The following is a 72,089-nucleotide window of genomic DNA, read 5'->3' on the forward strand; positions in this document are numbered from 1 at the left end:
CTGCAAAAAGGAAATAAGGGGGTGAGTCTCACAGACTCAATGATCATCGGCTCCGTGAGCAGAGAGTAGATAGGAAATAAGCGATAAGCAGATCATTTGAATGATAAAACTAGAACATAAAATGCTAATCCTAAAAAACCAAATCACAATAAGGATATTTGTGCCTTGTAAAAATAATATCGTAAAATCATAATTCAATGCTTTCTTTGGCAGAACAGTGCCGCAAATAAGTGTAGCAAAAAAAGTTTCAATCACCGGAAACATCATTTACCATCAAAATATAAAATACAGTATAAAGGTATGCACGCTCCCAAATGTGTGGCATGTAAAGAAATCAAATGTACAGCCACCTAAATCAACTCATGTTTGTCAATGAAGCACTGAAAGCTTTTATTTAAACAATGGGAGCTGCAGAGAAAATCTTAACTCTCCACCATGCAAAAGAGTATGCGTTAAAAACTCACAAGGCTTTCCAGTAGGAAAGTAGAATATCAAAATGTGGACCCGCTTCCACATAATAACAATCCATGAGTCTCACTCCACCAAATTCCCATAGCCATAGCAGTCTCCACGATGTTGGTCGACATTAGAGAATCAAGCGGTCATAACCGCATATATCACCAGTGGCCTAGCCACGTATATATATCATAAGCCGTGGCCTCAGCCATGCCTATCCGCCCGTCGGTGACCCAAAGGTTCTCTAGCTAGAGATCACTCGTGCACAAGGGTCACACTTAACCTAAATGACAGTCGACCTACTCTAAACGCACTTGGTTTGTTAAAACCATTTTCAAAAAAAAAAATAAATCAAATCAAGGTTTCCAAGTCTTTTGTTTAAAACAATTTGAAAACAAGGTTCAATAACCTTTCGAATTTCTTTTCACGTAAAAGGGCATGGTATATTCTCTTATGCAAAGATCGGAATAAAATTGGGTTTTGAAAATTTTGCATATAAGTCATTCAACAAATGCATTTAACTATGCATATCACACAAAAATACAAGGTATAAATTTTTTAATGTAAAACAATATAAAAGGCTTGTTTCCCGGTTCTTAAAACACTTTACATGTACAACTCATCTATAAATATATCCAAAACAATTTTCAAAACAAATTGCATCCACATTTTCCTACGAGTTCTACCAGTTTATGCTTTCCACAATAACAACGTATAAATCATTATAAATCCATTTAGAAATCGCCTATCAAGGCTAACAGCTCATGCTTTCAAAATTGCCTTTAATGAAATCCAACAATGTTTATAAAATGTATAACATTATATAGCTATGGAAAGTTTGAAATAAGCACCCCTTACTTACCTTACAATAGCGGGATGCTTTGTCGCTATTGATTCAGGTGCCTATCTAGCTAACTCTACTTACCGGTCAATCGTTACCTCGTTTGGCATGCCACAATGGTAAATTTTCCTAGCAACAAATTAAACTCAATATACTTAATCACACATATGTATGGGCAGCAGCTTGATTAATGATTCCTTAACCAAATTTCATATTTTTCATCCAAAATATTCACAAGCATCTAACATATAATTCATATACTTCAACTAACTAAAACTTGCACACCAACATTCTCACAATATTAAGCTAGTCATAGGCTTTAAAAGGTAGTATCAAGCTTACCATTTTTTTTCTTTCACTTTGAATCCATTATGCACCCTCAGGTTTGGTGGCTTGCATGTTACCAAATTTCCTCCAAATCTAGCTGATATTTGTTGCCATAAAACATTCCTCTTAATCATTAACTCATTTTCAAAGACTACTCAAGCTAAAAAAAATCCTTTCCTTTTTTTGCTTAAACCACTAAAATTGAGCTTATTCCCTCATTGACTCTCCACGGCTTCTTTCTTGAGCTTTGAAGACTCTTTGTTTGCTGAAACAACACAAATTTTTAAGGTGAGGATGGAAACCTCACGATTTTCTCTTCATTTTTGTGCAAATCGTGCCTTACTTCTTTCTCTCATTTTTTTTTCTTTCTTTATTTCTTTTCTTTCGTTTCTCTTTTCTTTCTTCCTTTTTCTCTTCCTTGGCTTCCTAGCCGATCTTATCTTCTTTTCTTTCCAAAAGATTCGGTCTTATCAATGAAGATATTTTTGTCTTCATTTGGTATTTCTCCTAAATGCCCACCACCTAATTTTTCTTCCTTTTTCCTCACCCATGGCCGGCTTGTCAAAAAGTGGCTATTATTGGCATTTTCCTCATTTCTCACATGTGGCTAAAACTGCAAGTCAACAGTAGCTTTTTCTTCCTTGACTTTTCTTTCTTCTTTATTTGCTTTTCTTTTCTCCTCATTTTCTTTGTATGGGCATATTGCCCATGAGTTGATAACTTTTATCTTTTCTTCTCCACATATTTTAGGTGACAAAATCACAAAGCAAAGCCTTAAAACTTTGTCCACCCGCCACACACCTTTTATTCTTTAATTTCCATCATTTTTTTCATTTCTTTATTCTTTACACTACCTTTACTTAATATTTTATTTAACTAAGCTTTGACCCATTCGAATCACATGTATACCTTATATTTTCCACATAATCTAACCTTATTTGACAAATAAATTCTCACTTAAATCCAAATATTAAAATTTACACATAAGTCCTCAAACCTTTTTTTATTTACCGTGTGACCTTCCAACTTTCATCCTTTTTAGTTGGTCCTTGCAACACGTTTTAAATTCCAATTTCCTTCTATTATCTTCTTTTATGCGTGTACAAATAAAATATAAAGTTTGCATTCCAACGCGGTGTCACCATAATATTTAAATATTTATTTATCCGTGCTAGCTCGATTTAATAAAAACACGCAAGTACAACTATCATTGTTTTTCTTCGAAATTCCTTCTTATTTCTTGTCTCCCACTTAGATTAGTCATATAATCCTCTTTTATGTCTAATTTCAACAACAAATAAAATAGTAATATTTTAATATTATTTTATTCTAAAATTCTCCACTTATCTCCTAGAGACCCAAAATGTCTTACTTTGTCCCTTCGTCTTATCGATACGGCTATGTTGACTACTATACAAGGTTACGAGGTGTTACAAACATACTCAAGAATGAGGGATGCAAAATTGGAAATTTATTGTAGGCTAGGCTATATAAAGTACGTGTTTGACAAAGAAAGGTTAAAATTAGGCTCAAAAGGGGTATACTAGGGATAAAAATATATCAAGGTAAGCCCGAAAGACTTAAACGGTCTAAAGATGGCCTAAATCATCTCCTTAACTAAGAATTGCCTAGGATTTCTCCATGAAAGAGAATAAAACAAATTCTAGAATTTATGACATAATTAAATTTACATCAACATAAACTGTCTCTAAATATGCACAATAATTCTAAGCAAAAGACAATGTGCTCAATATATAGAAATGTCATTCTAACAATGATACTAAACATAAGAATTTAACACAAACCAAACAATATCCATATTTACCAAAAGATAAAGACAAAAAAATAACTAAGTTCTCATCATTGGATCGGTAAATTATTCGAAAATTTGCACAACTATCTCTTGCTTAACTGCTCAAAACATGAAGAAAAATAAATGATGTATAAAATCTTAAAGAAAAAAACCTAAATGCAAAATCATAGCTTAAAAATTTAACAACCCCCCTCCCAAATTTAAAGTTAACATTGTCCTCAATGTGAAAAATAGAAAACATAAAGTGTAAGAATACTCCCCTAGTAATTGTAGGAATGCGGAAAAACTTTACCTTTTTTCTTCATCATTTCTCATTGTCACAATGCTTGTTTGAGGCTCACTTTGTTTTACTACAAAAAAAAAATAAATAGATATTAATGTAAAAATATAAATAAATAAATTAAAAATATCTGAAAAGAGAAAATATGAGTTTTGAGAATTTGGGTTGCCTCCCAAGAAGCACTTCTTTATAGTTAATAGTTTGACTATGGTTGGTCTTTATTGTTATCTACTAGAGTGATTAAGGATCTTTGGTGATCTGATTAACCTCCCAAATAATGCTAGAGGCACCACAAGGATAAACCTTAACCACCTTGTAAGGACTTGACCACTTCGATTTTTGTTTCTACAGAAAGAGCTTTACTGATTTGGTTAAAAATTGAAGGTAGTGGAATCTATTCACCTTTCCCCAAAAAAACTTCAGGGGGTTTCTTTGGATATTTCTTGTCAAAAACCTCTTTAGCCAACTAATCAACTGCATCCACTTTATGACAACTTTTTGTAAATGAAGGATACTTAGTTGTATTGAATATATTAAACTTGACTATCTCCTCTACAACTTTGAAAGTTATCTTGCCATTCTTCACATCTATAATTGCTCTGACTGTAGTTAAGAATGGTTGACCCAAAATAAGAGGAATTTCAGTATCTTCTTCCATCTCAAGCACCATAAAGTCTACCAAAATGTAGAGCCTCCCAACTTTAACCAAACATCCTTTATAATCCCAATAGGGTTCCTAATTGTTTTGTTTGTTAATTGCAAAGAAACTATAGTAGGTTGTATCTCATTAAGTCCAAGTTTCCTAGCAATAGGCAAGGGCATAATTGAAACTCTAGCACTTAAATCACACAAAGCTTAGAAATTTAACACTACCAATAGTACAAGGAATTCAAAAACTCTCTGGATCCTTAAGCTTTGGTGGAAGCTTATTTTAGATTATAGCACTGCAGTTTTTAGTAAGTGCAGTTGTCTTAAAATCTTTCAATTTCCTCTTCTTAGTTTGAACGTCTCTCAAGAACTTAACATAGCTTGGCATCTGTTCCAAAGCTTCAACAAAAGGGATATTAATATGGAGCTTATTAAATCCCTCAAGAAATCTTAAGAATTGCTTGTCAAGTTTGTACTTCTAAAAACATTGAGAGAAGGGTGGTGGTGATTGTGATGGATTTGATTGAGCTTTCTCACCTTGAGCTTGTTCCTCAAAATTTTCAACCACTATTTCTTTTTCAATAGGCTTCCCTAGTGAATCTGAGTACATACTATTACCTCTATGGCTTTCAAATTGATCCCATGTTTTGAAATCACAAAACAAAATGATCAAATTTCATTTAAGTCTTGAAATATCAAGTCTAGACATCCCTTAGCTCTTTCAAATGAGTTTGAGAAGCAAAACAATTAAAAAAGACTTTGACAAATGCATTCTAGTCCAAATCTATTGATACATGTTCTTCATATATCGATACATTCGGACAAGTATCAATAGAAATTGGAATCTATCGATAAATGCACTTGAGAAGAGTCAACTTTTGCTAATTCAAACTTAATCTATCAATAAAAATACAACAGAATGCTCATTGCCTCAAAAGTATAGATGCATTACAAATGAATCGATACATTTCCAACAGAATGTTTAAACCCTTGCAGCCAAGATCAAAAGTATCAATACATCCTAAAATGTATCAGTACATTTCAGCGAGAATTCAAAAATAATAGTAATATATCTATACATTCACACATGTATTGAGACAACATGAACGTTAGAGCCTAGAATGAAGAGAAATGACTATTTTTGCTTTAGAAGTTCTTCCAACCACCTCAGAAGATTTAGAAACTATAAATACAAGCTCCCACCACATTTATGAAAGTTAGGAGACTCTAAAACATAATTCCGAGAGAAGATTTCAACCCAAATCATTCCATACTTTTTGTACTCCTCTTCTAGCATTTAAGTCTTCTATTGTATCATTTATTGAGCCTTCATTGCTTATTCTTTTCTTCACCAAATATTGTACTTAACCTACTACTCAACCTTTAAGAGGCATTCTAACAGCTCTTATATTTCTCTCATTCTATTCACTTGAGTGGTTATACCTTAACTAATTTAAAAGGTAGTATTTGAGTTGTTATACCTTAACCAAGATAAAAGGTTAAGTGGTTCTACTTTAACCATGAAAAGCATTGTATTGAAAGTTTGTGCTTGATCCACAAAAGGTATTATATTGAATCTTTTTCTAATAGTGGATTTTAAACTCCTCAGTAAATCTAGGGGAGAGGACGTTAGAGGTGCCAATATGGGTTGGCTCGGACCATATTTTTGTTGTTTTAATGTTAAGGAAATACATAATTAATGTTTACTATTGTTATGATAAATGTTATAAAAGCAAAAAGATTATAACTTTCTAAACAACATAAAAAGAGAGAATAAGTAGAAATAATATACCTATTAATAATTTTTTAGAAGAACGAAAATATCATAAACTAATTAATCATATGTTTTTGTATTTATATGATTTAATTTTTATGTAATTTTATCAATTTAATAGAGTTAGATTAAAATTCTTCATAGGTTTGAACTAATGCTTCTTTATTATTTTTTTTATAATTTTAGAATAGTTAAAATTGGAACTTATTTTTCTTCAAAAAGAATTGAACTTTTTTATGAAATTATGATAAAAATTTTCAAATTTGACTTGAAAAATTTTACATATAATGAAGTAAAGTAAAAATTTAATCTTAAGTTTTCAAGTTCAAATATTATGATTGAAATTAAAAAAAAAAGAAGCAATTTATAGGCAATTCAGTAAATTTGATGGGAGAGACTGAACCTAAAACCTTATTCCTTTACAAAGAATAAGAATAAAAAGTTTGAAATCAAAATGCCAATTAGTATTTTGGAAAGTTGACCAATCACCTCTTGTATAATCCAATAATTGTCCCAACCTCAATCTTAAGTGATAGGCAAATTAGATGATGGTCTCAAGGAGAGAAACCAAAGCATCCATAAGAAACAACTATATTGAGCAGAGCAATTTGTTTTGCAATTAATGTATTGCTTTAAAGAATGAGATGAAATCATTTCTTAAAAACTCAACAATACAATATATAGGAACTTTATTGTCATCTTCATAGAAGTACAACCACACTGTCAAATTAGAGGGAAATTCTAGATTGAATAATCAAAAATATTCCAAACCTCACACATTCTAAGTTCAAATCACTACATTACATTTAAGCTTATAATTGAAAATAAGTTACAATTACTAAAAGAACAGCGGTATCTCATTCCTAATGAGCTATACCTTAAAGGGAATGAACTCTCTACCTTTTTCCCAGCATTTCGAGCTAAATAGAAAAAATAAGTGCTCAACATAAAACTGAAGCAAAGGACCCTAAAACCCCTATCCATAAAGACTGACCTTCAACAGAAAAAAAAAAGGTTAACCCTGAACACATTTTGTTTTTTGGCAAGCTTAAGCTATCAATGACTTATAATATATCATGTGAAGACAAGATCCTATTAAAAAATGATTATTGTGCTACCTGTATCTATCAAAAGAAATTAATGTAATCACATTGCCAACAAGATGAATTCGGTTCAAGCACTAAAGCCCCTGCCAGGAACATATTTTAAGACCTAATCTTTGGAGAACAATGGCTAGCACCAAGGTATATAGGCCACGTAAACATTGAGAGCCCTTGAAGGTCCATCAAAATACTACCAACTAACTTGTGATAGCTCCTAGTTTTAATAGCTCATCAAGAGAAATTTGAAACTGATGGTAGTTACAAAAATATCACTAACCATCCCAACTTCAAGTTTCTTAAATTTGAATCTTTGCTAATGTTGCAACTTATTAATTGTTTTTGATATTGACTTATATGTATATATACATTAAATAAAGTAATGAATTTGCTAAGCTATTAGCCCACGAGATCTCCATTATAAAAGTTATTGACATTTCCAATACATTATAAGTGCATTAAAACAAGAAAGGATTTTCCTTCCTATATCCTGGATACTTATGGTAGTTCCTAAACGTCTTCGCTCCTCCTACCCCCATATCAACCAATCAACAAAAACATAAAAACAACAATGCCCTCCCAAAAAACCACCACTTTGGCCATTAAAGATCAAAATCATCACATTCATCCTTACATTCATCCTTACCTAATTCATGGAAATTAATGAACATGAAATCTCAAAGCAATAAACCAACCTAGATCTAATCATTATAAGCTAAGGAATTATAAAATTATCCAAAGATTCTAAATAAAAACCATTAAATCCATTGAGCAAAAAAAAGAACCATTAAATTTATTAAACCAAGAACAGGTACAAACAGTTTCTACAAAATTATCACAATGCTAATCAACATCAGATTGTAAACCAAGAGTGGATACAAACAATTCCTACAATCACAGGAATGTTTTCTATCATAAGAAGATGACAACGTTGTTGTTAGGCAGTAGAAAAGTGCACATTTTTTCTTCCTCCATTTTCTCAAGAAACAAACAAAGCTAAAAGAGAAATCACTTAAGGCAAAAGAAAAAGGAAAAAACCAAGGAAAGGTGGAATCGGCTACTCACCCTTTGGGTTTCAAAAGAAAAACAAAATGATAATTGGCAAGTGAGAATCAAGCGAGAGAGAAGAAAGGTTGAAGATTGAAGAGAATAAGGAAGAGCGAAAATGAAATCCTTGGCCTTGACTTACCAAGCCCAATTTAATTTTTTTTTTCTTCTGGTCTGCACCAACACGAGACAGCCCACTAATTAGTTGGGTTGGCCCATTTAGGCCCAATTTTAATATGGAAATGAATTTTTGTACCCCAACCCACCCCACTTTTAGCAAAAAATGAATCCATTTTCACAAGTCTAGAGGACGCAAGCAAAGAGGCTGAACCTTTATAAAAACTATTGTGTTAATTTTTCTCTCTCACTCCTTCAATCTCATTTGTGTTTCTAACTTCTTTTATTTTATGAGAAATCAATTATCTTGTTTATTCTCAAAAAGTGGATTTTACTTGAAGGAACTTTATTTTCTTGAAATTGGAAAGAAAATTTTTAAAACATTTAAAATATTCCAATTCACCCCCTCTTGAAACTATTCACATTAAGCTTATTGCACTAATAATTGGTATCAAAGCTAAGACTCAATTTTTCAAGCCTAACAACCTTGAGTGATCCAACCTTGAGTGATACAAAAGCAAAGCTCAACACATCAAGATGGATATCATCGCAGCCATTTTTGGTGAGAGACATTCAATCCAAAGGCCTCTAATGTTTTTAGTTACAAATTACCCTTATTGGAAAAAGAGAATGGAAATGTTCATTCAATCCATGGATCTTGAAGTTTGGAATGTCATCTTAGATAGTCCTCATATCTCCTATAAGAAAATAGATGGAAAGATTATTGTTAAAACTATGAGAGAGTGAGGTGATAAAGAAAAGAAATTGATACAAACAAATTGTAAGGCATAAAACACTTTTCTTTGCTCCCTTATTGCTAGTGAATTCAACAAGGTAGCCATGTGTCACTACAAAACAAATTTGAGATACCTTAAGAACCATCTATGAGGGAACGAACCAAGTCAAAGAATCCAAAATAAGATTGGTTACACATGATTATGAGTTCTTTAGAATGAATGGTGAGACTATAAACCAAATGTTTGAGATATTTACATACATAGTTAGTGGATTAAAGGCCTTAAGAAAAGATTTCCCAAATTCTCAACTAGTAAAGAAAATACTCTATAGCTTACCAAAATCTTGGAGAACAAAAGTGACAGCTATAGAAGAAAGCAATAAACCTAAAAAACTTCAAACTAGAAGAGCTCATAAGATCTTTACTCACATATGAAATGACCTTAAAACATGAAAGTGAGAAAGATGATGAAAGGAAAGAGGACACCAAGAAAAAAAAGATTGCATTAAAATCCACAACTGTAAAAGAAAAGAGAAGCATGATGTAATATCCTGTACTTTGATATGGTAGCTAATAAAACTTATGGAATGCTAATTGAGGTTAATTGGAATGTTTAAAAGTGATGAAAGGTTAAAAGAGTATTTTAAGATAAAATATTTCACACACGAGGAAATAATAATAATATTTTTATTGAGGATGAATTTGTGAGATAAAAAGTGATTCAGAAGTGAATCAAGGTATAACAAGGTGTTTTCGGTGCTAAGGAGACAAGTGGAAAATTTTAGAATAAAATAATATTTTATTAATAAATAATATTAAAATATTAATATTTTATTCAGTGTCGTAATTTTCCATGAAAAGGGAGTATATGGTCAATCTAAGTGGGGAAGAAGACAAATGATGAAATTTTGAAGAAAAATGACGTTAATGAGGCCTGCATGGCTTTATTAAATAAAGATAGCGCTGGTAGATAAATATTTTAAATATTATGGGGACACCGTGTTGGAGTACAAACTTTATATTTCGTTTGTACATGTGTAAAGGAAGATAATGAAAAGAAATTGGAATTAAAGGATTGTGGAAGGATACAATTAAAAAGGGTGAAAACATTAAAGGGGAAAATGATAATTTTGCCATTAAAGTGGTTAAAGCTTCCAAAGGAAGCTTTGACTCTTCATCCTTATCCTTGGCTGATCTTTATCTCTTCAAGATGGCATTTTTCTTCTCCATCTCCTTCCTCCCATGCCATTTCCATACTTCCACCCCATTTTCACTTGACTCCCATGCAATTGAAGAGAAAAATAGAGAGAATCAGCTAAGGAAAGAAAGGAAAGAAAGGTGGAAGGCTTGGGTAGTAAGTGATTCAAGAGTAATTGAAGAAACATCAAGTGGGTCTCAAGATTCAAGAAACATAATGTAAGGTTTTTGTGTTTTAAGCTCATGGTTGGTTAAATCTTTGGAAAACTTATGTGTGAATCATTTTGTGGCAGCTATGGTAACCATGGGTGTGAGGAAATTATGAATTTTGTTGGGTGAAATCCAAGCTAAAACCAAGTGGTAAGCTTAATGCTACAATTTTAAGCTTATGATTGGTTTAATATTGTGAGACTGATTGTGTGCATATGTAGTGTTATTGTGATGTCATGGGTATGGTTGGAAGGCAATTATATTAATTGGAAGTTTGGTGTGTAGATATGTGTTGTTAGGAAAGGTTTAAAAGGTTATGGATGTTGGTGTGCATGAATGAATATTAATGTTATGCTTGATGGCAACATGTAAATGAGGATGGTGGTACATGTAGACTTAGAAAATGTTTGATGGAAGTAAATTTATAGTTGCTGTCATATGCTAGGTAATTATTATGGAAATGATGGATAAACTTGATAAATATCCTTAGACAAGATTTATATATGTGCTAGAGTCATAAATAAGTTGCCGATATCCATAATCTAAAGAATTACACAAGTAAAGGGTAAAGGCCACTTTGGTAAAGAATGTATCAAAATATAAGTTAGTTGAATAAGGATTAATGATTGAAGGAAAAAGAAAAGTAGAAATGAGGTACACTAAAGATATTGAATTTGGATTGTTGCTAGGAAGTACAAAAGTAAAGGTAGTGTACTGTGGTAGCGTGTCAGAGGAAATAACGAGCTACCGGCAAGTAGCAATAGCTAGATACGCCTTCGAACTAATAGCGATATAACATCCCGCTATTGTAAGGTGAGTGAACTTGCATTAAAATGTTTTGGAATAAGTGATTTATATGCTTGATTGAGCTACTTGAAATATTTGTTGCATTGGAACAAGCCCTTAATGGAACGTTTTTATGTTGTGAAATATGAATGTGATGAATTCATGTGTTCCCACATTATATTGATATGTATGTTATGCATGGAATGATACTATTGTGTGATAATTATGACCCAGCTATGTGCGGTGTAGAAGTGCACATGAGCTGATGATGACCCAGCATGTGCGGTGTAAGAGTGCACATGAGCTGATGATGACCCAGCCATGTGCGGTGTGGGAGTGCACATAAGCTGAGAGAGAGTTGGGGTGAGGCCGGTAGTCGTATGTATGTTTATATATATTATATATATAGAGAGAGGTTATGGAAATTATATTGTGGTTGCATTGATTATTAAATGTTAAAACTTGAGAAATGCTTTCCAATTGATCTTCACTGCAGCAAAAATGGATTTTCATTGTGACAAGAAATTAAGCTAAATTGCATTGTTTTCAACATAAGTGCATCATGTTTTCTAAAACTTCTCGTATTAATGCTTGTTCCTTTCTTATGTTCACTCACTAGGTTTATACTCACATTTTTAAACTTCATGTAGGTTTTCTGAGTTAAAAGTGACTGATCCTAGGACAAGGTGCTCTTCTCTATCCATTGGTCGGTAGGTTTACCATGACACTAAATGTTAGCAACCGTGCCCAGAGTCACTCCGCTGACGGTCAAGGTCTAATTATGTGTATATGAATGCTTGATGTGAAATGTTAAGACTCATTATGAATACATAATTGGGTCTTATGAATTGATTTCAAAGGAATTATATTTGAACATTACGAATTTTGGATTTTAAAGACATGTGGATTAATGTACAAGATTATATCAATAGGCTTGCTTAAGCTTAGTGGGTTGAGCCTATTGGGCCCTTGCGCCGGTCATGGCTCGAAAATTAAGCTGTGACACATGAGAAATGATAGTGAGGAGGATGAAGACATAACCTTGCTAACTAAAAAACGTAGCAAATTTATGAGAAGAAACTATAAAGGTAGGAGACCCCCTAAAAGAGGTATGGCCAAGGGAGAACATAGCAAAGGTCACTTGATATGTTATGAGTGTAGAAAATCAGAACACATTAAGTATGAATGCCCAAACAAGAAAAGTACCTCAAAAAAATTCAAAAAGAAAGCAATGGTTGCCACATGGAGCGATAGTGATGACTCTCAAGATGAAGAAGAAGCTGTCAACCTTGACTTCATGGCACTTGAAGACTTTAAGGTATGCTCTACTTACTACAATTCTAGGTCATGTGCTTTAGATGGGAACTCATATTCATTTGATGAACTACAAGATGCACATGATGATCTAGTTTTTGAATTTGAAGAAAAGACATTGAAATATAAAAATATCATTTCCTAACTAAAAGTAGAAAATGCGGTTTTAGTCAAAACAAACAGTGAGCTAGAAAGCATAGCCAAGGACTTGGAAATTGAGAAAGATGAGTTGAAGAAGAAAAATGAGAACTTGCATAATTCATTTTCAAAATTTCATATGACAACAAAAATTAAATGACATGCTAGAAACACAAAGAGCATTCCTTGATAAAGAAGGACTAGGTTATGATGGCACTAAAAAGGAAACTCATGTAAAGAATTTCTTGGTTAATGAAAATGAAAACTTGGTTCATTCACTAGATGCACTTGCTATCATAAGTAGGACATTCCATTTGTTCTTGTCCTTTGTGAATCACTACATATAGAGGAAAAGTTGTTAAGAGTGTGGATTCCAAAAGGAACCACACCTTCACATGGTAAAATAGTAAAATTGGAATGGGTCTTAAAAGGAACTAAAAGCACTAACTCATATAGACCTAAAAAGGTTTGGGTACCAAAGTCAAAATTTTGAAATTTCTCTTTGTAGGCTTAACATACATGCTTGAAGTCAAGCGCACAAGGAAAAGGAATGTGGAACCTTGATAGTAGATACCCTAGACACATGACTGGAAACAAAGAGTCATTCCAAGAATTGAAACCAAAGAATGGAGGAAATGTGACCTTTGGAAATGGCTTAAAAGGTCATGTAGAAAGTATTGGTACAATAGGTAAAGCTTCCTCATCTCAAATTGAGAATGTCTTATTTGTAAATGGTCTTAAGCATAATTTGTTAAGTGTTAGTTAATTATGTGATAGAGGTTTTAGAGTTATACTTGAAGCATTGTTTTGCCATGTTGTTGACATTATAAAAAATAAAATTTTGTTTGTAGGAAATCATCAAGATAATCTCTATGTTGTATATCTAGATGATTTATGCTCAAGCAATGTATGCTTTATGGCTAATAAAAATAAAGGCAATTGGTTATGGCATAGAAAACTTAAACATACAAGCATGCAGACAAATTCAAAATTACCTTCTTTAGATCTAGTAAAAGGACTACCAAAGTTGAACTTTGAGAATGATAGACTTTATGATGCATGTGCCAAAGGAAAACATAGGAGAAGCTCTTTTAAATCCAAGAATGATGTTATAACCTTTAGGCCATTGCAATTACTTCATCTAGATCTTTTTAGACCAACTAGAACCATTAGCTTGAGAGGAAAATCATATGGTTTTGTGATTTTAGATGACTATACTAGGTACACCAGGGTACTATTTTTAGCAACAAAAGATGAGGCTTTAAATGTTTTCACTAACTTTTGTATAGAGGTTGAAAATGAAAAAAGATATACAATACCTAGTGTTAGAAGTGATCATGGAAAAGAATTTGAAAACATAGGCTTTAAGGAATTATGCAATGAGAGAGGATATAATCATAATTCTTCAACTCTTAGAACTCCACAATAAAATGGAGTAGTTGAGAGAGAAATAGAACATTAGAAGAAATGGCTAGAACTATTTTGTGTGAAAACAACTTACCTAGATACTTTTGGGCTAAAGCTATTAACATATCATGCTATATTATAAATAGGTTAATGGTTAAGCCAATACTAAAGAAAACACAACACCCTATTAGTTATACAAAGGTAAAAAGCCCAACATTGCATACTTTCATCCGTTGGATTGCAAATGTTTTGTGTTAAACAATGGAAAAGAGAATCTAGGAATATTTGATGCTAAAAGTGATGAAGGAATCTTTCTAGGATACTTTTTAACTTCTAAAGCATATAGAGTTTTTAATAAAACAACATTAGTTGTTGAAGAGTTCGTACATGTGTTATTTAATGATTATAATCCACCTCTTAGAAAGGAAGACTTCAATAATGGTATAGGTATCCTTCAAAAGCAAATTGAAGAACTTAATTTCAATAAAGAAGGATCCAAACAAAATGAAGAAGCATCTCATAAAAAGAAGCAATAAATTGAACAAGTTATTGAAGAAAAAGAGCATGTTACCCAATGGTTAGGAAAGAAGTTGATGAAAGCAAGATCATGTAATGACCTAAACCGAGGGTCGTGACCAATGTAAGGGTGTTGATGGGAGTTATGCTTTTAACCCATGCAAGCTTGAAATGAACAATTCATATCAAATACTCAGATTTACTGCATGAGACTCATCACCATGGAACTGTACGACAAACATGCATGAACATATCAAATAACATAGGATTATATCATATTAGTTTACATGTTCAAGTGCTCAAAATGCAAAAGCAATACATATCAAAATAACACAAATAGACCATCTTGTGGCAAGCATAAGGTGTAGCCATTCCATGGCAATTTTCAAAGTAAATGTCATTTAATACAAGACATAGCAAAATATTATCCATGATAGCCAAATATAAATGACCAAACCAAATAGGACTAGTGAAGTACAACTCAAAACAAAGGGCTGACGCTTACTGGATGCCATGTATTCACCTACCCAAGGATTACTAAAGGATTGGCTCTTCCCAAGGGATAACGAGCCAAGCAACTATGTATCTGCAAACAATTGCATCTTAAATGTGTGAGTTATAAACAACTTCATGAACAGATATGGGGAAAGGGAACAAGCAAAACGAGAGAGTATTTATCAAAGATACTTTTAAAAATAATGCTAGTAATCCATTTCAAACAATATCAAAGTTTGCCTTTCTACTATTAAAAATATTCAAAGAGTTTGGGAATTCAATCTCTGAATAAAATCAAACATCCCAAGGTGCGAGTTCTGAGTCAAGTATGAACAAGTATCCAAGAAACCTCAAATCATCCACTCGATGAGTACAACTCATTTAAAATGGTTTTATAAGTTTTTGTTGAAAATTCCATTCATAAGCCTTCGAAAAGAGAACAATACTTTGTAAAACGTTCAAGTATTTCTGAGAAAACAATTAATAAACATCGGGTTTAAAATTTTTTGTAAAATGTGTTGAGGAAAAACGAAGGTTTAGTTTCAAAATGAAATAGTGTTATTACCTTTAAAAAACCCTTAAAGAAAACTAATGGATATTAAAAATACCATAATTCATAATAAAATAAATATGCCAAGTCTAAATACCAAAGTCAAGGCAAATAACCAATCCAAAGATCAAGCTCTAGATGAATATCAAATCCAAATGCCAACATCAACTAACTACAAAACTCAAGCACCAAGGTCAAAACAAATATTAAATTCGAAGACTAGAGTCTAAACAAATACCAAATCCAAAGTCTAAATTCGAAACAATGTCAATACCAAAGTCCAAAATTCAAAACAAATATCAAGTTCCAATTCCATTGTATCCAATATCATTTCAACTATATCGTGGAGCACTAGGTAGCATGGACAACCAATCAAAGTGTGTCATAGCACCAAAGTGGTCGGATACATGAGAGTCATCAATCGTATATTAAAGGTGGTAAGATTGTATCAACTACTAATCAAAACCAAATAAAAAAGGTACAACTCTATTAACTACCCAATCAAAGCTAAGCATTGTGCACAATGGCTAGTGTTTACTGTCACTAGCTACAGGTCCATAACTCAAGTACGCTATGTTTCCAATTATCCAAATATTTGTCTCCAAAGGACAAGGTGAATTCATTTACCATACAAGATTTAAGGGTTCAAGCAAAATGAAGTCAAAGTGTGCAAAGTCCATTTCCAAGAAAAGGATCATCTCAATCATCAACACAATAGAAATTCGAAGCAAAGGCTACATCATATCATCAATCTCAAAGGCAAATTGACCCGATGCTAAGGTCTATGAAAATTTAGTCATTTCATTTCAAAATTTTGAATTTGCAATAATTCAACTAGTCACAAACAAACATAGATTTTTGAGGTATCAAATATTTGAAAGGCTTGTTCCCCATGCTCAAATCTAATTACATAATAACATATCTACATAGTATACATAGATTTCATAAAGCAAGCTTGAAACCATTTTTCATATCACAAAGTTCAAGCTTGAAACCATTTTTCTTATCACAAAGTTCATCAAAATACATTTTAATGCAAGGTTGTAGAATAAGCATACTTAATTACATAGAAATAATTAAAAACGTTGTATCTACCCACCTCTTGAAATGTGCGTTTTCATCTTGCACCTTTCGTCGAAGAATCTACTTCTTCAACAAACTCAAATCACTCCAATATCAGCTGGAAAAAAGGTTTAATAATCAATATTCTTAAAAGCCCATAAAAATTTCGTGGTACAATAAATACCCATTTCTAACTCTACTTAATCTTCATTTATACCTAATGATTTCCATCAATCGTTCATCCAAACGTCATACCTAATAAATAGAGAACTTATTTCACCTATTTTTCCTCCTTGGTGAGATTCAAACAAAAGGATCTAGACAAATCATGAAAACTTAGAAAAATTCTTAGCTTTTAGAGAGAGAAAACAAAATCACCAAAACTAAGTGTTTGGGAGTGAAAATCCTTACTTTTAGCACTTAGAATCTAAGATTTGTTGATGGAGTTTGTGTTGGTCCCATTTGAGTGCTAGAAGGGGGTGAATAACACTAAAAATATTTTTCTCAACCCTTTAGAGCTTGAAGAGCACTTAATCAACTAGATGATAGGATTGACTAGAACTTGAAGGGTAAAAAGAAAGGGACAATGCAAGAGTATTTATAGTGATTCGGTCCCCTTGACCTACATCCACTATCTGATCTCCCAATCAAGGATTTTCAAATCAATTTCAATAAACCAGTGGAATTAATAGCTTCCACCAAGCTTTTATAAGGTGAGTTTCTAACCCAAGTTTTAATCCCTTACAATAAGCTTTAGAGTGCTTCCTACACTTTAATTTCTCAAGAAAAAAAGGAAAAAGAAGTACAACTAAGTACCTTTACAAGTCTGAATAGATTACAATCAAGCTCAAACACTTTGTTTTTGGTTTTGGAATGAAGAACAAGTGTTTTGGTTGAAGAATATTTGGCTTTTTGCTCAAAGTAGCTCATTTCTCTTCAAATTTTCTTTCTTTGACCATTGGAGTTTGCTTTTATACTTGAAGAGTCAGATTTTTCAATTGGAGATAGTTTTTAGTTATTAGAAATAACTCTGATACACTTCTAGTCGTTATTTTGTTCTCCAGTGTGTAAATTCAAACAAGTAGACAGATTTTGGCAAATTAATTACGTGAGACCCTATCAAGCTCGATTAAAAGACGGTATTGTACCGAGTGGTACAACTAAGTTAAATCGAGCCTTGAACTACTTCAAATAGAAATTCTAAAAGGAGTTTGAAAATTCTAAAAACCCACAAAATGACTTAGAATAGTGATTCGGAGTTCAAGGTCCAGTTTGGAGTCCATCAGGAAAATTGACCGATTAGGGACAAAACGGTCATTTTGCCATTTGATGATAAAATGGAGATTTGTAGCCAAGATTTGATCACATTTGACCAAGAATAATTATATGAAATAAAATTATGATTATTGGAGTGTAAAATGATGTTTAGCAGTAAAAAATTGTGATTCTCGATATTTTTGGAGCACAAGGGCAAAATGGTAATTTTGCCACTAGAGGACTAAACGGGAATTTTTATAAAATGATTTTTGCCCCATTTGGTTAATATTGATCAATATTAGTGTTATTTGAGGTTGAAAAGTAGAAATAATGTGATTCCGGTACATTTCAGAGTATAGGGGTAAAATCGTAATTTTTTCGTCTGGGGGGCAAATCGGTAAATTTTCGCCCTAGCACTTGTCAAGACCAAGGATTTTAATTGTGGTAGGATTGGATAAATACTAGAATATTTGTGGTGGAAAATTAAGAAGAAAAAGTCAAAAAGTTAAAAAAAAAATTGAGCCAATAAGCACGTGACACGTGGCATGCTTGATTATTTTATTATTTTCTATAGAAATCAGCCCATTAAATCTCCAATTTTCTCACCATATTCGGCCTAGGCAACCAGCAACAAGAACAAAGGAAGAACAAAGGGAAAAACAAGAAAACCTAGGTGGAAATTCAAAGAAAAAGTGAAGAAATCAAGGAAACAAGATAGGTAAGTTAGAATTTCTATAATTCTCCTTGATATTTAGCTTACCCATGCTTTTGTTCTTGATTTTCATGGTTGAATATTGAGTTATCATGATGAATTCAATTCTGAAAAATGGGTATGGAAGAGGAATTGTTGTTGGAATAATTTGATTTTAGACTATGTTAGTGTTTAGGGGTAGTTAAGCATGGTTATGAACAAAAACACAAAAGAAATATTCAATTTCTCTAGGGTTCCTTCTTGGTCGAACCATGAGGGCTGAATATCAATGGGGGATTGTTTTTATTTCAAGGAAAATGGCTTGGAAAATGATGAATTAAGGTGAAACGATGATGTAGAAAAAAAAAATTCGGTGCTAGTGCACTAAATGACCGAATTTTTTATAAGGAACTGTGAGGGTTCTAATACTGAATTTGACTTTATTTAAATGGTATGTGGTAAGTTAAGGTATTAGAGGAGAAATGGATTAATTTGGAGGTGATTTGGATACAATCGCCAATTAATCAGGTGATCGGTCGAATTTAATCGATACTGTGATTAAGCGGTAATCGGACGTATTTTTGCATTTACATATCAAGCATTAGTAATTTAAATTAGTTTATATCAATTTAGAGACAATAGAGTAAATTCCTCGACTTTGTTATTTGTCAAGGTAGTGAGACGTCCGAAAAAGGCAAAGGAATTGCGCTTGAGGACTATTAGTCCGAGTGCACCCGAAATATGAATTTTGGACACCTGTGAGTGGACTGCTTCAAAACTTGTTTTGGGAAATATAATGTAATTGCCACCCATTTGAATGAATTATCAAGTTTTCATGAAAACAAGTGCCTTGGGAACGAGCTTTTGAAAAATGGTTTTATGTTGTAATATGTAATTGCTATGGATTCATGCACTATTGTATTATGATGATATATATATATATATATATATATATATATGAGTGTTGTGCATGATGAATAATATTGTATATAATGACTGTAACCGTCTGTGTGCATGAGGTGGAGAATGCACATGCCGGTGATGGTGGTGGCGTGAGAGATAGATGATGATAGTGCCCATGTGCACGATATGGGGGGATGTACACGATAGCACTAATTGTGCACGATGTGGGGGGATGCACATGATGGTGCCGGCTATGTGCACGATGTGGGGGATGTACATGAGTCGGGAGTGATTATGATGATATTGATGTTTGTTTATGTAATTATGCATATCTAGATTTATGAAATGAAAGCTCATGAATGTGATATATGGTTGACATATATGTGAAATTTGACACATTGTACTTTGAGAATTTTCATGACTTTTATGTTGATTTTGTTAGTTTAGCGGGATGGCTTTTTGTTGAGTGAGGAAAAATGTTTCTCTTGTTGCTCTGTTTTCGCGGCAGCGAAAGTCATGCTCGCTGTAGTGAGAAACTCTCGGGTTTGAGGACCTTTCACCAGAACTGGTTCTCGCTGCAACGAAAAACTTTCTGTTTCTGGATAACAATCTCGCTGCAGTGAAAAACTTTCTGTTTTGTCTCTTATCTTGTCCAATTGCTTCCCTATTTTTCACTTCTTTGCTACCATATCTAAGCATGGACTTCCAACATTTAGGACAAAATGAGTTAAGTTTAAAATGAGGGGTTTTTAATATGAATGGAACTAAATTGCATTGTTTTGAAACAAGTGCATCATGATTTTAAATTCTCCCTTGTTGATGTTGCTTGTTCCCTTCCTTGTTCACTCACTAGGTTTGTACTCACCATTTTCAAATTCATGTTTTCAGATCACGAGGCAGCCGGTAACTAGGATGAGGTGTCCTTGTAGACTTGTGTCCATCTTTTGGCAGGTGTCTTGCATTCGGTAGTTGTATATTCATCCAAGTCACTCCGCTGGAAGTCGAATGTTATTTTGTTTTGTATAGACGAACTTAATGTAAATTATTAGAATATATGTTGTAGACATTGTATGTAAATTTTTAAGGAGTAATGCCAGTACGAGTTGGCAATGTATATCACTATTTTGATTCAAAGTTATGAAATATGACTTAGTGATATTATATGGAATTATAAGTAAGATAATAGGCTTGCTTAGGTTTAGTGGATTACATCCATTGGACCCTTGCGCCGGTCATGGCCTGGAATTTGGGTCGTGACAAATTACATGCTGCTTTAACCAATTATAGCTTCTTTGCCTTGCACTGTCCTACTATTGTGTTCTTTGCTCTAACTGATTAAGAGTTATCTGTCTTCATATTTTTTTCTTCAACAGACTTCCTCTAACTGGTTATGGTAGGCTCTAACTAATTACAAACTTTCTGTTTTTCACTTCTCTTCATAATAGTCTTCCTCTAATTGGTTAGCTCTTCCCTTAACTAATTGAAGTGTTTCTTCCTTCAACCATAACTATTTAAAACTAGCTTTAATCGACTAGAAGATCTTCAAATTTTGAACTTCTCCTTTTTGGCTCCCTTCAACGATCAACAATATTTTCAAACTTGTTTTAGCACTTGAAGATACTAAGACCTTGTGCTCCAACCGATTAACCAGACCTCTTAATCGATTAATATATTTTTGTTTTGCTTCAGCTTATCACACAGCCATGCCTTGGCTGATTAAGGTCCCTTGATAATTAGTTACTATGTTCTATTTTTGTTCATTCTTTGCTCTTTCCTTCTTAACAGATTAACTCTTCATTAAACTTAGCAAGCTGCTTGTCTTGCTTTTAATTAACAGCTTTGTTAGGGGTATTAAATTAAATCCTACACACTTAAATAGTGAAGTTAGACATTAATGAATGAAGAATATTTTGTTATCATCAAAAACATATGGAGTCAACAATTTGAAGGCTTTGAAAGTTATGAAATTTAAGAGAAAATGGGTAGAAGCACAAAAAGGTAAGAGAGAAATGAGAATTTTGGAGTTTTAAGGCTTTTAAGCCGGTTTTAGGCTGACTGGGCAGCCTAGGATAGACTACAGAGGGTTTAGGGTTGACCTTGGACCAGAACATTTGTATTTCATCCATTTATTCTTCACAAGATCAACTATAAAGGGTCTATAGTTAATCTTGGACCAGAATGTCTGATTTGCACACATTTTCCTTTCACAGGATTGACGATCGATCCTGGACTAGAATGTTTGTATTTATTTTTAAATTTTCCTTTCATAAGATCGACTATAGAGGGCCTATAGTCAATCCTGGACTAGAATATATGACTTCCCCTACTTTTTACTTCACAAAGTCAACCTTCTATGCACTAAGGTCGACTTCATAGGTCCATATTTGCAAAAATCGTTCCTTTCAAGGTGTAATCCCATTCTAAATCCCTTCCACGGCCTTTAAAACTCTTAGTTGTGAATTCTCAAGGATGAAATTGAGGTTTTCAAGTCAATAAAAGCATTTCCTAAGCTCACCAAGTTAATTGTCTACTTTATCCAAGCAATAGAAACTATGGGTTTCACATTCTTCCCCTTCCAAGAAAAATTCGTCCTCAAATTTAAATCAAGAGTTACTTACCTCAGTCTTGAAATAGGTGGGGATACTTTGCGCGCATCTCATCCTCCGCTTCCCAAGTCACCTCTTCTTCAGAGTGGTTACGTGTTGTTGATTTCTCATGCAAGTGCACGTATCTTTAATAAGTAATATAATAGTAAGTAGAATTCGTTCTCATGGAGAATTGAATTAATTCCTAATTGCTAACTACTAAAATTTTAACACCCTAATCTTATCCAAACAACCTAATTATTAAAAAAATTGAAACTAATAACTAAAACTAATCTAAATCTATAAGCAAAATTATTTTATTAAATTCAAGTGATTACCAGACCTAAGATTATAATATCCCTCAATACTTCATCTGAATATTATCTCTCTCTCTCTCTCTCCCTCTCTCTCTCTCTCTCTTAACTCATTTTAATGGATTAAGTTGGTAACCTAGAGTCCCAAATTATTCACAAGCCTTCGTCGAATTTCTCAAAAAAATACCTTTCCAAATTAATTTACTATATGTCTATGCAAATTAAATTGAAGAAAGATTCACTAAGTTCGTGCTCTAATTTAGGCTATGTATGGCTTATGGGTGTATGTCTATCCTATATGCAAATCAAATCACCTAATCAACTAAGTGCATTCTATCATACACTATTCTATTCAAAGTCTACCTAAACCTCATTCGTCAAGGTTTAACTTAGGTTTCTAATTCAATCTAATTGGTGATCACGCAATTAGAAGCATTAAGAATAAAATAAAATAAACAACTTAAATCCTTCAAACATAAGCAAAACAAAGATAAATAAATCAAAGTACATATTAAGTTCAATCATAATTTTAGACAAACAATTTAGTTCCTCATCAAGTTACACATCATCATCAAGTTAAAGTTAATCATCAAAACCAAAATCAAGAAAATAAAATAATAACAAAAAGACAAAAGGAACCAAGAGTTGAATTCTTGATCTCTAAATCTTCTTGAATTCTTCAATTTCTTATTTAGCTCCAATGAAATTTTCTTTAATGATTTTGTGGCTTGATTTTCAGCTCTCAATCTGGTGTTTCGTTCTCTCCTCTAAGAGTCTTTTGAAAGGTTGTTTTTATAGTGCTTTGAAGTTAGGCCAACTTGGGTGAAGAAAGAATTCAATTTGAACTAGAATCTCCTCATTAGACTATGTGGGCCGCTACCTACTTCCTCCAAAGTTGCGGCCTTGACCATTTAAATAACAGAAATCTTAATTGTTCTATGACTATTACAATGCTCTAATTTTGAAAAGATTTTTGACCACTTTTCATGTTAAACTAGACAAAGTGGTAAAGATGAAAGTTGTCGCTTTTTCTCTTAGCTTTCCAATAGTTCAAGATTCACTTCATTTGAAGCTCTATACAGAGAGTTATGGCTGAAATACCAAAACATGTGTAGTGGAGGTCTACACCTTGAAATTGCTCTTCATCTTCCATTAAAGTTCTTCTTTCATCCAACACCTACAAAAGTACAAATAAATCAATAACAACCTATCTTAATCACATTAACACCAAATTAAGCATAAAATTAACTAACATTAGATTGACACACTTAAATTAACTAATTTAAAGTAATTGAATAAAATTTACTAATTTCTATGCATTACTACAAGAACTAAGCTAAATTACTATCAAAATTAAGTCCAAATAACTTTATATCATCAAGTTATCACACCTCCAAACTTAATACTTTGCTAGTCCTCGAGCAAAATATAGAAAAAAACTAACTTACAAAAATCAAATTCAATTAATGAAAACTAAAATAAATATTGTACTACTACCACTACTACTAGAGATAAAGTGCGCCAACTCAATGACTCCTTATAATTTTCTCAAAAGTATGTCTATTAATCATTAACCTAAGGAAAAATATAGGCATCATTTAAATTCATGTTTCAATTCTAATGCAAGCACATTCTCAATTGGATTTTCGTGTGTGTGTGAAAATTTTTATCAAGAATATCATGATATTCGTATCAGTTTATGCCAACAAATATTTCAAATTAGTACTAAATTTCATAGGTTTACTTTTCATCTCTCTCTCCACTAATGTAGACTAATACAAAGCTAGGGATCGATAGGACTTAATAAAGCTTGTAATGTATGGCTAGGGTCAAGGTAGGATAAAGGATATTAAGGTGGCTCAAATCACCCTAAGCACTTAATTATTCTAGGACCTATATATAGAGCTATATTTGCCTTCTCCTAGCACACCTTGTCTGTCACATTTGAACTTTTCTTTTTTTTTTCAACATATTTTTTTTCACAATTCCACACCCCCAAACTTATTTTCTATGTATTATAGGTAGTGGGGTTATTTTTTATATTTTGAACTTTATTTTTTTTCACATCAACATCACTTTTCCACCTTTTTCAACATTTTGCTCAATCTATATTTCCTAAAATAATATACATGCTTAGGAGTAAGGGTTGCAAAATTGGAAAATTAATTTTAAGGCTAAGCTCAATTATTATGTAGTTAAACAAAGAAAAGGAAAATTAGGCTTAAAAGGGGTATACTAGGGATAAAAATTTAACAACGTAGGCCTTTTAGACTCAAACGGTCCAAAGATGGCCTAAATCATCTCCCAAACTAAGTATTGCCTAGGATTTCACATCAAGAGAAAATCAAGAAAATTTTAAAATTCATGACATAATCTAAAATTATCAATATAAATATTCTCTAGATATTCAAAATAATTCAAAGTAAAAGATGTAGCGCTTAAAATTGTGGAAATCACATTCTAACAATGATATTTAACAAAAGCATTTAGGATGAATCCACACAAAAACCTTATTAACCAAAAGCTAAGAATTCAAGACAACTAGTTATCATCATTGAATAGAGAAGTTATCAAAAAAATTGGCACAACTTTACTTTAGATTCCTAAAATTCAAACAAGTAATAAATTCATTTTCCAACTAATCCTAAATTATTTATAAAAAAAATATGCATGCAAATAAATTTAAGTATAAAACTTCCACTGAATATTCATCACCAAAAGAATAAATTCACCCCTCCAAACTTAAACTAAACATTGTCCTCAATGTTAGAAAAAATAAAAGAAAGGTAAAGAATACTCCCCTGATGGTTGGATGAATTCGGAGAAGCATTAATCCTCCTCCTCGTTGTCATCATCCTCTACATCATTGTCCTCATTTTCCTCTACCTCATTAGCACCCCTAAGAGGATTAGGTGTTGGTGGAAGAGTAGACATATCAATTACCATCAAGGCACCATAAGCTCGAAACATGTGATCCATATGTTGATCACATTGGGTCTAATAAGTCATTTGTCGCTCAAATTGTTGCCCAAGATTCTCAACTAGGTGCTCAAGTGTGAAACCTCAACCCTTATACGCTTATAACGAGGCATAGGCGTAATAACCAGAGCTAGGGGTAGTTTCGTCATTTCTTCTAATAAGTTCCCAAAAGGAAGTTTTCTGATATTTAAGGTCTAAATAATCATAAAGACCAAATAAATGATGTATAGTGAAGAAAACACGAAGAAAACTAGAAGTTTCAATAATTTTCACCACAAAGGCAAAATGGTCATTTTTCATCTCGGGTCAAAATTTTTAAGTTTCGTAAACCCGAGCATGTCTAGACCATTATGGACTTGTTTTAGTATCAAAAGAGTAAAAAGATTGCACTAAGGATTGAAGGAGAACAAGTTAATGTGCTAAGGGCATTTTCGTAATTTCAAGTGGAATGGATAAGCTTGAGCTATAAATATCTTTTTCTTCCAGCAGCTTCTTCTCTTTCTTCTTCTTCCATCTCACGTTGCTTCCATCCTCCATGAAAGCATGGTTGAAAACTTCATAACTTTCTCTCTTTAGCTCCAAATTTCATGCTTTTGCCCACTCTTTCATACGATTTTTCATGCTCTTCCACTTTTACACCTTAAAACCCTCAAAAAGTCTTTGTTTAGCACTTTCTCTCACTAGTTGAAAGTTTTAGAGAGAGAAAGAGAGAGCTTCCATAGTAGTCTAACAATTTTTGGAAAGAATTTCAATTATAAAGCTACCAAGGTGAGTAGTGAACTATAGTTGATTTTTAAGTGTTGAGAATGTCTAGTAATTAGAATTGTGAGAGTTTATTTGTTTGGATTATTATTCATTTTAATGTGACTAGAGAATTGCAAACAATAGCCATTTAATGGTGGTTGGAAACTAGTTAGGAATGACTAGTAGAACCCAATTTAGAAAATAGTTTTGGAATGGTATTAATGCCAATTTGGGTTGGTTGTGATGTAGTGTGTATAGGTTCCAACAAGGCTTCATAAGTCCATTTGGAGCATTAGTTGAGATTAGAGTCAAGCAAAAGAATCAACAAGACCGGTGAGTGAACAACCTTCAAACTTTTTTTGGGGAATATAATGTATTTGCTACACATTTGAATGAATTATCAAGTTTTTCATAAAAACAAGTGCCTTGGGAACAAGCTTTTGCTAAATGGTTTTATGTTGTGATATGTGATTGCTATGGATTCATGCACTATTGCATTATGATGATATATATATGTGTATTGTGCATGATGATTGATATTGTGTATGATGACTGTAACCGTGTGTGTGTGCATGATGTGGGGGGATGCACATGCCAATGATGATGGTGGCGTGAGAGATGGATGATGATAGTGCCCGTGTGCACGATGTGGGGGGATGTACATGATGGCACTAATTGTGCACGATGTGGAGGGATACACACGATGGCGTCGGGTATGTGCACGATGTGGGGGGATGCACATGAGCCGGGTGTGATTATGATGATATTGATGTTTATCTATGTATTATGCATATCTATGCTTATGAAATGAAAGTTCATGAATATGATATATGATTGAAATGCATGTGAAATTTGGCATGATGGATCTTGAAAAATTCTTATTTTCTTGCAAATTGATCTTTATTGCAGCACCAAATGGATTTTTGTGCAAAGGAGGCCCCTTGTCAAGCCCGACTCTACAATATGTTTATTATGTCATTCTTACATAAAAATGCATGTTTGCTTACTTGGGTACCTCAAAAATCGTTAAAGCATAGTATTGTACCAAATGGTACAATTAAATTGAATTAAGCCTCAAACTAGTCCAAATTGAGATTTTAAGATGAAATTGAGAATTTTAAAACCCCAGAATGACTTAAAATGGTGATTCAGAGTTCGAGGACTAATTTGGAGTCAAATTGAAATTTTCATGAGCTAAGGGCAAAATGGTCATTTTGCCACCTGAGGTTAAAAATTGGAATGTTGGAAGAAGTTTTTGATCAAGATTGACTATTTAGAACATAATTTGAGTTTGAGAAGTGAAAAATTTTAATTCTGACATTTTTTCAAGCATAGGGGTAAAATAGTCATTTTGCCACCACAAGGGCAAAATTGTAATTTTATACCACCCAACACTTGTCCAGCACATGTATTTTACCCAATATTATCATGGATAAATGAGAAAATTTAAATGGTGGAGAGAGATTGCTTAATGGCTAAGTATGACACATGGACCAATGGAATGGTGACATGTGTCAAATTTATATCCATTTATTTTTTGGCTTAAAAATCAGCATAAAATCAGCCCATTTCTCTTCATATGGCCGGGCAAAGGAAGAACAAAAAAAGAAAAGAAAGAACAAGAACTCTAGGGTGAAAATTCAAGGGAAAAGTGTGAAAATTCAAGTAATTAAGCAATCAAAGGTAAAATTTCTTGATTTTGACTTGTGATCTACCTTTCCCATGCATTATTTTGCATTTTCCATGGTTGAATCACAAGATATCATGAAGGATTCATGGCTTACCGAATTTAGAGAGAGAAGATTTGATGATTTATTTGGTTAGATTTTGAGATATTTTAGTGTTTATAGTTGATTTATCATGTTTGGAAGGAAAACAAGAAAAATCACATGTTCTTCATGGATTCTTCATTGGTCGAATTTTCCATGTAGAGTGTGGATGATGATTTTGATTTTATTTCAAGTGAATTGGTTAGGAAATGATGAATTACGGTGAGAAAATCAAGTAGGAAAAATCATAGTATTGATGCACCCACCATGGTCGAATTTTCCAAGAGAAAATGTGAGGATGATTTTGCCATATTTCAAGTTATTTAATTTGTGTTTGATGATTTGGAGTATTGGGAGAAAAATGAAATTATTTGGAATTGAATTGGACATATTGGCCAATTAATAGAGTGATAGATCGAATTAGGCCAATACCATGTAATTTAGGTACACAATTGAATTTGTATAGAACCCCGTGTTTAGACAATAATCCAAACAATTTGCATCCCATTTCATACATTAGTATAAAGCCTGAATTGGTTTTATAACAATTTAGCATAATGTAGTAAATGGCTTATTGTGCATTATGTCTAGGTGATGAGCATTTTGGCAAAAGTAAAGAAATAGTACCTAAGGATCAAGAATCGGAGTACTTGGAATTCGACTCTCGAAATTGTGAGTAACCTTATATCATCTTAATTATCTAAAGTATGTTTTATTCAATTTTGTGAATTTTATGGAAAATGAATTAAATGATTAATTTTTCTGTTTTTATAAACAAAATGTGATTTAATGACATGATTTCATAAAATTGTTTTAAAATTGAATGATGATTTGAAAATAGAGTAATTGAAGACTGTTTTTATGTGTTGTAAATTCATGATTCTAATTGATTGGCTTATGGCAATATTGGCATGAATGGTTGATTTGATAAATGTGTTAGAAATGTATAAATTGTTGATTTGCCTTGAAAGGCTGTAAAATAAAATAAAATAATTGCCATGTCATGCTATTGCAAATTTTATTGTATGGTGGGTTTAACTTGCTGCAGTGGGTGGGTTTTCTGTGGACCAGCCTATTAGAAGGGCACGGAATCCCGTTATATTTTACCTTGGTTGGAGAGGCGAGTAGGGTAACTCCCGAGGTATAACTTTAGAGTTCACTTCACGCTAAACCACCACGTGAGGGTGAACTCAACCAACGCCAAGGAACGGCTATGTTTTCAAAATAGAAACATGATTTATGCGTACATAACTTTTTAACGGCCTTGGCGGACTCGGTTGGGATAGCCCTCGATCAAGGTATCCCTGATAACTGGGTATAAAAATGATTTTGGCACGAGCCAAAGTTTTAAGAAATTCATAAGCCATGTTGATTACTCGATTTATATGAATTGATTTTATTTGGTTAAAACAAGTTGAAAGGTGATGAATTACAGTATGCTAATCTATTTTATCTATCTCTATTTACTCAGCTTTAGATATTTTAGATGGTATTTGTTTACTCACTGGGATTATATAATCTCACCACCCTTCTTTCCACCCATTTCAAGCTCAGAATAGGTTTTAGATAGCTGATTTCATCGAGCCTACCATTAGATTTGCATCCTCCAAACTGTAGGTTCACACTCTTCCTTACTTTTAGTTATTTGGGGGCCCACTGGTTATTGTAAATTAAATTAAATACTCTGGCTTACTATATTACAGTATGCATGAATTTATTTTGCTTTTACGCTGCCATAAAAAAATTTATTTACGTATAACTCTAAAAATATTATTTTATAAGAAAATAGAATATTTTATTGAATATTTCTTTTATTTTTTATTTATATGCAAATAATCATAATGTTATTTTAAATGAAGGTTTTAGATGTTTAAACTTATATTTTATTATGAATTATGTGTTTTGTACTCACATACTACATTTTTAACAGGTTTCAAAATTTTTAGGAAAAAATGACTAAAATACCCCTGTGAGACGAAAATTATTTTTTTATTGTTTTAAGTTGGAAATAGTTTAAAATCTTTTAGAATGTGATATTTAGCAATGGTTACTCACAGGGGAAATGAGAAATTGATATTAAAGCCTTGCAGGGTTTTGGTTGACATTTCGAGTAATGAGTGTCAATCGGGACATCGCGGCACTTGTCAAGGCCTCGAGGGGAGTTCCGGGTCGTGACACCCCTTTTTTCACTTAGGTGCCCTGCTTCTTGCTGCAGCAAGAATGCTTTCTCGCTGTAGCAAGAAACATTCTGTTCTGGCAGCAGAAAACTCACTGCAGAGAAAATAAATCTCGCTGTAGCAAGAAACTCTCGGGTTTTGATGCAGTGCCTTCACTTTGATAAATATTTTGACCACCTTCCCATCCGAACTGGGAAAAGTGGTAACATCAAAGTTGTAACCCTGCCTCTTATCTTTCTAATGGTCTAAAAATAAGGTCAATTGAACTTCTGTAGCTAGAGATATTCCAAAAAAAGGAAACATATGCAAACTAGTACTGTTTCTCTCTGCAGCGAGAATGAACTTCGCTGCAGTGAGAAACATTTTGTCCCACATGCTACCCTATTCGATTTTTGACATATTTTTCACCCATTTAACTTCATGGATTGATCATGGGTTGTTGCCACACTATGAGGTTATTAATCAAAGTTTGAAATGAAGGGTTTTTAGTAAGAAATTAAATCAATTGCATTGTTTTCGAAACAAGTGCATCATGATTTCCAAATTCTTCCTATTGATTGCTTGTTCCCTTCTTATGTTCACTCATTGAGTTTTATACTCACGTTTTTAAAATTCATGTTTTCAGATTTGGAGGCAGTTGGGACCTAGATTGAGTTGCACACATATGCTCGCTTTCTTGGTAGGTACTAAGGCATCTCAGTAGCCGCATCTTCACTGTGGTCACTCCGCTGGAAGTCAAGAGCCATTTTGTTTTATGAGTACATTCATGTGATGTAAAATACTAAGATACGTGTCTTAGATGAAATATGTATATTTTAACTATTAATGCCACCATGAGTTGAAATGTTAACATCATTTTGGGTTTATATTAATGAAATTCTTGATTGCTATAGCCCATTATTAAAGTGATTATAAGTTGGAATTATGAAAGGTGACTTGAGAATATTTGATGGGATGTTAAGCAAGACTACATAATAGGCTTGCTTGGGCTTGGTGGGCTATGCCCATTGGGCCCAAGCGCCGATCATGGCCCAAAATTTTGGGCTATGACAAAGTTGGTATCAGAGCTCTAGGTTTAGTCGAGTCCTAGGGATTCTTGTGTCAGTCAACGTAGTTGTCGGAGTTAATGTAGAGTCTTGTTTATGGTTTGTGACTACAGGACAATTCATAGACAAGAGGCTATATGAGCTCGTATTCCTGGTAACCTACCCTCTTGCTAATGGTCATAAGTGGTACCGTTGTCCAGGTTTAAGATACCACTCGAGATACGAGCTGTTGTTGAAAGATTTTAAGCAAATGCTCCTAATGAAAGGCTAATGTAATAACAAATTCCTCCAATTAAAGATGGAGGAAATTGGAGTTGGACTAATAGGTCCATAATGACTTATTCATTTAGTGGAGTTATAACTTAAGCCCATAATTGTCAATGGGAAGAAATTTGATGAACATGGATGGTATTTGAGGTCAATATAAAAGAGCCCATGTGATAATGGTAATAAAGGATATACTTTGATCGGAACAAATAGCGATGATTGAGATTCACTTGAAGCTTGTACATCTAAGTATTAAGGGAGGAGTAAATTGATACCCACGTGCACGAAGGCAAGTGCACTATGTTGATTAAGCTTGCCCTGCCCTTATATATAATGGAGTCGGACTTCCAAAATATTTTATATGCGAAAATGTGCTGAATATGTGTGTAGTAGCCTAGATGGAGTTGGTTTTGATTCTAATTAAGTAACTATGAGATTCCAAGGCTTGAATTGAATTATTGTGGTTTATGGTTATAATTGTATGAATTAGCTCAAGGGTAAAAATCATAGATTAATATAATTGATGTATGGTCATGAAGTAAAAGGCTAGCAAATGATCTACTCTAAGGATGAGCTTGAATTTTGCTATGCTTAGTGTGCAGCCGAAGGATTAAAGGACTAGATTGGATTTAGTAGTTTGAAATTAAATGACATGGAAATGACAAATTTAGTCTAAGTGCCATATGGAGTTCTATATGAAGATTGATATATGAATTGCTTTGAAGGTCAATTTAAAAATATAGTTGGTTCAATATGCAACCTATGATGTAAATGATTTGTCTTGAATGTGACTTATCCAAAGCTAAGGGACTTAAAACGTGTGGATTTTCGGATATGCTCTAAGAGGAAGTTTCTGCATCCCAAGCTTAAGAAATTTTGATCTTATGACTGCAAAGGCAAGATACAAAAAAGTTATGTGAATTGTTTATCTTATGGATGTAATTGGTTAAGAATTGATGAGTAAAGTCAAGATCTTAACACTAAGTGGTGTACAATTTGATATATGTGTACCTAAGAGTAAATTTGGAGATCATTACTTAATCAATTTGCACTGAATGTTGTGGTAAAGGTATATGAATGTTAGTAGTGAAGTATGCCCAAGGTGAGATATGTTGAGACTAATGTTCCAATTGCAAACTTGTGATAGAAAGCTAGTTTTGCAAATTGTGGTTTTTATGACCATGAAAAATATGGAGGTTATCAATATGTAGGCATACACTTGGAGTTGTACATCTTGTGATCCCCATGCATCATATGGAAGGAGATATCCCATATGAGAGTTTATCTTGATTTATGGTTACATGCCTATGGGCTTGGCATGAGATTGAGAATGCCCTGGCATAAATGTGGAATGTATTGTGAAAGGTTGAAAAGCCACATATACCTTAACAAGGTTAATAACATGAATGAGGGGGAAATATGAATGTTGATATGCTGAGCATAAAAAGCTTAAGGATAATTAATGCAATTATACTAAGTTAGATGGTATGATCCTAACTAAGAGCAAGGACACCTTGGGAGATTTTAAAATAATGTCCAGTGGGGTCAGTGAGCTAAAGTGTTATCGGGCATACAATAAACGATTAAAGTTATGAGTGGCTTTGAAGATAAGCCTTTGATTGATTAAGTTCTCAATGGAACCCTATTAAAGGAAGTGTTTAAGTGTTTTGGAAATGTATGGAAAAGCATAAGAGAATATATTAGCTTGACTTGCTATAAGAGGTCGAATTTGGATGGCCATGAGTAGCTTGTGAACAATCAAGTAGTGTAAAGTATGTGCTCATAAAGGGAGCTATGATTGGTAGATAAAGGTGGAACTTTAGAATTTCATTGTCATAGTTATTAGATTATATTTTGTATTATAATATAGTGCAAAACATCAATGATGAGGTTGTGTTCAATGCTTTAAGCCTTGAACTATAAAATATGGACATGTATCCACCTTATGAATACCCTGATAAGATAAATTCGAAAGACTTTTCATAATGAGAAAACATTAAAGCTCAAAGACCAAATGGCTATACAGTCAAGTTGGGCTCGTGACTGACATATCACATAAGTATGAAGATATGATACAAGCATAAGTATACTTGGAAATACTAGTTTGAGGCAATGATTATCCTATTGTTTTGTGGACTCGATGAGGTTCTGGTCTCGACATAACTGTAGACGAAAAGCATAAATTGTGAAATGTGCTTCCTCATAAGTTCCAATTTATTTTGAGTAACTATCAAGATAAAGTGCCTGATAGGGATAGTGGAAGGTTGAATTATACTTCAAATGTTGAGAAAAAGAGGGTGACATGGTTTGATTAAATGATACTACCCTTGGTAAGGGAATAGAAATATGTTATGGGAATTACGAAAATCTACTTAGAAAAAAAAAAGGATGATGATTTGAAAATTCACGTACTCATATATGAGTAAAGATTTGGTAATGAGACATGACCTAAAGTTGGAATACTACAATATAAATTTTGACTAAGAAGATCAACTAATAAAACAGTTGGTGTTTGGAGATGGTGCCAATTAGTGGTTGACTCTTGTATGAGAATGGAATATTGAAATCAGCTTTGTGTATTCACCACAAATGATGAGCATGATCTAACCAACCAAGAGAAGAAATGATTCTAAACTTGATTATTGATTATTTTGGTTTTACAGATGACTTATTGAGCTTGATATGCCTAAGGCTATTCAAAGTTAAAATTTTTGGAAATATATCTGTATGGATATATATGTTGCATATTGGTATAAAAGCTCATGCGGAGTTAGTTATAATTTGATTCGATGATGATATTCTATCAATGGTTATAGTGCTAGACAATGATTAAGATAATTTATTGCTAATTTTGGTAGTGAACAAGTGGATTATAATGCTATTAGCTTAAAAGTAAGTGTTTATACTTTTGGTATGAGTTCATCAAATTCTATTATATCATGATAAAACTTGGTGTTTTGATATAGCCTGAGAGGCTTGGTATATGACCTAGCTTAATTGTGAGCTAGAAATTGTTAGGCTATTATGAAGTACATAAATAGAAAAGTATGACATGAATTTAATATCCTAAGGCCAATGAAAAATGATGTATCAGTTTTGGTATAGTTCTAATATATAGTTTTGATATATGAAGATTTGGGGAAAAGTTTATAGCTTATGCATGGAGGTGTGCATTTGAATTCATGTAATTAAAGATGTAAAATCTGCCTTGATTGGCATAAAGCCCATGATTCAAAATGGAGGATTATAGATTTAATTTTCTAAGGTAAAAAGGGCTAAAGAAGTTAATTTCGGAAAGGTCTTAGTAAATGATTCCTTGATTTTAAAGTGCACTTAAGGAAAGATAAATGTTGAATTCATCTTCAGATTGAAAAACTAATGAGGCCATGAGATCTGGCAATTGGAATAAATTTGAGGAATTTTAAGTTAGATATGTTGTATGTGATTGATGATGAATAAACTAGCTATGACATTGGAAATATAGAAACGGTTAGTAATCAAGATAAGACTTGGAAAAGAACTTTAAAGGAAAATTTTGAGCAACTTTAACCTTGAGAGCTTGAGTTATTGATTAAAGAAATTAGTTAAGATCATAAGGATGTATGTGAATGTCATGATTTATTGAAATGCCTCGTGGTATAAGTTAAGATTTATCTAATGAGCACTTGATCATGAAAGTATTGGAATTTGTTTTTGGGAATATGGTTACTAATGGTTACCGGATTTGAATCATCCGTGATGTTAAACATATATGAATAAATAAAGAGTGTTTGATCCTTATGTATTATGAAATGCTTGAATGGAATTTGTATGGAGGTATGTGAAACGGAAGAGAGGTTGGTTAACCATTTAGACCCATAGTCAATGGTGGAATAAATGCTTGAATGTTGGAAGGTTTGATAAAAGATCAAAGTGGAGGAATTGTGGATGGTTAAGTAAACATGCATGATTGATGATTTAAAGATGATTTGATTGAGGTGTGACCAGAATTAATAGCATATTTGAATTTTCTTCATAAGATAAAGAATGATATTGTTTTGATCCAACAAGAGTAGTACACATAATTATATATTATGACATCGTTGACTTTTCTATAAAGATTGGAAGTTGATATAATGCATAAACCAAGATTCCATGTTAAGAATGCCCGACGAGAGTGATGTGGCAGAACTTGAGAACTTTGATTATTCACCCTACGTCGATTTGAATTCGAGGAGGTAACATGGGAGGCCGAGGAGGAGATGCAGACGAAGTAGCCCCACCTCTTTGATGCTTAGAGGTACGTTACCTTATAGTTAAATTTAAATTCGGGGATCGAATTTTTATTAGTGGGGGAGATTGTGAGACCTCAACCCCTATAGGCTCATAACGAGGCATAGGCGTAATAACCCAAGCTAGGGGTAGTTTTGTCATTTCCTCTAATAAGTTCCTAGAAAGAACTTTTCTGATATTTAAGGTCTAAATAAGCATAAAGACCAAATAAATGATGCATAATGAAGAAAACACGAAGAAAACTAGAAGTTTCAATAATTTTCACTACAAGGGCAAAATAGTCATTTTTCACATCGGGTCAAAATTTTTAAGTTTCGTAAACCCGAGCATGTCTAGACCATTATGGACTTGTTTTAGTATCAAAAAAGTAAAAAGATTGCACCAAGGATTGAAGGAGAACAAGTTAATGTGCTAAGGGCATTTTCATAATTTCAAGTGGAATGGATAAGCTTGAGCTATAAATATCTTTTTCTTCCAGTAGCTTCTTTGTAAAGACCCCTCCTTAGTCGCTACCGATGTCCGAGACCTCCGAGAGATCCTGCTAAGTCTCGAACAAGCCTGAAAATTTTTTTTTCCATAACTCATTGTACATTTTTACTAATCCGTACTAGTATTTGAACCATATATATATATATATATATATATATATTTATAACTTAAAATTTCACAAGAAGCATAGCCATTAAATTTTGACTTTAAATCATAATATCACAATTAAATACATTGAGTTCAAGAATCTAAAATTTATGTTTTTATCAAAACTAATATTTGTTTACATAGTAAAATCAAAGTACTACAACTCAATCTCTAACAGTGAAGCAACTCAGAATAAAAGGCCATGAGATGCCTTTACCTATTTACGGTGAGCCGAACGCACTGATGATTACTCGTTAGGTCGATCCTTGTCTGCAAAAGAGGGAAAAGAGGGGTGTGAGTCTCACAGACTCAGTGATCATCGGCTCCGTGAGTAGGGCGTAGATGGGAAACAAGCAATAGCAGATCAGTTGAATATAAAAATACAGGATTACAAAAACAATTTATTTCGAATAGGAGTTTGTGCCTTATATGAAAAACTGAGGATTTCTTATGCATTGTAAACACTTCAATTGGTAAATCAACCAAGGTAGATAAAAACTTTACTATAAAACAGATCAATAACCTTATTCAAGTCAATCATTTTAAATATTGAATTAAAATAATTTTACATGAAGAAAATTTCGTCGTCAAAATCAATTGACATTTTACTCAAATCAAATCAGTATATTCGGCAACCTCCCATGAAATCGAATGTTAATCAAACTCATACGTAAATCATAAATCACCTCGCACCGGAGGAGTTAAAATTCATTTCACCATAAAAATAAGGGGAGCTGCAGAAAAACCGTTAAATTCTGTTTTCACCATGCAAAGAAATATGAGTTTAAAAACCTAGAGATGCCACTCTTGAGTAGGGAATGAAAATAAACCTGTGGTCTCACTACCACGTAATAACATCTGGGAGCATCGCTTCCACCGGATTCCCATGTGCCATGGCAGTCTCACGATGTTGGCCGACATCGGAGAAGCAAACGGTCGTAACTGTGTAATCATCTAGTGGCCTAGCCATGCATACATATATCACAGGCCGTGGCCCCAACCATGCCTAACCGTCTGTCGGTGACCCAATGGTTCTCTAGCTAGAGCTCACTCATGCACGAGGGTCACACTTAACCGAAGTGACAACCGGCCTACTCTCGAATCTCTCAGTTTGTAAAACGATTTTGAAATTGTATTATGTCCTTAAAAGCTCGTCTCAAAATTATTTCCAAAGTATTCAACACAAGGTATGATAAAATCTATTATCATTTTCATAAAATAAAATTTGTGCATGAATTTCGAAACAATAACTCGCATGGTAACTAAACATTATAATCATGGATGCACACTGCACAAATATAAGGCACAGATTTTGAGGCAAAACAGTGCGAAGGGCTTGTTTCCCCATTTTGGAAACACTTTACATATAATTTATACATATATGTTCAAAACGATTTCTAAACATAATTTGCATTCACAATTCTCTAAAATTGCTACCAGCACATGCTATCCACAATTTTCGCATTTAAAATAAATAATACCTATAAATATATATTTACAAAAATTTTAAAATGGACACCCCCTACTCACCTCAAAATAGCGGGATGTTACGTCGCTATTAATTCAAAGGCGTATCGAGCTACTCCTTCTTACCAGTAGTTCGTTATTTCCTTCAACCTTTCACCATAGTGCACCATTTATTTATTTCTCCTAAATATTAAAACCCACATAATTAATATATCTATTTTTTATTCTAACATCATTATTATATATATTTTTATTATTTTCTTACCTTTCTTTCCCGTTTCTTCCTCTCTCTTTTACTCGTTTTTCTCTTCCTTTCTTCTCCCTCCTTTCATGCACCAATTGACTGCACTTTCTTCCTCTTTTTCTCTCACCGTCAGTAGCTCTCAACCTTCACTATTGGAGGCTTGAAGCCTCCTCTCCACTTCCACCATTGGTCAGCTCTAGATCAGTCCAAAGAACTCAAATTTTCTCTCTTTTTATTCAGCCATTTTGTCACCAAAAACCAAGCTCTCTCTCTCTCTCTTTTCGTCAACAACTGCAACCCAACTCTTTCTCTTTTTCTTTCCTCAAAATCCAACAGTAACTTAGCTTTCTTTTCCCTTAAAATTTGTAGCAAAAATCTCCTCTTTTGACTCCTCTAAGTGGCAGCACAAATCTCTCTTTCTCAACTTACTCTTTCTTTTTTTTTTTCCTCCTTTCTTTCTCTGCTTCTCTCGTTTTTTAGCCGACCTTCTCTCCCTTTTTATTTCTCTCCATTTGCTTCTGTTCAGAAGGAAAAAGAAAGAATAACTTTCATGTGGAAGCGAGAAAAGAATGGACATGACAACTTTTGTCCTTTTCTCCCTTCTTTCATTCAATCTTTCTTTCTTTTTTGTTACTCTTTGCCGGCCCCTACCATCATTCACCATAAAAAGAGATAGTTTTTATTATTTTACTATTACTTTGACTCTTAATAAGTCACATGCAGCCATCCATTCTTATCTTCTCTCTTTTCATCTTTGTTTCTTCTTTTCCTTATTCAATTCTTTCTTTCCTCTTTTAAATGGCCAGCCCCCCACTCTTTTATGTCTTCCATTTCTTGTTCAATCACTTCACACAAATAAATTTGCTTGACTACTATACGGGATTATGGGGTGTTACATTCTTCATTCTCCAGTAGCTTCTTCTCTTTCTTCTTCTTCCATCTCATGTTGCTTCCATCCTCCATGGAAGCATGGTTGAAAACTTCATAACTTTCTCTCTCTAGCTCCAAATTTCATGCTTTTGCCCACTCTTTCATACGGTTTTTCATGCTTTTCCACTTTTACACCTTAAAACCCTCAAAAAGTCTTTGTTCAAAACTTTCTCTCACTAATTGAAAGTTTTAGAGAGAGAAAGAGGAAGCTTCCATAGTAGCTTGACAATTTTTGGAAAGAATTTCAATTATAAAGCTACCAAGGTGAGTAGTGAACTATAGTTGATTTTTAAGTATTGAGAATGTCTAGTAATTAGAATTGTGAGAGTTTATTTGTTGGGATTATTATTCATTTTAGTGTGACTAGAGAATTGCAAACAATAGCCATTTAATGGTGGTTGGAAACCAGTTAGGAATGACTAGTAGAACCCAATTTAGAAAATAGTTTTGGAATGGTATTAATTCCAATTTGGGTTGGTTGTGATGTTGTGTGTATAGGTTCCAATAAGGCCTCACATGTCCATTTAGAGCATTAGTTGAGATTAGAGTCAAGCAAAAGAATCAACAAGACCAGTGAGTGAACTGCCTTCAAACTTATTTTGGGGAATATAATGTATTTGCCACACATTTGAATGAATTATCAAGTTTTTCATAAAAACATGAGCCTTGGGAACAAGCTTTTGCTAAATGGTTTTATATTGTGATATGTGATTGCTATGGATTCATGCACTATTGCATTATGATGATATATATATGTGTATTGTGCATGATGATTGATATTGTGTATGATGACTGTAACCGTGTGTGTGTGCACGATGTGGGGGGATGCACATGCCAGTGATGATGGTGGCGTGAGAGATGGATGATGATAATGCCCGTGTGCACGATGTGGGGGGATGTACACGATGGCACTGATTGTGCACGATGTGGGGGGATGCACATGAGCTGGGTGTGATTATGATGATATTGATGTTTATCTATGTATTATGCATATCTATGCTTATGAAATGAAAGTTCATGAATATGATATATGATTGAAATGCATGTGAAATTTGGCATGATGGATCTTGAGAAATTCCCATTTTCTTGCAAATTGATCTTTATTGTAGCACCAAATGGATTTTTGTGCAAAAAGGCCTTTTTTTTCACTTAGGTGCCCTACTTCTTGCTGCAGCAAGAAACATTCTATTTTGGCAGCAGAAAACTCGCTGTAGCGAAAATAAATCTCGCTGTAGAGAGAAACTCTTGGGTTCTAATGATGTGCCTTCACTTTGATGAAGATTTTGACCACTTTTCCCTCCGAACTGGGAAAAGTGGTAAACATCAAAGTTGTAACCCTACCTCTTATCTTTCTAATGATTTAAAAATCAGGTCAATTAGACTTTTGTAACGGGAGATATGCGAGAAAAATGAAAATATATGCAAACTGGTATTGTTTCTCACTGCAACGAGAAACATTCTGTCCTACATGCTACCATATTCGGTTTTTGACATATTGTTCACCCATTTAATGTCATGGATTGATCATGGGTTGTTGCCACACTGTGAGGTTATTAATCAAAGTTTGAAATGAGGGGTTTTTAGTAAGAAATTAAATCAATTGCATTATTTTTGAAACAAGTGCATCATGATTTCCAAATTCTTCCTATTGATTGCTTGTTCCCTTCTTATGTTCACTCACTGAGTTTTATACTCACGTTTTTAAAATTCATGTTTTCAGATTTGGAGGTAGTTGGGACCTAGATTGAGTTGCACACATATGCTTGCTTTCTTGGTAGGTACTAAGGCATCTTAGTAGCCGCATCTTCACTGTGGTCACTCCGCTGGAAGTCAAGAGTCATTTCGTTTTATGAGTACGTTCATGTAATGTAAAATACTAAGATACGTGTTTTAGATGAAATATGTATATTTTAACTATTAATGCCACCATGAGTTGAAATGTTAACATCATTTTGGGTTTATATTAATGAAATTCTTGATTGCTATAGCCCATTATTAAAGTGATTATAAGTTAGAATTATGAAAGATGACTTGAGAATATTTGATGGGATGTTAAGCAAGACTACATAATAGGCTTGCTTGGGCTTGGTGGGCTATGACATCAAGGTTCTCAATTCTCTAGGTCATTGACAATTGTTCGTGTCTTGGTCGAAGGGGTGGAGGATGATGTGTAGAAGAAGAACTACCCCTAGTAGAAGTTTGAGATTGTTTGAGGATGAGGTTAAGATCAATTGGAAGTTTAGGGTGCAACAACTCCTCACTAACATCTCAACGTACACCAGATTATTTGCACATAGCTTTGTAAATTACGCAACCAATATCAGTTGTGCGTCTAGTCATGATTGAATGAATGTGGATCACTCAATCTTTTATGACATCACTGGTATGTGTGGTAAGATGTAATTTGGAAGCAACAAAATACAACCATATCTTAAAAGTTGGTTTCATCACAGTCCTCTTGAATGAAACTGGTGCATTATTGAAGAATCGCTATTGAGCACCCTCCTCATAAAGTAGATTAAAGATATCATCCCAATTCTCATGCTTAGGAAAATGTTGACCATATCCATCTTTTTCAATATTAAGAGTTTCATAAAATTCATTAATGGCATGGCTCGAGAATGTAACTAATATACCTCGCACAAAAACAAAATCATTAGTAGCTTCAACAACGATAGCATAATATTCTCTTACTAGAGGGATACTTGCAGCTGTTGACGAGGCTCAAAATTTTTGCCAGTGACGGCCATCAATCATTGGTTGAAGGTCAATGTGTGTAATTAACCCTTGATCTAGTCCTCGTTCGGGTATTACAATTTTGTTTGTAAAAGAACTTGCATGTCGAACCATAGCATCAGCTAACACAAATCTAGTATAATCAAACGAACCACTGGAATTTTGTGTTGATGATTTAGGTGCCATTCTCAAATTTCCTACAATTAATTCTCAACCAAAAGAAAAGAAAAGTATCAATAAAACACAATAGGCCATCAACAATATTCACTCATATGTCTTCTTATTAAAATAATGCCCATAGTATCAAGTAAAAATCCAACAATTATAATATTTCTAGACTACTAGGCATATATAAAAAAAATTTTAAATCAAGAACTTACCTATTTTCCTCAATTTCGACTTACCTTTGAAATTTAAAGCACAAATCTAAACAATCTACCATACTCAAAATAATTGAGCACAATAGCTCAAAATCAGGATTTCAATCATCGGACTACGTGGGCTGTAACCTCGACCCATTAATTGAAAGAAATTGCAATTGCTCCAGGACTACTGCAGTGATTTAACTTTGACATAATTTTTGACCATCGTTTAGGCCGAACTGGGCAAAGTAGTCAACATGAAAGTTATAGCGTTTTCTCTTAGCTTTCCAATGATCTAAGAATGACTTCATTTGAAGTCCTGTAGAGAGAGTTATGATTAAAATACCAAAAAATATGTAGTGGAAGTCTACACCTTGAAATTGCTCTCCTTCTTCCATTAAAATTCTTCTTTCATCAAACAACTACAAAAGCACAAATAAATCAATAACGACCTATCTTAATTACATTAACACCAAATTAAGCATAAAATTAACTAAGATTAGATTTATTCACTTAAATTAACTAATTTAAAATATTTAAATAAAACTTACTAATTTCTATGCATTACTACAAGAACTAAGCTAAATTACTATCAAAATTAAGCCCAAATAACTCTATATCATAGAGTTATCATTACGTTAAAGGCCTTTCACCAAAGCTACATCCTTGGTGCGCAGTTGTTTTACTTGTATATCCAAGATTTGTACTGGTACCTCCTCATATGATAGATCATCACCCAAATGAATTTCCTCATAACAAATCATGTGAGAGGGGTTGAGGTTGTATTTACGAAGCATGAACACATGAAACACCAAATGACTACTGGAAAGATCCAAGGGTAGTACCAATCTATAAGCTACTGCACCAACTCTCTCCAAGATCTTGAAGGGTCCAGTATATCTCAAGGTCAACTTTCCTTTCTTATCGAATCCCATGATTCCTTTAGTAGGCGAAACCTTCAAGAATACATGATCACCCATCTCAAACTTTAAGCCTCGACACCTATGGTTGGCTTATGATTTTTGTTGACTCTGAGCTGTCAACAACTTATCTCAAATTAATCGAATCTTGTCGGTGGCTTCTTAAACTCTCTCCGATCTAATAGCTTTCTTTCACCAATCTCAAACCAAGTGATAAGTGATCTACACTTACGCCCATATAATGGCTCATAAGGTGCCATCTCAATGCTAGCCTAGTAATTATTGTCACAGGTGTACTATATCCAAGGCAAGTGCCAATCCCAAGTAACTCCAAACTCAACAACACAAGCCCATAACTTATCTTCCAAAGTTTGTATGGTCTTTTCAGACTGTCCATTGGTCTGAAGATGAAAGGCAGTGCTAAAATTTATCTTAATTCTCATAGCCTCTTAAAACTTACCTTAAATTTGACTAGTGAGCTGGGTACCTCTATCCAAGACTATGGTAATTGGAATCCCATAAAATCACACTATCTCCTTAATATACAACCTCACATATTGAGCCGCCCCATAAGTTACCTTCACTGATAAAAAATGAGCAGACTTAGTCAATTTGTCTACGATGACCCTAATGGAATCATACCTTTTACTAGTGCGAGGTAACCTCATCACAAAATCCATAGATACATGCTCCCATTTCCACTTGAGAATGGGTAAAGGTTGTAGCAAACCTATGGACTTCTGATACTCCGCCGTAACTTGCTAGCATACTAAACACTTAGCCACAAAGTCGGCTACATCTTTCTTCATACCTTCCCATCAATATACTTTCTCTTAAATCGTGGTACATCTTGGTGGATCTGAGATGTACTACATAAGATGACAAATATGCCTCCTCAAGAATCCCCCTTTTGAGACCATCCAAACCTGGCACATACTCTTTTGCTTCATAACTGAGTAATTCGTCGTTATCTCTAACCAAGTGCTACCCCTTATTCCCTTAGGCACCATTTAAGGCCTTAGTCATCCATTCATCTTTATCTTGGCCTCTTTAATGGAATCAAGTGTCATAGGCCTAACTAGAAAGTGTGCTAATATAGCATCAGTATCAGTCTACTCATTGGTGCTATAAGTTTAAAGAAATCCTTGACAAATTGTCTATAATATCTCGCCAAACCTAAAAGCTACGAATCTCCGTCATAGAAGATGGCCTTGGCCATTTTTTCACCGCCTCTATGTTTTTTTAGGTCTACCATAACCCATTCTTTAGAAATCACATGAGCAAATAAACTAACAATATCAAGCCAAAACTCGCACTTGGAGAATTTGGCATATAGTTGGTGATCTTTCAACACCTAGAACACAATCCTAAGATGTTCATGTTCCTCCTTACTCCTTGAGTATACCAAAATGTCATCAATGAATACCACCACAAAATTGTTTAAATACGATTTGAACACCCAATTCATCATGTCCATAAAAGCTGTCAAGGCGTTCGTAATTTCAAAGGACATAACCAAAAACTCATCATGTCTGTACCTAGTATAGAATGCAGTCTTAGGCACATCTTCCTGCTTAATCTTGAGTTGGTGATGACCAGAATGTAGATCAATCTTGGAAAAACACTGTGTTCCTTGCAACTGATCAAATAAGTCATCAACACGAGGAAGTGGATACTTATTCTTTATCGTTACCTTATTAAGTTGTTGGTAATTAATACATAGCCTGAGTGATCCATCCTTCTTCTTCACAAACAATACCGGTGCACCCCATGGTGACACACTAGGGCATGTAAAACCCTTATCCAACAAATCTTTCAACTAATCCTTGAGTTCTTTAAGTTTTACCGATGCCATCCAGTATGTTGGAATGGATATAGGTTGGGTACACTTCACTAAATCTACATAAAACTCAACCTCCCTAACTAGGCGTAAGTCGGGTAATTCTTTTGGAAACACATCGAGAAACTCCCTAACTATGGGCACATCGACCACACTTTCGACCTGCACCTAAGTATCTTTAATAACCGCTAAAATCCTTGGCATCATGTTGCAACAATTTCCTCACTGTCATGGTGGAAACCACATTGGTTGGAACAATACTGCAATCACCTTAAATGCTTAAAGACGGCTCACCTAGGTAATTGAATCTAACTAGCTTGTGATAACAATCCATGTTAGCGAAATTTGGCAATAGCCAATCTATACCCAAAATCACATCAAAGTCCAACATATCAAGCAAAATTAAAGTGGCTTATGTGTCTTTATCCCTTATTCGAACCAAATAAGACCATCAAAGTACGGTCAACACCTAATTTTGCAACAACATGAAGACACAAAGGAATATGTAGATCCAAGATCAAATAAAACACGTGCCTCAAAACTATAAATAAGAAGGATACTTGAAGCCATGGCATTGGATGTCTAACGTCTTAAGGTATCAAAGTAAAAACTTTGGCTTATCCCCTGCCAATCATTCCCTATTGTATAGACTCAGACACTTTACTCTAAGAAGAGCTACTTGTAACTCTACCTATAGCTTTGATAGCTGCTCGAATAGGCTGAGATGCTATAAGAGGTTGTGGTAATGCAACTTGAGACGTAGGGCATGAGCCCTCCTAAAACTGTGGTGCCATAGGATAGTACCTCCGTATGTTTCAAGCTGTCCACACTCAAAACAAAGTCCTGTTGCTTGATGGCACACCTTTCCATGAACTTTTCCACAAATGGGACAAATTGAGGTTAATTGAGTATTAAACCCTGAGGTTTATCACCAAGATGCATTATGTGCCCTTTTGTCATACTCAGAAACAATGTGAATCGAATGTCATACTCAGAAACTATCATGCCAAGTGTCTGCATTAGTGCCTCAAACTCACGCGCCTTGATGGATAGCACATTATCTGGCAAAAATTGACTTAAAAGGATTGTAATAAATTCTTCCCAAGTCAATTGGCTAGTGCCAGCTAGTCTACCTTCACATAAGGACTGATACCACTAATAGGCCACAACGTTAAGCTTAAAACCAACTAACTCTATTGATCATACATTAGAACATCCCAAAGCAATGCAAATTTTCTCCATCTCATCCAAGAAAATCCAAGGGTCCTTCGTAGCATCAAAACTCGAAAATGAGGTGGTTTCATCTTAAGGAAATCTGGTAGTGAAACCTCAATAATCACCCTAATAGACTCTGTTATCGATCATCCTGACCCTAAAAGCTGTGTGTAGCATGCATTGGCTGTCGACCCTTAACTCACCTTTTAAGGTCATCTAAATGAGCAGCAATCACTTTCATGACCCTATTAACCCCTTGCAAATTAGCTACCATATCTACCAAAGTAGGGTCCCTAATGCGCACTTTATTTCTTGCCTCATCAAACTAAGCATCAATAAACGCCTCCACGGGTGCCTTATCACTAGCCACTACAGGCGGTTCATTACTAACAAATCCAATGGTCTTAACTTACCAACCACGCCCCCTGACAGTGGAAACTTGTGGTCTCACAAACACATCAATGAGAACATCATGTTGTACCGTGCCCCTAGCTATAGCTCGTGTTCGAGGTGGCATCCTAAACTAGACAAGAACAAACATGAAACTCAATATGGTGAACAAAAAGGTAGATTCTAAACAAACAAGTGAATCCATGTAGTCTCCCATTCACGGGGTGTGCAGTAGTACACAAATCAAAAACAAGACATGGCATAAAAACCCAACTTTGTTGGCTCGAAACAACATGCCTAAGACTTAGACAAACCTAGAGCTCTAGTACCAACTTTGTCACAATCCAAACTGGAGGCCATGTGTCACGACCCAAATTTCGGGTCATGATCAGTGCATGGGCCCAATGGATGTAGTCCACTAAGCCCAAGCAAGCCTATTAATCTGACGTGTTCATCATTCCATCATAAACTGCTAGGTCACATTTCGTAACTTAGTATCAAAATAATATCAAACATTTGCCAACTCATACTAGCATACCAAACAAGTGTATATACACTATCTACAACATGTATCTCAATAATTCACATTAGATTTGTCTATACACAACAAAATAATACTTGACTTCCAGCGAAGGGACTCGGATGAATGTACAGCTACTGAATGCCGAGACACCTACCAAAAGATGGATACAAGTCTACAAGGACACCTCGTCCGAGTTACCGACTGCCTCGTGATCTGAAAACGGTGAGTATAAACCTAGTGAGTGAATAAGGAAGGGAACAAGTAACCATAAGGGAGAATATAAAATCATGATGCACTTGTTTTAAAACAATGCAATTTAATTTCATTCATATTGAAAACCCCGCATTAAACCCTTAAATAATTAATCACTTCGTAATGATGAACTCTTAAATATCAAATAATTTGAAAAAGATGAAGGCTTCAATGATACATAAGCAGGTCAAAAACGACGACGAATCTTAGCTGCAATAAGAATGCCTTTCTGCTGCAGCAACGTTGGGATTAAGTTATTAGCTGAATGAGAGTTCCTTAACTGACCGAGGGTTTCTCACCAAACCTACTCATTTTAAACTTAATTCACTTATTCCTTAATGTTGGAAGTCCAAGCTCAACTATGGTACCAAAGAAATGGAAAATGGAACAACAACCGAACCAAAGAGAAAACAAAACATAAAGTTTTTCGCTGCAGCGAGAATAAATCTCGCTGTAGCAAAATTTTGATCCTAAAACAGAATGTTTTTCATTACAGCGAGAAGCTACAACACCTTTCTTGCTACAGCGAGAATGTAATTTCGCTGCAGTGAGAACCAAACTAGTGAGGTTCTCAAAAACCTGAGAGTTTCTAGCTGCAGCGAGAATCAGAACATCAAGAAAAAATGTCATTTTCCCTTAAAACAAAGCCATCCTGTTAAATAACAAAAGCAACCTGTAACACATGCAAACTCCCAAATTTCAGCAAATCAAATGCTCACACTTTTGCATGTCAACCATATACCATATATGTATATATATATCAATCATCATGTACACCATCACGTCATCATCATGCACATCATCCCATCATCCCCCAACTTATGTGCACTCCCTACTCGCACATGGCTAGGTCATCACCGGGTTATGCACACTCATTACTCGTACATAACCGGGTCATCATCGACTTATGAGCATTCCCTACTCGCACATAGCCGAGTCAATACAATTACACAATAATATATTCCTACATGCATATATATCAACACAAAGTAGCAATATAGGAATCCATAATAGCCACATATCACAACATAAACCATTTCTCAAGAGCTTGTTCCCAAGGCACTTTTTTTTAAGAAAAGTTGTATAAAATCATTCAAACACTTTGTACAAAACAGTCACATTCCCAAAACAGTTTTGATAGGTAGTCCACTCACCGGTTTATTGTAGAGCCTTTAGCTGACTCTAATTCCCTTAATGATCTAATTGGAAAGATGGGACTTCGTTAGAACCTAGAATCACAGTAGCATAAGCAATAGGTTAATTCACACACTATAAACCCTAAAAGCTATCTCTTAACTAGCTTTCAATTGCCACATTAAATTGCTATCTATGTTCACTATCTTAATCACTATAAAAGGAATCAACATGCTCAATAATAAAACAGCTCATAATCCTAATTACTAGCCATTATTCACAGCTAAAAATAAAGCTCGGTTCATCACTCACCCTAGGGTTTCTTTGTAGTTGAATTCTCTTTCAATTGCTTCCAAACAAATGGGGTAATTCTCTCTTTCTCTCTCTAAAATGCCCAACTAGTGAGAGAAAGTATGGAAATAAGATTTTTTTAGGGTTTTAAGGAGAGAGAGTGGAAGAATACAAGGGTTCTAGTCAAAAAGGCACAAAGGTATGAAAACAAGAGCTAGAGAAAAAACATTATGCAAGCTCCATATCAAGCTTCCATGGAGGTCGGAAGCAACGTGAGATGGAAGAAGAAGAAGAAGACAAGCTGCTAGAAATTCAAGAAGCTGCTAAAAGGAAAAGATATTTATAGCCCAAGCTTATCTATTCCTTTGAAATTACCAAATTGCCCCTCCACAAATTATCTTATTCTTCTCTAATCTTTTATGCAATCTTTTTGCTCTTTTGACACTGGGACAAGGTCCATAATCGTCTAGACATGCTCAGGTTCATGAAAACTTAAAATTCTAACTCGAGGTAAAAAATGACCATTTTTCCCTTACCGTGAAAATCATCAAAATTTTGGTTTCCTTTCCATTTTACCCCTAATTTCACCATCCATTTATGCCTTAGGCCTACTTAGGCCATAATATTGTTTAGAAATCTTACTTTTATAGGCTTACTAAGAAAATAACAAAATTACCCCTGATCAGGATATCGTTATACTTTCCTTTACGAGTCTATAAAGGTCAAGGTCTCACACCATGACCGGTGTGAGGGAATCGATGGGACTTACCTTTTTAACCCATGTAAACCTAAAATGAACAATTTAAATCAAATACTCAAATTTACCCCATAAGACTCATCCCTATGGAACCATACAAGAAACATGCATGAACATATTAAATCACATAAGATTATATTGTTGGTCCTAATTATATATGCTAGAGGGGGGTGAATAGCACAAATTGGCTTTTAACAAGATGAGGAACTCATTTTTAGAGCAAAGAAAATAAAAACAAAGTAGACAATGAGCAAGAATTTAGAGTGGTTCGGTCCAAAACCTACATCCACTACCTTGATTATCCAACCAAGGATTTTCCAAACAATTCCACTAAGAACCGGTGAAATTATAAGCTTTCACCAAGCTTTACAATGATTTTTATCAGGTTCAGCCAAAACCTTTCATAATAGTTTTTTATAGGCTAAACTAAAACCCAACACCTAACTTTTCGAGGCTAAGTTAGAACCTTAACACATTCAAGCAAACCTAGCTTGAAACAACCACTTAGAGTGACTCCCTCACTCTAAGAATACAAGAAGAGAAGTAAAATAAAGTACCTATGATCACAAGGTTGATCTAAATGGTACAAGGTTGAGTGCAGAATACAAATACAAAAGATTGGCGTTTAAGTGCAGAAAGGTACAGAGGAGATTTTTTGGTTTTTCAGCTCTATATGACTCAAATCTCTTCCAAAACCTCCAAATAACTGATTTTTAACTGTTGGAAGACCCTTTTATACATGAAAAAATAACTCTGATGGCAGTTTGGTAGTTTATGGTTGTTGAAAACATTTGAGAGTTGGTTCTAGCCATTAATTTGTCTTCTAGTGCTCTGGTTTAAGTTGCAGACAAAGAGCTCTTAATCGACTAACTTTCTTTTTGGTCGACTAAGTTGGTTCTATCTTTTGGTCACAGATTCTAGCAGAGAGTATTTAGTCGACTAACTCACATTTTGGTCGACTAAGTTGGTTTTGTCTTGAAGTATAGATTTTGGCAGAGAGCATTTAGTCGACTAACTTACATTTTGGTCGACTAAGTCGATTCTATTTCTCAATATTCTTCAGCCCGCCATTTCTCCAATTTGAATCTTAGCCAACCAACATTCTTCTTTATTCAACTAAGGAGCTTCCTTCTCGTTAATCTATCATGTCTCCTTATTTTTATCCCCTTTTTTTTATATACACTTTGAAAGATTGATTTATTAATTTCATACATTATTTGTCCTGCACACTCAAGTAGAAAAATTAGACACAAATGAATGGGAATGTTTTATTATCATCAAAAACTAATGGAGCCAACATATATCATATTAGTCTGCACACTCACGTGATCAAAATTCGGAAGCAACAAATATCAAAATAGCACATATAAGCCATCCTATGGCAAGTACAAAACATAGCCATTCCATGGCAATTTTGGAAGTACATGTCATTTAATACAAGACATAGCAAAATATTATCCATGCTAGCCAAACATAAATGACCAAACCAATAGGACTAATGGAGTACAACTTAAAACAAAGGGCTAACGTCTACTAGATGCCATAAATTCACCAACCCAAGAATGACTAAAGTATTGGCTCTTCTCAAAGGACAGCAAACCAAGCAACTATTGATCTGCAAAACAATTGCATCTTACATGTGTGAGTTATAAATAACTTTGTGAGCAAATACAGGAAGGGGGGAAGAAGTTAAACTGGAGAGTATCTATCAAAGATACTTTTCAAAACAATGCAAGTAATTTGTTTCAAACAATATCAAAGTTTTCTTTTCAACTACGATAAATGTTCAAAGAGTTTAGGAATTCAAACCCGTAATAAAATCAAACATCCCAAGGTGAGAGTTATGAGTCAAGTATGAACAAATATCCAAGAAACCTTAAATCATCGTCTCGATGGGTACAACTCATTTACAACCTCAAATCTAAATGCCAACATCAACCAAATGTGAATCTCAAGCACCAAGGTCGAAACAATTGTCAAATCCAAAGACCGAAGTCTAAACAAATACCAAATTCAAAACAGTGTCAATACTAAAGTCCAAGATTCAAAACATATATTAAGTTCCAATCCCATAGAGTCAAACATCATTTCAAATAGATCGTGGAGCACCAAGTAGCATGGACAACCAATTCAAAGTGTGCCATAGCACCAAAGTGGTCAGATACATTTCCAAGCAAAGGATAATCTCAATCATCAACATAAAAGAAATTTGAAGTAAAGGCTACATCTAATCATTGATCTCAAAGACAAGCTGACTCGATGTTAGGGTCTACGAAAATTTAATTTTTTATTTTCAAATTTCCAAATTAGGAATTATTTAACTAGTCACAGATAAACATAGATTTTTGAGGTATCAACCATTTGAAAAGCTTGTTCCCCATGCTCAAAACTAATTACATAATAACATATCTACATAGTATACATAAATTTCATAAATCAAGCTTGAAACCATTTTCCATATCACAAAGTTTGTCAAAATACATTTTAATGTGAGGTTGCTGAATAGGCTTGCTTAATTATGTTAAAATAATAAAAAATGTCGTATCTACCCACCTCTTAAAACGTGCCTTTTCCTTTTGGCATCTTTTGTCGAAGGCTCAACTATTTCAACAAACTCAAATTACTCCAATATCACCTAAAAATAATGCTTAATCATCAATATTCTCAAAAACCCATAAAATTTCGTGGTACAATAAATATCCATTTTTTAATCTACCTAATCTTTATTTATACCTAATGATTTTCATCAATCTTTTATCCAAACCTCATACCCAATAAATAGAGAACTTATTTTACCTATTTGTCCTCCTTGGTGTGCTTCAAATGAAGGGATATAGCCAGATCTTGAAAACTTAAAAAAATTCCTAGCTTTTAGAGAGAGAAAATAAAAATCTACAAAACTAAATGTTTGGGAGTAAAAATCCTTACTTTTAGCACTTAGATTCCACGATTTATTAATTCAGTTTCAAGGTTTTGAAAGGTATGAAATTTGAGAGAAAATGGGTGGATGAACAAAGAGATAAGAGAGAATGAGAAATTTTCAAGTTTTAGGGCTGTTAAACCCAGTCTTAAGCTGACTAGGTAGTCTAAGATCAAATAGAAAGGGTCTAGGGTTGATCCTGGACTAGATGGTTTGTATTTCATCCATTTCTCCTTCACAAGATTGACTAGAAAAGGCCTATAGTCGATCCTATATTAGAATGTTTGCAGTTTTTTTCCTTTGTTCGTTCGTAGCAACAACTATAGAGGGCCTATAGTCGATCTTGGACCATATTGCATGACTTCCCCTACTTTTTACTTCACAATATCGACCTCTATACACTAGGGTTGACTTCTTAAGTCCAAATTTACAAAAATTGTTCCTTTTAAGGACTAATCCCATTCTAAATCCCTTCCACAGCCTCTAAAACTCTAGAATTCTCAAGGATAAAATTAAGGTTTTCAAGTCAATATAAGCATTTCCTAAGCTCACCAAGTTAATTGTCTAATCTATACAAGTAACAAAAACTATGGGTTTCATAGATCGTTGGTGATCCTACATATGGCATGAGAACTAGAGCTAAAATTAAAAACATTTGTGAGTATGTTACTTTCATTTCTCAAATTGAACCTAAGAACATTGATGAAGCATTAGATGATGACTATTGGATGCTAGCCATGCAAGAAGAATTAAATCGATTTGAGAGATGTCAAGTATGGCAATTAGTTCCCATGCCAAATGATTATCAAATTGTAGGAACTAACTAGGTTTTTAGGAACAAAATAGATGAAAATGGAGCAATCAAACAAAGCTTGCTTAGTTGCCAAAAGATATAGTCAAGAAAAAGGAATAGATTATGATGAGACTTATGCTCTAGTAGCTAGACTAAAAACAATTAGAACGCTTTTAGCCTTTGCATGCTATATGAACTTTAAGCTATATTAAATGGATGTTAAGAGTGTTTTTCTCAATGGCTTAATTTATGAAAAAAATGTATTTTGAACAACCTCCCAATTTTGAAATACCAACTTTTCTAAATCATGCTTTTAGATTAAGAAAGGCTTTGTATGGTTTAAAGCAAGTTCCTAGAGCTTTGTATTAAACATTGTCAAAATTCTTAATCAAAAATAATTTTAATAGACAGAAGGTTGATAAAACTCTCTTCATCAAAAGTAAGGGCAAAAACATTTAATTGTGCAAGTTTATGTTGATGATATTATTTTTAGTGTTACTAATTAACTTTTTTGTCAAAAGTTTGCTGAAACTATGCAAAGAGAATTTACGATGAGCATGATGGGTGAATTAAACTACTTCCTTGGACTATAAATAAAACAAAAGAAAATGGAACATTTATAAGTCAAGCCGAGTACAATAAGGATATGGTCAGGAAGTTTGCCATGGAAAGTACAAGAACATACCATACTCCCATGAGCACCTCAACAATGCTTGGCAAGGATGAAAAAGGTACACTTATTGACCAAAACTCTATAGATCCATGATTGGTTCCTTGTTTCATCTTACCGCTAGTGAACCAAACATAAGTTTTAGTGTAAGACTATGTACTAGATTTCAATCATCTCTTAAAAAACCACACTTAAGCACTGTCAAAAGAATTTTGAGAAATTTGAAAGACACATTTAATTTACGAATATGGTACTATGGAGTTCTACTGTTGATCTCCACTCATATTCGGATGCCAACTTTGGCAGATGAAAAATAGATAGAAAGAGCACATCCAATACATGTCAATTTTTAGCAAATATGTTGATTTCATGGTTCTCTAAGAAACAAAATAGTGTAGCTCAATCCACTACCAAAGCTGAGTATGTGGCTACTAGAAATTGTTGTGCTCAAGTGCTATGGATGAAGCAAAAGTTAGAAGATTATGGACTAGGTATGAAAACAATTCCCATTAAATGTGATAATACTAGTGCCAAAAATCTTACAAAGAACCTCATCCATCACTCTAGAATAAAACACACAAAGATAAGACACCATTTCATTAAAGACCATGTTCAAAAAGAGAATATAGTTCTTGAATATGTAGGTACAAAAGATCAACTTGCTGACATTTATTAAACCACTTGATAGAGAACAATTTTGCAAAATAAAAATTGAATTAGGTCTCATGAATCCACCATAGATAAAAAGAATTTTAAAGCCAGTTCAATATGATAAACATTACTACAAAATGTTGAATGTATGAAGCATGTATAGTTATACTTACTGCTCACATCATATATGCTTCAAAGAAAGCATTTATGGTAAGATTTGCATGATAATTGACTTTTGTTAAGCATGTAGAAACCATCATATTTTTGTAAAATTAATATGAATGCTAATCATTCACTCATATACACATTCACGTGCATTCATGTCATGGCCATCCAATTCTTAAAGTATATGGAAAAGTTGTTAAGGAAGCAAATTTCTTTGAAAATTCATAATTTAATGATGGAAACTCACTTACACTGGTTCTAGACAAGTTTTCAAACTATTTTCAAATAAAAACTTCACATTATTTTGATTGTATAAGATGTCTAGACCAAATCACAGATTTTTTTTTATATGAAAAATCACTTTTTTAAGGTTATAGAGGTTCATGTATCAATACATTCCCCCATGTGTCAATACATTCAAGAACATGAATCGATAGATCACCAAATTTATTAGGACAATCTATCCAGTAGCCAAAATTAAAAGTTGTTATAAATGTATCAATACGTTGGCATATGTATATCACCAAATCTATCGATACATTTTGTCCAATGGCCAAAAATAAAAATTTTGCCACGAATGTATCAATACATGTGCCCATGTATCAGTACATCTAACCTTTTAAAGCTTCTAACAAGTCCTTTTCACTTATCCCACTACTCAACCATTAAAAATTCTCTCAACCTCCATCATTTTTTAGTTTTTTTCTCTCAAATCGGCACCGATTAAAACATTTAAAGGTGCTTTCGTCCATCAAAATACCATTTTCCCTTTTCAAAACACCAGATTAAGCCTAATTGCAAAAACCCTTGTAAAACCCGACCCTATAAATACATGTCATAACATACATGCACTGAGTAGCATGTTATTATGCTAGGAAAGTCCCTAAGAATAGACGAAACCCGGTATTGTACCTAACGGTACACTTGAATTGATTTAACCTCGAACTAATTTAAATAGGAATCGTAGAATGAAATTTAACATTTTATAGTCAAGGAATGACTAAAAATGATTGTTCGGAGTTCGAGGGTTCATTTGGGAAAAAATTGAAAATTTTGATGTTTAGAGGTAAAATCGTAATTTTTCCACTCGTGGATAAAATTTGAGATTTTGAGAGAATTTAGATCACATTTGACAAATTGGAGAATGGTATGAGTATAAGGGATGAAAAATATGTCTATGGGCAATTTTTCAGTTTTTAGGATAAAAATGTAATTTTTGACTTTTACGGGAGCAAAAGTGTAAATTTCAAAAATTACTCCACCAAGACTTTGGATAAGTCTGAGAATTTTATCTAAGCTATGAATATGTGGGACAAGTATATGGTGAAAATTTGGAAACAAATGGATGGCTAGAATTTAAGGAATTAATAAAACAAAAAAATGAATAAAATAATATTATAATATTTTAAAGGAAAAGTCAGCCATTTACACCCCATTTTAAGTGATGGCCGGCCATAAGGGAGAACAAGAGAGGAAATAGAGAGGAAAGGAAGAAAAGAGAGCAAACAAAGGGAAACTAGAAAATTCAAAGGGGAAATCACGAATTTCGTCCGTTTACGCATCTAACGGTAAGATTTTTTGATTTTAGCTTGATTTCTACCTTTCCTATGCCTTTATTTCCATTTAGCATGCTTAAGGAGAGAGATCTAAAAGTGACATCAAGGGCTGGACGAAATTCTAGGGGAGAGATTTTGGAATTTTTAGGTTTTGATTTTTAGTTAAATTGGTAGTTTTAGTTAGTTAAATGTGTTTAAAAATTAAATTGGGCAAGAAAGCATTAAATTTTTACAATACCCACCCTTGGCCGAATCTGCAATGAGGTACAATGATGATGATCTGATTTTTATTCTAAGAGAAATGAAGAGAAAATGATGAAAAATGATTAAATGTGATAGAAAAACAAAGTAGAAAATTTACCAAGTTAATGTCCCATTTTTGGCTGAATTTTCTAAAGAGGAAAGTGAACTGATTTTGGTGATTTTAGAAGGTTATTGGCTGATATTTAATGGTTAGAAATGTTGGAGAGAGAATGGGACAATTTAGAGCTAAAATGGAGCGCGTTAGCAATTTATCGGGTAAAATACCAAAAATAGGTTAATACCGCGTTTAAGCCGTTTTTGGCTATTGCATTGCATACCATGCATTAGTATAGGATTTAAGTCAAATATATAGTGATTTAACATTAATGTGATGAATTGAGTAAATTTTTGCAATGTGTCTAGGAGGAGAGCCTTCCGGTAAAGGCAAGGAAATCGTACCCGACGAGTAGTTGTCAAGACACCTAGAAAGCTTTTAGTTTGTACAAACGGTGAGTAAACTTATTATTATTGTAAATTATCTAGGGTTTATTTTTAAATGCTCTTTATGTATTTTATGAAATGAAAACGAGATTAAAACGGGATTTTTGATGTTTTACAAATAAATGTGACAAATAAAGATATATTGGGTTGATTATGAAATTGAGTAATTGGAGGCTGTTAACTGTCTTGAAAATTATATATTTTCCTATGAATGGCTTATGAGATATGAGTATATGTGGCTATATTTTGTAAGTGTATTGGGAAATTTATGTAAGCTATTTTTACTATGCAGGTTGGATAAATAAATAAAAGTCACGTTATAGTGTCGAAATTTTATTAAAATTAGTGGGTTGGTCACTATAGTGACAGGTTTCCGTGGACTGTCTATTAGAGGGGCACGGTAAACCCAGTTATATAGTTACTCCGGTTGTAGAGGCGAGGAGGGTAACTCCTGGGGTAGTATTAAAGCTCACTTCACGTCGAACCCCCACGTGAATGTGTAACTCGGCCAACGCCAAGGAACGGCTTATTTTAAAAATAAAAATGTGTTTCACATGTAAATGTTATAACAACCTTGACGAACTCAGTTAGATGCCTCGGCCAAGGTATCCCCGAGGATTAGTTTTGGGTTGAGCCTTGTTTTTAATAAAAGATATAAGCCTTAACAACTGTTTTGGTAAATTACAAATATTTTATGGTTTAAGAAATAAATTGAAAACATTCTGAAATGGTTCATAATTTGTTGTTCAAACTTGCCTCCATTTTACTCACCTTTAGATATTTATAATAATGTATGTTTACTCATTGGGATTGCAAAATCTCACCCACCTCCTTTCCAAACATTTCAAGTCTGTGATAGCTTGTAGATACCCTATTTTGTCGAGGATTCCAGTTGACATCTCTACCACACAGACAGTAGGTTTCTAGCACCAACACTGGGTGTATTTTGGGCCACTTGTCATTGTAACCATTATTGTACATTATAACTTAGTAAATTTTTGTATGTATGAATTTATTTTACTTACACATTATAAAAGATTTCTTACACGTGTTTCTATAAATATTGTTTTATATAAAAATGCTATATTTTAATCAATATCTTGAATAGTGATATTTATCTATAAATCCTTTTAAAAAAAATTTCTTTGGATTTATTTCAGCCGAAAACGACCGGTAATTGTTTTAAATGGAATGTTTAACAACGATTGCTCACAAGAAAGGAAAGAAATTGATATGTAAGCCTTGCGGGGTTTCGGTTGGCATTCCGGGTAATGAGTGTCAATCGGGACGTAGCGGCGGTTGTCATGGGCCCGAGGGAGGTTCCGGGTCGTGACAACCCTTTTTGAAACCGTAGTTTTGAAATTTTCAAATTTTGAAGTTTAATCGATTTTTTAATCAAAATTACACCAATTAAAAATGTTCTTAGATCTCCTCTATCATTTCTATCGATTGGTTTTCCTTAAAAACTCCCTAAAATCAAAAAATCAAATAGATCTAAATAGACCAAGCACACTACTTCCCACCAATGGGACCTAAATCAAGGTGATGCATTTACCTCCCAACCACCACCATTGGCACCACGCCCCAATGAACACTCATTCAAGAGGAATTTCTCTCACCCGTCTTTGGAGCATAAGTCGAGAAAGGCTACACAAAGTAGGATGTCAAGTCAGGTAGCATAATTGACTTTAAGTATCTCGAACACATTAATTTTCCATATATTGATAACTTTTGAGAATTAGGTTGGTATATGTACCCATCCATGAACCGTAAATATTATGCCAACTTAGTTCGAGTGTTCTATTTCCATGTCATTACAAAATGTAAAGCCTGACCTTATAAAATACCTATCTTGACATACATGTGATGGATAGCATGTTTGCATGCTAGAAAAGTTCCAAAAAATTTACAAGAGTCGGTATTATACCTAAAGGTACAACAAAGTTGATTTAAGCCTCGAACTAGATCAAATAGAGATTTTAGGGTGAAATTGAAAATTTTACAGTCCAAGAATGATTTAAAATGGTGATTTGGAGTTCGAGGATCAATTTGGAGTCAAACCGAAAATTTCACTATCTAGGGGTAAAATGGTAATTTTACCACTCGAGGACAAAATGGGAAATTTTTCAAAGATTTTGATCACATTTGACTTATTGGAGAATGATTTGACGTACATAAGTGAAAATTTGTAATCCCGGTATTTTTAGAAGCTTAAAGGTAAAATGATAATTTTGCCACCTTAAGGGCAAAATTGTAATTTTTCGTACTTGACACTTGTCCAGCACATGGATTTTATCCAATATTATCATGGATAATTGAAGGAATTTAAGTGGTGGAGAGAGAAAGCTTAATAGTTAAGAAATTACAAATGGACCAATAATGTGGTGACATGTGTCAAGTTTATATCCATTATTTATTTAGCTTTAAAATAAGCATAAAATCAGCCTATTTTCTTTCATATGACCGGCCAAACCAAGACCAAAGAAGAACAAAAGAAGAAAAGGAAGAGAACAAACCCTAGGTGGAAAAATTCAAGGGAAAAGTGTGAAAATTCAAGGAAACAAGTGAAAAAAAGGTAAAATTTTTCAATTAAACTTGAGATCTTTCTTTCCCATGCATTTCTCCTTATTTTTCATGGTTAAATTTCATGTTTTCATGGTGAATTCATGGCTAGCCAAATGGGTATGGAGAGAGAAATGATGTTGGAATTGTTTGATTTTGAGTTATGTTAGTGATTAAGGTTAGTTTAGCATATTTAGAAGCAAAACAATAAGAAAAGAATCCATTTTCCCCATAAATCTTCATTGGGCGAATCTTTCTTGATGTGTGTGGGTGATCGATTGTTATTATTTCAAGAGAAATGGCTTAGAAAATGATGAATAATGGTGAGAAAATTAAGTAAGAAAAATCACAGTGTTAATGCACCATTATTGACCAAAAATTTTACGAAGAAAAGTGAATATGGTTTTTCCAAATTTTAGGTTATTTGACTTGTGTTTGGTGAATTAAGGTATTGAAAAAGAAATGGAGCAATTTGGAGCTAAATAGGACACGTTGGCCAATTAATCGGGTGCTAAGACGAATTAGGCCAATACAGGGGATTAGATGGTTACCAGTGCATTTTGCATTCCATATCATGAATTAGTAGTCTAAATTAGTTTAATTTTGATTTAGTACCAAAGTAGTAAGTTTCTCGATTTTGTACTATGTCAAGGTAGTGAGTCCTCCGATAAAGGTAAGGAAATTGCATCAGATGACCAGTAGTCAGAGTACTTCGAAAATTCGCACTCTAAACATTGTGAGTAACCTTACCATTATTTTAATTATCTAAAGTATGTTTTTATTCGGTTTTGGTGAAATTTTATGAAAATGAGTTTTAATGGTAAATCTTTATGTTTATAAACAAAATGAGTTTAAACGAAATGATTTTATAAATTGTCTTGAAATCGAATGACGGTTTTGAAAATAGAGTAATTGGAGACCACTAATATGTTGTAAATTTATGATTTGAATTGATGGCTTATGTTAATGTGTTGGCATGACTGACTGGGTTGTATTTTTGTGAACTGTATGAATTGTTCTATTTTACACTTGCAGGCTAGGTAGTATTATATTAGTCATGTCATGCTGTCAAAATTTTATTGTATGGTGGGTTTAGCTACCTGCAGTGGGCGAGTTTCTATGGAGCAGCCTATTAGAGGGGCACAGTAAACCCCTTTATATTTTACCTCGGTTGGAGAGGCGAGTAGGGTGACTCCCAAGGTATAACTTTTAGAGTTCACTTCACGCCAAACCACCACGTGAAGGGGAACTCGGCCAATGCTAAGGAACGACTATATTTTTAAAATAAAAACATGATTTATGCGTACATAACTTTTAATAGCCTTGGCGGACTCAGTTGGGGTAGCCCTCAACCAAGGTATCCCTGATGACTAAGTATGATAATGATTTTGGCATTGGCCAAGTTTTAAGATACTCATAAGCCATGCTAATGTTTTTAAATTAAATGAATATTTATGTTATGAAAAACATATTTGGATGAAATGTTTTATTAGTCTCCTTTTACTCGACTTTAGATATTTTGAGTGATGAATGTTTACTCACTGGGATTTTATAATGTCACCACCCTCTTTTCCACGCATTTCAAGTTTAGAGTAGGCTGTATATAATTGATTCCATTGAGGGATTCCCTTGGATTTGCGTCCTCCAGACTGTAGGTTTATAGTTTTCCTTACTTCTAGTTATTCGTGGGCTCACTTGATATTGTAAATTATATTAATTTAAATACTCTGGTTTACTGTGTCACAGTGTGAATGAATAAATTTATTTGGCTTTTACATTACAAAAATTATTTACGTATAACTCTAAAAATATTGTTTTATAAGAAAATAGAATATTTTACTTAATATTTCTTTTATTTTTCTATTATATCCAAATAAGCATAATTTCATTTTAAATGAAGATTTTAGACTTTTAAACTCATTTTGATTATGAATTATGTGTTTTGTACTTGTATATTACATTTTAGCCAGTTTCAAAATTTTAAAAAAAATGACCAAAATACCCCTATGAGATGAAAATTATTATTTTATTTGTTTTAAGTTAGAAACAGTTTAAAATCTTTTATAACGTGGTATTTGGCAACAGTTACTCACAGGGGAAATGAGAAGCTGATATTAAAGCCTGGCGAGGTTCCGATTGACATTTCGGGTAATGAGTGTCGATCAGGGCATCGCGACGGTTGTTACGGGCTCGAGGGGAGTTTCGGGTCGTGACAATTCGATTGGTATCAGAGCTTTTGGTTTTAAAGATCAGAGCTTTTTGGTTTAAAGTTGTTTTAAGAATTTACAGTGTCAGTTTAGCCCCAAGTTAAGTTAGGTTAAGTTGAATAGAATACATGCATCAGCATATAGAACCTGAGGTTGCCTACTCGCTTTGTTCCCTCTTATAGATTATTATGCCTCCTCTACGTGAACACCCACCTCTCACTAGATCGGCTGGGAGGGAAAGAGGTCGTTCCCAATATCGTCAGCTATATCTTATAAAGGGGGAATCGACTGCGTCTACTATTCGGGCTGCACCTGCTGCTGAACAGACCGAGACTCCTCCACATCCTTCATCTCCTCCGCTACCTATTAGTATTCCTGCGATGCCTCCTTAGGTAGTTCAGGCATTGACAGCCTTCTCTACTGCTATTACTGGCCAGGCTCAAGCTAGTCAAGCTCTTCCTACAATTCCTCCAGCTGCTACTTCAGTACCACCACCCCCACCTTTTGTCCCACCATCAGTGCTGGGTGTTTTTGATTCTAAGAAGCTTAAAAAGGCTAGGCAACATAGTTGTGTTTCTTTTATGGGTGAATCGGATGCAATCGTATCTAAAGAGGTGGTGCAAATGGCTTTAAGAGCTGAAAAGCTTGCGAATGAAAATAGGAGTCTGCAAGCTGAGTTAGTAAAAAGGAGAAATCTGAGTGTATCTTCTAGTCAGCCACCAAAAAAGGACAAAGACTCCTCTGTTTCAGGAAGTACTACTACCGTTTCAATAACATCTTTTCAACCTCCATTTTCACAAACACAGCAGAGGCCTCCAAGATTTAATAGATCTACGATGACTATTTCTGAAAAGAGTTCTGGAGGTTCTCATAGATGCAAAAATTGTAGGAGATATCATTTCGGGCAATGTAGAGAGCTTGTATGATGTTTTTATTGTGATCAACTAGGTCACATTAGGAGAGATTGCCCACAGTTAGGACGGGCTACGGTAGCTACTCCATCTCCATCAGCTCATACGGATATGCAGAGGAGAGATTCCTCTGGATTGCAACCGAGACAGGGATGATTTTAACATACCACCAAGGGTAGATTAAATATGTTGAAATTAATGTTCTAATAGTATGCATATGATAGAAAGCTAGTTTGTAAGTTGTAGTTTTCATGATCATGAAATATATAAAGATTATAAATATATGGACATACACTTGGAGTTGTAATTTTCAAGTTTGGAGTATTTAAGATATGATTAAATGGAATTAGCATTAGTTAAGGTACATAAATGTTTTAATTAATTTCTGTGGAGTATGCGTGATAGTAGAATGGAGGAACATAGTGTCGTGATACTATATGGTGAAGTCACTATAAAATTTGGAAAGAGTATTCTCAAGTGGAATTTATTGACTGATGATAAGTGATGGGCAATCTGAGATACATGTAGCTATGAATAGATTTGGAGATTTTTGCTTAAGCAAACTCGTACTAAATGTTATGGTAAAGATGCAGGAATGCTAGTGGCAAAATAAATACGTTAAATCAATGTTCTGATCACGTAATTGTGATAGAAAGTTAATTGTGATAGAAAGTTAGTCTTGCTAATTGTGGTATAAACTTAGAGGGAAGCCACACGATTGTGAATAATTGAGGTAATAGCTTTAAAGGTAGAAGAGTTGTTGGGATAAAGTGAATTCAAACAGTTGCAATGCCACAGTACTGACTACCAAACGCTGTCGCGTTAAGAACCCTAATGGCTAGAAAGCATGAGCAAATTGAGAGTGGCTTGAAGATGAAACTCACGAGTTGAAGAATGGTCATTGGTTTTGATGCTAAGCTTTGTTGTTTGGAATTTTAAGTGCATTGGGGAGGTATTAAGATAAAGATGATGAGTGAAATTGTAAAATTTCTTTATTGCCTTATATATTGGCATGTAAGAGAAAGAAAACTTAGAGAGTTTTTTAGATGGCTACATAAAAATAAATTAACATGTGGAGTGTTAAGATGAATAATATGATGACTGAAGTCAAATCTTAAGAAATAAGGAAGACAAGAGATTAAGTCTTATTAAAGACTAATGAGAAAGTGAGCGAAAGGTTAAACGAATGTATGAGATACTGATAAGAGATGTCAATACCAAGTGAGGAAAATGTAAATAAAGATTTCAATAATGATATAGCAAATGACTTGATATAGAATATTGTTTAAGAATATACTAATCTTGTCTTAACCTTGTTGAAAGGAAAGGATTAGTAACAACACAAGTAAACTAGGTGACATGCTAGAAACCCTCGGAGATAAATTGAAGCATTAGTAGTTGGGCATGCCTTTATGGAAATGATATACTTGGTGTATAAGAGAGCAAATAAGTGATTAAGTGTTTCAAGAATGTTTAAACGCTTTTGAGAAAGAATTATAAGTTATACATGATGAGCATAAGATGTGTGACTTTGAAACTTGTTGAGGAGCCTAACGACTAAGTCACAAGTTAAATGATCATATGATGTGAGACATAAGTCTAAGATAGATAATCCCAAGGAAATACTCAATAAGAGTTTTGCTACGAATTTTATGGAAGCTAGCATTAAGTTATGTGGCTGTAAATAGGAAGCCGTAAGTTGGAAGTGAAATTCATATTAACATTGAAAAGTACTTCGAAGAACCTTATTCCAAGTCTTAAGTTTTAAGTACAAACTGCAGATTGGTCTAGGGAGAATGATATCACATTAGTATGGAAGAACAGAACAAAGGATGAATGAAGATAATTTCGATAATGAAGCTTGATAATGAAAATTTCCTAAGGTAGTATGAAAATTGGAATTTGAAAATGCTTAAGGCATGCATGATTCGAATCAGTTTAAGTTTTTAAGTGACATTTAGCAAATGAGATGTGATTAATGACATTGTGATGTGAGGATATAGCATGATTAAACTCAAGCATATGATTGGAAATGATATAAATAATATATCAATTTTGATATATAAAGATTTGGGGAAAGGTTTATAGCTTATAGGTGAATATGTGTAATCGAATTCATGTAATCAAAGGTGTGAAAATCTACCTTGATTGGCATAAGCCCATGACTCAAAATGATTAATTATAGATTTAATCTTCTAAGGAAAAAGGGACTGAAGGAAGTTGATATCAGAAAGATCTTAATAAATGATACTTTGATTTTAAAGTGTACGTAAGGGGAGATAAATGTTTATTTTCATTTCCAAATTGATAAACTAATGAGGCCATGAGATCTAGCGTCTGAATGTAAATTTGAGGAATCACAAGTTGAATATGTTTGTATGTGATGTATAACTAACTAGTTAGTTATGACCTAGGAATTTTAAGGATTGATTAAGTCCATAAGGATACATCCAAAAGTATGTTTATTTATTTAAATGTATGGTGGTAATAGTCGAAATCTACTTAATAAGTACTTGATAAAAAAAATAAAAAATACGAGAGTTTCTTTTTGAGAATATGGTTACTAATGGTTACCAAATTTAGATTATCTGTGATGTTAAATATATATCTGGATAAATAAAAGGTGTTTGATTCTTATGTATTATGAAATGCTTGAATAGAATTTGTAGAGAGGTATGTAAAACGGAATAGAAGTTGGTTGACCATTTAAACCCATAATTAATGGTGAAATAAATGTTTGAATGATGGAAGGTTTGATAAAAGGTCAAGGTAAAGAAATTGTGGATAGTTAAGTAAACATGCATGATTGATGATTTAAGGATGATTTGACTTAGATGCAACCCGTGTGTATTCTAGATCAAAAGGATCGAGTGTTGAGGAATAAAAACATCCCAATGGTTAAAGGCGTTCCTTTCGGAGGGAGTAAAAAGGTCTCGAGTTCGAAGCTTGGTGAGAAGGTCTTGTAGGGCCTGTCGTGCCACCCTTAGGCGTGGCGAATACAAGTAAGTCAAGTGATGGGGACCCAGATGTAACAATACCTTGGAGTGGGCCCTTGAGGGGGATGCCACAGAATGCTCGAATGGAAGAGATGATATGGAAAGTAGAGCACCAAATGAGAGACCAATATCCACATCTTTTCTTGGAATTTGGTAATTGAAATTTTGAGGTCAAAATTTATTTTAAGGGGGTAGTGCTGTAAAGCCTGTCCTTATAAAATACCTGTCATGACATACATATAATGGATAGCATGTTTGCATGCTATGAGAGTTTCAAAAAATTTACAAAAGTCGGTATTGTACCTAGAGTTATAACAAAGTTGATTTAAGCCTCGAACTAGATCAAATAGAGATTTTAGGGTGAAATTGAAAATAGTACAGTTCAGAAATGATTTAAAATGGTGATTTGGAGTTCGAGGATCAATTTGGACTCAAACTGGAAATTTCACTATCTAGGGGCAAAATGGTAATTTTGCCACTCGAAGACAAAATGGGAAATTTTTCAAAGATTTTGATCACATTTGACTTATTGAAGTATGATTTGATGTAGATAAGTGAAAAATTGTAATCCTTGTATTTTTCGGAGCATAGAGGTAAAATGATAATTTTGCCACCCCAAGGGTAAAATTGTAATTTTATGTACCCAACACTTGTTCAACACATGGATTTTATCCAATATTATCATGGATAATTGAAGGAATTTAAGTGGTGGAAAGAGAAAGCTTAATAGTTAAGAAATTACAAATGGACCAATAATGTGGTGACATTTGTCAAGTTTATATCCATTATTTATTTAGGTTTAAAATAAGCATAAAATCAGCCTGTTTTCTTTCATATGGTTGGCCAAACCAAGACCAAAGAAGAACAAAAGCAGAAAATGAAGAGAACAAACCCTAGGTGAAAAAATTCAAGGGAAAAGTGTGAAAATTCAAGGAAACAAGTGAAAAAAAAACGTAAAATTTTTCAATTAAACTTGAGATCTTTCTTTCCCATGCATTTCTCCTTATTTTCCATGGTTAAATTTCATGATGTCAGGATGAATTCATGGCTAGCCAAATGGGTATGGAGAGAGAAATGATGTTGGAATTGTTTGATTTTGAGTTATGTTAGTGATTAAGGTTAGTTTAACATATTTAGAAGCAAAACAACAAGAAAAAAATCCATTTTCCCCATGAATCTTCATTGGTCGAATCTTCCTTGATGTGTGTGGGTGATCGATTGTTATTATTTCAAGAGAAATGGCTTAGAAAATGATGAATAATGGTGAGAAAATTAAGTAGGAAAAATCACGGTGTTAATGAACCATTATTGATTGAAATTTTTAAGAAGAAAAGTGAAGATGGTTTTGCCAAATTTTAGGTTATTTGACTTGTATTTGGTGAATTAAGGTATTGGAAAAGAAATGGAGCAATTTGGAGCTAAATAGGACGCGTTGGCCAATTAATCGGGTGATAAGACGAATTAGGCCAATACAGGGGATTAGATGGCTACCAGTGCGTTTTGCATTCCATATCATGAATTAGTAGTCTAAATTAGTTTAATTTTGATTTAGTACCAAAGTAGTAAGTTTCTCGATTTTGTACTATGTCAAGGTAGTGAGTCCTCCGATAAAGGCAAAGAAATTGCTTCCGAGGACCAGTAGTCAGAGTACTTCGAAAATTCGCACTCTAGACATTGTGAGTAACCTTACCATCATTTTGATTATCTAAAGTATGTTTTTATTCAGTTTTGGTGAAATTTTATGAAAATTAGTTTTAATGGTAAATCTTTATGTTTATAAACAAAATGAGTTTAAACGAAATGATTTTATAAATTGTCTTGAAATCGAATGACGGTTTCGAAAATAGAGTAATTGGAGACCATTGATATGTTGTAAATTTATGATTTGAATTGATGGCTTATGTTAATGTGTTGGCATGACTGACTGGGTTGTATTTTTGTGAACTGTATGAATTGTTCTATTTTACACTTGCAGGCTGGGTAGTATTATATTAGTCATGTCATGCTGTCAAAATTTTATTGTATGGTGGGTTTAGCTTGCTGCAGTGGACGGGTTTCTGTGGACCAGCCTATTAGAGGGGCACAGTAAACCCCTTTATATTTTACCTCGGTTGGAAAGGCTAGTAAGGTAACTCTCAAGGTATAACTTTTAGAGTTTACTTCACGCCAAACCACCACGTGAGGGGGAACTCGGCCAACGCCAAGGAACGGCTATATTTTTAAAATAAAAATATGATTTATGTGTACATAACTTTTAATAGCCTTGGTGGACTTAGTTGGGATAGCCCTCAGCCAAGGTATCCATGATAACTGAGTATGATAATGATTTTGGCATTAGCCAAGTTTTAAGATACTCATAAGCCATGTTAATGTTTTTAAATGAAATGAATATTTATGTTATGAAAAACATATTCAGATGAAATGTTTTAATAGTCTTCTTTTACTCGACTTTAGATATTTTGAGTGATGTATGTTTACTCACTAAGATTTTATAATCTCACAACCCTCCTTTCCACCCATTTCAAGCTCAGAATAGGCTGTATATAGCTGATTCCATTGAGGGCTTCCCTTGGATTTGCGTCTTCCAAACTATAGGTTTACAGTTTTCCTTACTTCTAGTTATTCATGGGCCCACTTGATATTATAAATTATATTAATTTAAATACTCTGGTTTACTGTGTCACATTGTGAATGAATAAATTTATTTGGCTTTTATATTACAAAAATTATTTACGTATAACTCTAAAAATATTGTTTTATAAAAAAATAAAATATTTTACTTAATATTTCTTTTATTTTTCTATTATATCCAAATAAGCACAATTTCGTTTTAAATGAAATTTTAGACTTTTAAACTCATTTTGATTATGAATTATGTGTTTTGTACTTGTATATTACATTTTAGCCAGTTTCAAAATTTTTGAAAAAAATGACCAAAATACCCATGTGAGGCGAAAATTATTATTTTATTTGTTTTAAGTTGGAAGTAGTTTAAAATCTTTTAGAATGTGGTATTTGGCAACAGTTACTCACAGGGAAAATGAGAAGCTGATATTAAAGCCTTGCGAGGTTCCGGTTGACATTTCGGGTAATGAGTGTCGATCGAGGCATCGCGACGGTTGTCACGGGCTCGAGGGGAGTTCCGGGTCGTGACACAAAATTTCAGAACTATGAGGACAATGAACCTGTAGAACACGCTGATAAGTTTGTCACATCTGTTATAGGGAAACGAAATGTGGTAGCTGAGCACACCCTAGACTCGATTTAGGCTTTAATGTCCATCAAGGGGATAGGGATCATGTTGAGGTGAAGCTAACGAATGATATCCTGTCCACCGTTTACACTTACCACCCCACTAATGAAAAAGGTATCACTAGTGTTAAACGCTTGTCATTGTATGACTATATCCTTCACCTTATTTTGTCCCATACCATTTGCCCTCATGGCACAAATTATTCTACTATTGATAATGAGGATTTCTAGTTTCTTTATCACATCAAGTCTCAAGTTCGCATCAATTTGTCCAAATTTATCCTTGATGGCATGCTGAAAATCATTGATTTGGTGGGCATCCCTACTAGGTGTGATCCACCTAAACCACATACCATGCACACCACAATCAATGAGCATGCCATAAAAAAAAGCTCGATTTTACATATGTCAACAACTCTTGGGTGCATAAGGAAACCATCAATGAGCTTGAAATAGTTAGAGATGAGGGTATGATGAGACCCATGCTAAGCCTAGTGCAACCCTTAATGTTGGTCCAAGTGTGAACCCTAGTCTCACTCCTTGCTACCCACGTATGTTCACAGTCTTTGACTTTAAGCAAACTTTTACTCGATGATTATCATATATGGAATTTATGGATGCTTATATGGTTAGTAGATTAAATGCTTTTGAGGCCTAGAACCGTGAGCTACTGCATCGCTAGCAACTCCTAGAGGAGCAATTTCGAGCTCATTTTCCAACGCCATCTTGATTTCCTTAAAAGGGACGTTGCCTTGTCTCGGCATTTCTTCACTTTTTGGATTGGATGGCCACCTTCTCAAACCATTTTCATTATGCTTGTGCATTGTAATTGCTATGCATTTTGTTACTTTAGAATTTTCTACACCATATTGGATGATCTTTGACGATCGATTTGGGGTTATTTAATATTTTTTTTGTTACATTTGCTCTTGGACAAATTGTTTATGCTAATGATCATATTTCCTTTCTATTGCAATTATGTTCCTTATTCTCTACTCTTTATACTATTTTTATTGTCTTTATGTTATAAAATTACTCGAACAATCTTTTCTTGAAGTCTTGGCTAGCTTTTCACGTTCCTTTGACATAATTTTTATTTAACTTTCATTTTCAAATCTAATCCACTTTCCTTTTTCAGGCCTAACTTTCTTTTAATATAACAAGAAGAGGGATAATGGGGTTAAAGAGTAAACTTTGCATTTAGTTTTTGACAAGACAGCCAAATCATTTCTAAAACTAAAAATTCTTAAAATGCTTAAAATTGAAGGGGAGCATAGATTAAGGGAGTCCATTTTCAAAAAGTTTGAACAAATTTTGCTCATCATTTTGTCATGTCAAAGAGGGGGAGATTGTTTGCTCTATAGCCTTCAAATTCATCCCATGTTTTGCAATGATAAAAGAAAATGATCAAAATTTCATTCAAGTCTTAAAATATCAACTCTAGACATTCCTTAGCACTTTCACATGAGTTTCAAAAGCAGAACAATTAAAAAGGATGTTGAAAAATCCATTTTGGTCCAAATCTATCGATATATGTTCTTCATGTATCAATAATTTTGGACAAGTATTGATAGAAATTGAAATCTATCGATACATGATCTTGAGAAAAGTCAATTTTTACAAAGTCAAACTTAATCTATCGATACATTCTTGAAATGTAATGATAGAAATACAACAGAATGCTTATTGCCTTAAAAGTATCAATACATTAATCAAATATATCAATACATTTTCAATAGAATGCTCACTACCTCAAAAGTATCAATACATTAACAAAAGTATCGATACTGCAAGGATTTGGCCTCATGTTCAAACATGAAAAGAAGCAAGAAATAAAAGTATAATGCAATGGAAAAATAAAAATACATTTAATCAGAGAAATAGTTAAAACCCTCATAATCAATGTTTGTGTTTTTTATGCAATTTCAGATTAATTATGAACACTCATAGGTTCAAGTATTATGTACCTTACTCTAGATATCATAATCAATAGCTAATTAAATCTAAAAACACTTGTGATGAAGCAAGTAACCTAAAAAGGAATAAGACAATCTGAAATCCTGCAGTCAAAATCTTTGCTTCTTCACCTTTAGGATTTTTCAAATCTTAAGTCACCCAAGTATTTGGCCTCAACAATAATCCACATAGTGACTGAATAAGACCTTCTCAAAGGTACGATTTTACTTGTGCTAACAAATTTTGTTTCTAAAACAAAAAGACCAAAAATTCTTGCCCAATATTATTTCTATCAAACAAAGAAAACTATTTTTCTTTTCTTATTTTTATGAAATGGCTAAGAAGTGCCTAAAGGCTTAGAATTTTAGTTGGCTAACAAAACATATATATATATAGTCAAACTAAGTTGTAACCCTAGATACAACATTTGTATTTTCAATTAAGTTCTTGTGAACTTAATTAATTTTTCAACTTTATTTTGGTTTATTTCAATTAAGTTCAACTTAATTGATTATCTTTTTTTAATCTCAATCATGTTGCTTAATGTGTGTAACCCATTAGGCTTTTAACATGCTGGCAATAAACATAAATCATAATTAAATATCAATTTGATAATTGATTTATATTTATAGATCATGAACGGTATCTAACAACACATCATGACCACCCAAATTAAAGAATTTGACAAAGCCCTTCAATGATAAGTCTATCAGTGCAATATGGTCCTTTCATCAAATATCTCAAATATGTCATAAAGCATGGCTCGGTGTCTATTTATCACATTCCATATTAGTTGTCATAATTCATAACTAACTTTGTGAAGTTAGGAAACTAACTTCAAACTCATCATGCTTTCTCCAAAGACTTTATAAAACTTAATCAAGAATTGAGAACAAGTGAGATACATCTCCTCATATCACTTGGGGTCACAAATCCTTTCTTCACCACTCATCAACCTTCGCATGCTTCATAACTGTGAGACCTCAACCCCTATAGGCTCATAACTACGCATAGACACAATAACACGGGCTACGGGTAGTTTCGTCATTTCCTCTAAAAAGCTCCCAAAATAAGGTTTTATGATATTTTAAGGTCTAAATAGGCATAAGACCGAATAAATAATGTGCACTGATGAAAACATAAAGAAAACTAGAAGTTTCAATAATTTTCACCATAGGGGCAAAATGGTCA

Source organism: Theobroma cacao, chromosome 5 (genome assembly GCF_053813885.1).
Source record: "Theobroma cacao isolate CCN51 chromosome 5, ASM5381388v1, whole genome shotgun sequence".
NCBI classification, from domain to species: domain Eukaryota; kingdom Viridiplantae; phylum Streptophyta; class Magnoliopsida; order Malvales; family Malvaceae; genus Theobroma; species Theobroma cacao.